This window comes from Hippopotamus amphibius, chromosome 4 (assembly GCF_030028045.1).
Source record: "Hippopotamus amphibius kiboko isolate mHipAmp2 chromosome 4, mHipAmp2.hap2, whole genome shotgun sequence".
NCBI lineage: Eukaryota > Metazoa > Chordata > Mammalia > Artiodactyla > Hippopotamidae > Hippopotamus > Hippopotamus amphibius.
In genome coordinates, this window is record NC_080189.1 from 46,976,675 (window position 1) to 47,031,886 (window position 55,212).

General features: G+C 54.1%; 1 protein-coding gene across 3 annotated transcripts; it reads left to right on the forward strand.

Moving 5' to 3' along the window:
• Positions 1-8,770: 8,770 nt before the first annotated feature.
• On the forward strand, positions 8,771-52,364 carry CRHR2 (corticotropin releasing hormone receptor 2). 3 transcript variants are annotated; one of them, XM_057731937.1, is made up of 13 exons: positions 8,771-8,857; positions 17,951-18,044; positions 25,005-25,130; positions 38,790-38,875; positions 40,247-40,356; positions 40,724-40,841; positions 42,679-42,832; positions 43,354-43,414; positions 44,938-45,010; positions 50,221-50,306; positions 50,506-50,641; positions 51,066-51,107; positions 52,224-52,364. In XM_057731937.1, the coding sequence occupies exons 1-13, from the start codon at positions 8,771-8,773 to the stop codon at positions 52,362-52,364; spliced, it is 1,314 nt and encodes a 437-aa protein (XP_057587920.1). The 3 variants fall into 3 exon arrangements, with proteins under 3 accessions (XP_057587920.1, XP_057587921.1, XP_057587922.1); XM_057731938.1 differs by lacking the exons at positions 8,771-8,857; positions 17,951-18,044 and adding an exon at positions 24,741-24,843; XM_057731939.1 differs by lacking the exons at positions 8,771-8,857; positions 17,951-18,044 and adding an exon at positions 24,741-24,843 and having other exon boundaries at positions 40,250-40,356.
• Positions 52,365-55,212: the final 2,848 nt, after the last annotated feature.

Below are 55,212 nucleotides of genomic sequence, written 5' to 3' on the forward strand. Positions count from 1 at the left end.
GTTATTATTATAATTTTCAGTAACTCACAAAGCCCACGATTTGGAAATGCAGGAGTCAAGGGTTTAAGTGTGGGATTTCACTTCCTCATGAAATATGCTTCCTTAGGGACTTCCTAGCTGGCACAGTGGTTGGGAGTCTGTCTGCCAGTGCAGAGGACATGGGTTCAATCCCTGCCCTGGGAGGATACCACATGCCAAGGAGCAACTAGGCCCATGCGCCACAGCTATTGAGCCTGTGCTCTGGAGCCCGTGAGCCACAACTATTGAGCCCCTGTGCTGCAACTACTGAGGCCCGTGCACCTAGAGCCCATTCTCCGCAACAAGAGAAGCCACCACAGTGAGGAGCCTGCACACCACAACAAAGAGTGGCCCCTGCTTGCCGCAACTAGAGAAAGCCCATGTGCAACAATGAAGACCCAACACAGCAAATAAAAAAAGAAAAGAAAAGAAAAGAAAGAAATGTGCTTCCTTATAAGAATAGTGTGATGACCTTCCCTGAACACAAAGCAACAGGAAAGACTTTCTTTCCCTTCTTGCCGCTACCATCTAAGTGCATCCATCCTCCAGCCTGCCTGCCCTGCCCTGCAGATTTCAGACTCAAGACTGCAGTACAAACTCTCACCTGAATTTTCAGCCTCCCAGCTCACCCTATGGATTTCAGACTTTCCAGCTCCCATATCTGCAACAGCCAACTCCTTAAAATGAATCTCCTTTTATGTATCCATATCCTACTGGTTCCATTTCCCTAGAAAACCCTGATGAACGCAGGCAAAGCCAAAGAGCAGAGCAGCTCTGAGACCCGCGAGGGCGGGTCACGGCAGGCCGGGGGCTGGAGGCGAAGAGTGGCTTGAATTCGCCAGGCGGGTGCTCCTTTGAACGGTCTCAGCCCCGCCTCTCCGGTGGCCTGCGGCACACATCCACGACAGGAGCTGTCCCACGACGCACAGCCACAAGCGCCCTGCTGCAGGGCCTCTAACGGAGGGCTCTTCTCCCTTCCTATTTCCCAGCAGACAGTTTTCTGGGTGCTGCACACCCCCAGTCCCCAGGCTGGGGCGAGTGGGGCTGGGACCTGGCAGGGGTGAGGTTCAAGGTGGCAGATCCAGGCAGAGCCAACGGGAGCGGAAGGGTCTTGCTTCAACAAAGGGGGAGAAGTGTCTCATGGCCGAGCTCCCACATAGCAGGAGTGGCCAGAGGCTCAGGGGAAATGCATGTGTAGGCCGCCTGTGCAAGCCAGACAGAAGAGACCAGGGCAGGACAAGAGGCCAGCAGAAGCTGGGACTCTGACCAGAGGTGATCATGAGGACACGAGCTCCCTGGCATACATGACCACCTGGAGAGGTCACTGAAGCTCCCCTGGGATGCCAGATAACGTGCTTACACCAACTTGAGCTAAATCTCAAAGATCAGCTGTTGTCACATGGAAAGAGCTACGGATGGGAGAGGCCAAGGCGAAAGCAGCCCTCCCACAGTTGGGACACAGGCATGTTGGCTGGAAGGCAGGGCCCAGAGCAGCCCCGCGTCCTGTTTGAGGACTTTCTCAGAGCTGTGATTAAATGTCTCCTTGTTTCTGGCTTCTCTCTAGCCTGCGGCACTGCTGTGACTTATTGCGTATCTTGGGAAGGTGAAAGGCGGCGAATTAGGAGGTGCACGTCTTTAGCTGTCATAACCTGCATGTCCCCTAATTTGTCATTTTCAGGGCCTTCTCTTGTTCCAGGCACAGCTGAGGATGGTAGAGAAGAGGAGATCAGAGTGGAAGGAAGTGGATTTAACCCCACATCACTGACAGGCTGGCACTGGCCCAGGCAGCAAAGCAGAACTGCCACCCCCGACTGGGCCAGGAAGTTACCGGAGTGTCTGCCCGAAAGGCCATCAACCCCTAGCGTGGAGAGTGGCCAGGCAGAGACCAGGAACCCTGACAGGGAGACCAGCCCTCTGGGAATCTGAACTTCTCCATCCTCTTCCATGACGCGGGATAATGTAAGCCAGCCCAACCACAGAGGCAGCCTTATCCCCACTTGACAGATGAGAAGCTTGAGGCCCAGAGGGTGAAGCTTTTTGCTAAGGGCTGACAGCTGGTAAGACATTCAGTAGGACTGGACCCTCCCTCCCATGCAGGCTTGAGGTCAAGTTCAGTCAGATGCTCCCAGGTTGCCCAGCCAGTGGGCCTGCCTTTTGCCAGCAAAGGGCGGAATCCAGCCCCCACCAGCCTCACAGACCACTCACCTTTTATTAAGCTATGTCTCAGGCTCCTGCCTTCTGGGAGACCTACAAGTTACTCCGAAGCAGAGGCAGCCTGGCCCAGGGGAAGAGGAAGGGACTTGTGATGTGGCCTCATCTCACTCTGCAGCAGAGGTGGGAAGGAGAAAGGTCCGTGGCACAGCCAAGGAGCAGCCTACGGAGGAGTGGTCCTCCTGTAGGGCGCTCACTGGGCCTTGGCTTCTTCTCACCTATACAGTGGGGATGGGAACTGAGTGACGGTTAAGGTCCCTTCCAGCTCCAATGTTCTCTCGTGAGCAGCAACAGGACCAGAACTCAGGCCACCACCACTTTCTACCCTTAGAGCCTCCTGACTTGTCTCCTGCCTCTGGGGCATGTCCCAGCCAAGCCATTCCCCACTCTGTTCTCTCCAGAGGGCTGATGTGGCCACGTCACCCCCATGACCAGTTCCTCCAGCGCCTGCCTTCCCCAGCCCGCACGCCCCCTGGCCAGGGCTCTGCCCACTGCTCAGCCTCCCCTCAGTGGTCCCCGCTGCCCATCCATGACTGACACCACCCCCACAGCCTCGCGGGGATCCCCAAGCCTGTCTCGTTCTCACTCCCTCATGACCGCCTCTCCCCTGGCCTCCACTCCTCTGTCCTCACCCCGCTGAGCTCTGCTCATCCTCCACCACCCCAGAGGCTGGGTGGCATTGGTGACCCCACACTCACCGGCCCTCACAGCCCTTGTCTGTTCACTGATCTGTCCCCCCGACCATGCTGGGACAGCCACCGCGTCTTCTGTCCCTGCACCTGCATTTAATAGGTGCTCAATAACTACTGAACTCCCACTGACTGCCCTCTGCCTCCCTGCCCAGTGCGCGTACAGGAGTCCGGGAAAGGCAGGCTTGGGGGGAAACATTCAGAGTCTGCCCGTTGTGCCAGGGCCTTCTCCAATCTCTCTGTCCCTGACCCCTCCAAGCCCCCAGGCCCCCGTGGTCATCCCCACTCATCTGTCTACTTGACAAACACCTGTTAGGAACCTGCTCCATTCTAGGCACCCACAGTCACGCCTCTCGCAGGATCTTACACATAATGAGTCATCAGTGTTTGCTGACTTTGAACTGGAAGAGACAGAGTGACAATAATAACATCCCCTCACATTTCCAGGAAGTGGTGTCCTCCTCCGACCCTCACAATGACCCTGTATGGCAGGTGTTATTATTTCATTTCACAGGTACGGCAACTGAGGAGAAAAGGTAGAGGGAGATGTGTCATAGGGGCCACAGCAAGCACTGGAGCAGGGCAGACACCATAGACCAGACCCCTTCCCGGGGGACAGCAGTGGCCTGGTCCCCACCACCCTCGGGACCCCGTCCGTGGGTTTGCGCCCAGCCCAGCCCATGGCACCTGTCCCCGGGAGGAGCCTGCACCGGGGACAGGGGCAGCTGTGAAACCACAGACACGACCACCAGGAGCCAGGACCCCAGTGCCACTCAGCACTGGAGCCCAAGCTCTTTCAGAAAATGCAAGCCCCACAGCTGTTCTCCAGGCACAACGTTCAAGGCTCCTTGGTGAGCAGGTAAAATCTCTGCCAGAGCTGCCTTAATCCTTATTAATTAACCAGGATGACTTGTTTTTCTTTAGAGACGAGTGACAACAGAGCTGATCATAACTCATGCTTGGATCTGGCCTCCCTGACCCAGGATTTGGGAGGAAAGAGAGAGAGAGAGGGAGGGAGGGAGGGAGAGAGGGAGAGACAGAGAGAGAGAGAGTGCGATCAAAGTAATATCCCACAGAACCGACAGAAAAAAGCAAAAATAAAAAGTGAGCAAAATCAGTGCCTGTCCTTTCAGCGATGCTATAAAATCATGTTCTGAAATTGCATTGCAAAAGCATACTCTGCAGTCTGAGGCTAAATGGGTGTGACCACAGCTAAAAGAGGAGGTAGTATCATAAACCTGGGGGGCGAGATGTCACCTGGCCATAAGGGGGCGGTGCTCCCCCTCGTCTGCAGTGGCACCGGGTCTGAGAGGTGGGGTCAGTGTGGTGGCCCCGCAAGGCAGAGCAGGGAGTCTGGGCAACGTCCCCTTCGTGGTGCAGGCCCTGCCTTTCCCTCAGACTCTGCACTGAAATGCCATCTCATCTCTTAGGGCTGCTGCACCAGCCACTCTGCTTTCTTCTTAACTTCAGACTTGTTTTGCTATAACCCAAGACCACCCTGGGGCTCAAGCACACATTCTAGAATGCAGCTCCAACCCTGTTCCTCTTCCGCTCAGAGATACATGCAATCTGTGTCCGCAAGAACCCCAGTCTTCCAAAGTCACTCTTTCCTCTCATAGCCACACGTAACGACCTGACTGCCCCAGTCCATTAGACTTACAGAAAGTTGGGCTCTCCCCAACAGTTCTGGTTCCCAGACATGGGGATGGGGTGTCTTCCATTTTCCTGGTCACCTTTTACTCTAAATTCTACTCCTGTTCAATTCTTGATCCTTCTGTGTTGGTCAGAATTCTTTGGGTGGTAAGTGACAGAAACACACTTCACACTAGCTCAGGCATCAGGGAAGATTTATTGAGTCCCTTTTTGGGGGCAGAGGCAAAGTGGGTTTCCAGATGGACTGGAACCAGAGCCTCAAAGGCTACCAGGACCCTCTCCCCTCCTCTTTTCTCTTGCTCCCCTTTCCTTCAGCTTGGCTTTCCCCAGACAACAGTCAACAACCAAGCAATGGCTGCACTTTGCATCGGTCAGTTTCTCCAAAAGAAGAATAGTCTTTCTCTTTAATACAAAGTTTAAAAATCCCAGGGAAGGACTCTGAGTCAGTTCAGATCAGCCACCCACTGCTGTACCAACCACCTGAGCTCAGTGGGCTGAGGCCCTGTCGTTTGTCCAGCCTGGTTGATTGCATGAGGCCAATCCAATCACATGGCTGAGTTAGAACATGCACTGGTGAGTGGGGTGAGGGAGGAGAATCGTGCCCCCCAAGGAGGCAAAGAGTGATTCTTGGAGGGCAAAACAATCTTAGATATTACAATGGTTTATGACTCTCCGAAGAACCACAGTGCATAAACAGATACAAGTATGTCTATGGTATTAAAATTTCATAGGGGGAGAAGGCAACTAGGAAAAATTCTAAAAGGGCTCATTTTGGGTGAAGGTCTCACAATGAAAAAAAAAAAAAAACATTGAGAAACACTGGAGCAGAGGATGGAGCATTGCTCAGAAGGACAGGACCATTCCCGACAACGTAATGTCCAGTACCCCTGCCTCCTGCAGCTGCTGAGCCCTCTCCAGCTCTATCCACACAGGCACGCAGCACCCGTCTTCATTCCCCACGCACCACTAACACAGGGTGTCATGTAGGATGGACTATTTCTGAAAATGGGGGGTAGTGGAGGATAATTACAGCCCCATCACTAATGTTCACTGACTCTTCACGCCTCCAGGAAGCCCTTCCTGCCCATCCCTCCTCAGACCCAGCCTGCCCTGCAGTGCTTGTCCCCCTTTTCTCTCTGAGTCCCTGGGACAACCCTCAGCCCAGATCCCAGCCCTTCACCAGCTCAGATGCCAAACCAAGCTAAATCTCAGAATTTCCGCTGCTTTATTTTACCAAGCACACCACCCACCTCCCTTCTAGACCACCCTCGGTTCATCTTTCATAATCAAAAAGGGTCATAAAGGGCATAAGGCTCCTCTGTCCCAGTCTTCCCTTAGGAACAGAAAGCTTATACATGACAATCTCTATTAGCCTTGCGCAGATCATAGCTGCAGGCAGGGTTTCCTCTGCCATCAGCAGTTTCCGAAAGCAGAGAAGAGCTGTCCAGGGGACAACTCAGGGCCTCAGAGGTTTTTGTATGTTTTTTATTGTTGCTGCTGTTTGTTTTTAACCCATTACATTTAGGAGGGCTGACTCCAGACTTTCCTAACCTTCTAGGCTCCCTTAGGTCCCCAGAGGTGAGATGAGCATACCCATAGAGCACTCATAAAGGAGGTGCTGCCAGAAGAGGGGGCAGAGCAGGATACAAAAGGGAAAGAAGACTGGCAGCAGTGAGATGCCCGGGAGGCCCCCGTGTTAATTACATCTGGAGTTGGTCCACCTCCAGGGAAAGGAGCACCAGCCAGTCAACGGCAAAGCATGCCGTTGGGGGTTGGCAGATGTAAACCCCTGGGTTCCTGGGGCTCGATCCCCACCTTGGTGCAAATGTGGCTCTAGTTGTCCAAGAGATGGCCTTCTACGAACATTCCAGGTTGGGGGAGGGCACTGATTTAGAAACACAAGTAAAGCCAGGGAAGCACACACAGAATGCCCTGCTAGGGAGGAATCAGGACCCAGCACCCACGTGCCTGCTCTATAGATCTTCCTAAGAACTGGAGCAGATCTAGCTTCCCTGCAGCTGTCCTCCACTGCCTGGCCCTACACGGTCCCCACCCCAGCCAGACGCCCAGCCCAGCCAGCTGTGCATGTCCAGCTCCTTGCTCCTGCTCTTCCTGATTCCACCATCTGGAGGAAAGGTCTCTCCCTTCTCCACCTGCTTAAGTCATTCAAGGAGCTCCTGTAGCACCTTTCCCCCAGAGTCCACATCCCCCACTCCCAGAGCTGCCTTGCACCTGTACTATCTCTCAGCTCCCATCACAGTTACTCATGCCCAGATCTCACAGGTCCCACATCCCTTCCCTCTGCTGGTACTCTCTGCACAGGCAATGAGGCTGGCCTCAAGGTCTGAGCCTCTGCTCTGAGCTTAACAGCACCCATTGCGAGGCTGGCCATGGAGATGCTCCAGTAACACGTGCTGAAAAGACTGTTGAACCTCATGATGACCCATCAGCTCTGAGTCTACCCACCCTTCAACCAAAGCCTTGCTAAGTGGTCATCTCCTGCTAGGAGCCCTCTCTCATCAAGCCCATCCGACTGGGTCCAATAAAGCCATATCCTGACTCAGAGGTTTCCACCCGGTCAACTTCAAATGAATGGGGAGATCTGGCCAACTCTTCCTTTGTTCTCCCCATAAAGTTACCCCTGCAACCACCGGTGCTAGGCTCTGTGCAACAGAGGAAAGCGGGAGGAACAAGTAAAAGGAAGTGCCTCCCCTGCCTCCCCACCAAGCTGGCTGGAGGCCAGCCTCATCCAACGGGGCCATAAGAGAACAATCCACATCAAGCAGGAGCCGCGGGCTCAGATTTAGGCCCTGAGATTTCAGGGGAGGCCAATGTGGAAGCTGGTGCAGTCAGGAAGGGCTGCCTGGAAGAAGCAGGTGGAAGACAGGAAGACCTGAGGGATGGAAAAGTATTCCAGACAGAGACCAGAGTGAACAGAGTGTCTAAGTTTCTTGAACTTGGACTGTATGCACCTCATCTGCACCCTCCAGGAAAAGCTCGGTGCCTCACTAATCACATTCCTCAAATGCTTTCCCCTCAGATCCTAACAACACTGGAATTGCTGCTTAAGCTTTAAACTCTGTACACCAGGCCCACCCGTTAGAACAGTTCCACAGCCTTCTTCAGTGGTTCCCAGAGCCCTCACCTCCTGAGGCCTGGCCCAGCCCTAGGTTGGAACTGTCCCCCTCTGAGAGCAGCACTGCTCAGCCCTGCCTGATGTCAGGATCCCTGTGAAATTTGCTGAAACATATCCATGCCTGGGCCCTGTCCAAACCCATAGAATCAGAAGCTCTGGGTGGGGGCTGGCATTGCTGCATTTGTTGTCGTTGTTGCTTTGCTGTTTTGTTTTGTTAATACATTTTTTAGCATTTTATTTCAAATTTACAGAAAAGTTGGAAGAATGATCCAAAGTATACCCACTTACTCTTTGCCCACATTGACCAATTATTTACATTTCTCCTTATTTGTTTTACTGTTCTCTTTCTCTCTATATATGTATTTGTGTGTGTAATTGTGTGTGTATTTCTGAACCATTTGAAAATAAGTTAGAGATACAATATCCCCTTAGTCCTAAATACTACTCCCTGAGAACAAGAATATTCTCTTACCTATCCACAGCGCAGATCAAAACTGGGGCTTCATTTGAACATTGATACAGAACTATTATTTAATCTGGCCTCCACATTCAAATTTCAATCGTCCCAATGGGCAGTGGTGCTTGGTAAAAGCTGCCGGGACAATTAGAAGATGCTGGCAGGGCTGAGAAGCCTGGTGGGGATGAAATCCACAGAGCCCAGTCTGTGTGCTGGCCACAACCACAACCAAGACCCCCTCCTCCCTTTCTCAATTCCTCTCTCCCCAGGGTGGGGAGCTACAGCCCTGGCAAAGGTGGGTAGGCTGGTAAAAGGCATTAACCCCTTTCTGCAGACTGGAGGTAGAGTCTGGCCTCCTGGGCAGAAGCTGCTGCTCAGTACCGCTATAAATAACCTGGAAGGGGCGGGCTGTGGGGCGGTGTCACTGCGGACCCGGGAGGGGGGAGAATCCCCCCCGGTGCCCTGGGCCATACTTTGGCCGCCTGGCGCGTTGTGGAGGGAGGGGCCGGCTCAGCTCTGGCCGAGGGCGGGGGAGGGTGGGGGACGGGCGGGAGGGGCGGGACCGCTGCCCTGGGAGGTGCGCTCCTTTCCGCAGCCTGTGAGGGCATGGGGGGTCCTACCGGGACGCCGCACCTCCTCCACGCCCCGTACCCCATCCTCTGCCTGCTCTGCCTCCTCCCGCCTCTGCTCAAAGTAAGTGAGGGGAGTGCGGGGATCTGTTCTCAGGGTGGGGGCGCCGGGAGCGGGAGCTTCGGGCTCTCCTGGCTGCGGCGGTAGGGGGTCTCATTGCTCAGTTACTGGGCTCGATTTCATTCAGCCCTGTTAGGAGTTGGATGGAGGAGGTCTTAGGGCATGGTGATGGCGATGGGGTTGGGGATCCCTGCATCCGGCGATGGGATGGAGATGTCCTGCCTGGATGAAGGGGCAAGTGGAGGGGAGATGAAGCTCTTCACACCAGCTAGGATGGGACTTGGAAGCTCTTGTGGATGGGCAGAGCGCGTAGGGGGCACCTTAGTGTCTAGGACATGCCCTTCCTCAGGTCCAGAAATTCCCTGTCCCTTGTCCACTCTGACACCTCCTCCATCCTGCTCCTTTTCCCCTGCAGGAGCCTCAAGTCCCTTCCTCACCCCACCCCAGTTCTGGCCTTTCCCCACAAGGGACCATCAGAAAGCTGTCCCCCTTGTCCTGCAGCCTGGTCCCCATCCTCATCTCAGTGGCTGAAACCAGGCAGCCCTCAGTATCAAATGAGCAATGGGGCAGAGGGGGCACTTGGGGGCACCTACCTTGCCAAGGGTTTCTCAAAGCTGTGGGTGTCCCCCCACACCCAAAGCTGTGAATGTACCCACTGGCCAGAGTCAGGATCTGCAGGTGGAAGCCCAGGATGACGGGATGGAGAGGAGTTGTACAGAAACAGCTGAAGAAGTGGGGGTGAAGCTAGGAGGGAGTGATTTCCAGAAACAGATGTGGGAGGAATCTACCTCTTATCTTCTCCCCATTTTACAGATGGGGAAACTGAGGCTCAGCGAGTGAGGGTGTGGCCTGTCTTAGGCCACACTTTTCATGAAGAGCCACAACATTTGAAGGGTTCAGAGGCCATGCAGTGCAAGGGATGGAGCTAGGCTGGAGGTCAGGAGGCCTGGCCCTGTCCCCATATGTACACAGAGGACTCCTTCGTTCAGCACTCATTCAACAGATGGGTAGTGAGCGTCCACCGTCTGTGGCAAAGTGGCTTTGCAGACAGACCTGATCAAATCCCTGCTCTGTTGCTTAGTGTGTGACCTTGGACAGGCTGCTCAAATTTCCCCAGCCTCAGTTTCCTCCCGGGTAAAATGAGGATGATTTTGGTGCTTACTGAATAGGGTTGTCATGAGGAATAGCCGAGATCGTACAGGTAAAGCTGAGTACCGTGCCTGGCACAGAGCAAGCACTCAGTAAATGCAGCTGGGTTTTGTGCCAGGCACTAGAGATGAAGACACTAGGGGCCCTGCCCTTCCCGTGGGTCTGGTCAGGTGGAGGAGAAGAGAGGGCACCATGCCGAGGTGTGGTCAGTGCCCCGATGGGCAGATGGCCCCTACACCTGGCAGGTCCTTTTAATGACATGGCAGGGATGCGTGGAGGCTGTGCAGTGGGTTCACTACCACCTCCACCGCCCACCCCCCTCCTGATGTCTTGAACTCTGAGCTCTTTTTGCCCCTTTGCGCTTGTTCCCGGGATAGGTGCCTTCCTAGAGAGCTGGTGTTAGAGCCAGGGCTGCCCCTTGGCCCTCCCCCTCTGCCGGCCGTGATGCCAACCGCCCAAGCTGGTTAGACAGAGGGGGTTTCTGGTTGCTGTCCTAGAGCCTGGCTGGGTTGAGGGGTCTGTGGGAGGGTACCCTGGGTCCCGGGGATATCAGAGCTGGGAACCTCAGAGGCAACAGTCTGCTCCTCCCTTGGAGTCAGCCCAGGCCCTGCCCCAAGCTCCCTGGATGTCCCAAGACTAGAGACTTGTTACTCACCCACTAGAGACTGGTTACTCATCATGTAACTCGCTAGAAAGGACCGTGGTCTCTCTGGCCCCAAAGCACACGCTTTCTTGCTCTGGGTCTTCGTAGTAATGAGATTTATTTCTGAGTCCTTGTCTAACTATTTGGAGATTTCTGCTGTCTGAAAAGAGAGTAAGTGATCTGGAGCGGATGGTAGAGAAGGAAGGCAACCCAGGAGGGGCCTGGCCCCCAGCCCTCTCTTTTATTCAATAATACTTGATTCAACCAGTATTTAAGAAGGATCATGCCTGGTAAAGACATAAGGGTGAAAACACCAGCCCATGGTCCCTGCCCTACGGAGTTGATAGCCTAGAGAAGGCACTGGCCGAAGCAAACAATGGCTAAGAATTAAGAGTGTATTTACAGACTCTGGTCATGGGAACTGAGAACAAATGTGTGCAGGTATAAGAGCCTCTGCCAGGATTGGGAGGAAGTCCGGGGGGAGGTGGGCAGGATGGTAGGGATGGAGATGGGGGGGTCCTAGAGGGGCCCTGAGGAAAGAGCAAGCGGGGCTTGGTGGGGGGTGGGGGGGCTTCAAAGTCCCAACCCTGAGAAGTGCTGTGAGGCTCCAGGGAGCCTGGCGGGTCCTGGTGGGATCTGATTTCTATCCCAGGGCACAGGGAGCTCAGTGTTCGCTAAGCTGGGGAGGGGCCTGATCTGAATTGCAGCTGTGGAAGTTCCAGCTGATGTTCGAGTGGGGAGGACACCCTTGGTGAGCCCACACTGCAAAAGCCTAGAGGGGCCAAGCCTGGGCCCTGGTGCTACCAGTTACCCTCTGAGGCCTTTGAGAAGCTACTTTGGGAAGCAGTGCTGAAATCACGCAGCCTTCTTGGGCAACAGGAGCCGTGCTAAGCCCTTTACTAAAACACTGGGAAGGTTGGGACAGTTATTTACAGATGGAAATGGAGGTCGAGTAAGGCTAAGAAATATGGCTGCTGGATTCCAAAACCCTTGATTCTAAGCTTGCCTCCCCCTCGGTGAAGACCCTAGAAGTCTTGTCTGGGTCCAACCCCTTGGACCTTTGAGCAACAAAATGCTCCCCCCCCAGGGCCTCAGAACAGCACTTCTATGGTCTCTTGCCCCAGGTTCTTGCTTCTGGTGGGGCTCTGTCCTGAGAAGGGTCAACCAAGAGGGAAGTCCCAGACTCCGGAAGCCTGGACCCTCCCTAACCTGCACAGCCCTCCCCAAGACCAAGGCCAGAGCCCTGCACAAGGCCCCCCACACACATCCGGGGTCTGCAGGTGGGGGCAGGGGACTCAAGGGCCATTAACCAGAAGTTAATTCATCTAATAGCTCTTCCCCCAAATTCAACTACTCTCTGAGTGTTTTCTAACCTAATCAGCTAATTTAGTCTCTCTGTTTTTGCCATTTTGTCCATGTTTTAGTGTGGTTTTAAAAAACCAATTTGTCTGAGGACACTGCCTGTTTAATTTCATATTCCTAGTAAGTCTGAGATTTGCAGCACTTTATGAATTATGGGACTATTCTGTATTTTCTTAGCTGTCATTTTCTACTTTATCTAATTTTAAGCATTTTTAGGACTCAGTTTGTCTAAAGGCACTGTATTCAAAATTCTAATATTTTAAGATGTCATTTCAAATCTGCCAGAGGGCGGGATATATTATCCAATAAGCTTATTTTGTTTAGTCTATTTAGCATCTACACAGGGATTACCACATGCTTGGTACTGTTCTAAGCCCTGACACATATTACCTGCTTTAAGCTTCACAACCACCCTGGGGCATAAGGCCATCATTATCCCCATTTGACAAATGAGAAAGCTGAGGCAAGGTCATGTGCTCAAGGTCACTCATCTGGTAGTAGCAGGGCCAGGATCCAAACCAGGCAGCCTGACTCCAGGCTCCCTTCCATTTATGAAAATGCAAGCTACTCAGATGCCAAAACAAATTAGAAAAAGGTGACTTTTAGGCAAACTGACCGTAGATGAGTCGATCAGTAAGGAGATAATGTTATAGGACCTCCTGCTGGCTAGCTCCCGCCTTCCCTCCCTCCTCAGTCCCTCAGACATCTGTGTGCAGGACCCAGGGCTTGACACAGGTCAGGTAAGAGGGAGACACGCAAGAGGGAGCCACAGGCTCTCAGAGATGAGAGAGAACGCGTGACAAGGAGAGGCCTGGGAGTTTCTCCAGGCATGTTGGCTGCTGGATTCAGACTGGAAGGGAGGGTGGGACATCTCAGGAAGAAGGACCTGCTGGAGCACTCAGGGAAGGGACAGCCCGCTGGAAAGCTGCTGTGCGCTCCTGGGGTCCTGAACTGAGCATCTAAAGTCTCCCCTTCCAGGAAGCCTGCCTGGATGCTCCAGAAAATAATTACCTACTTCCTTCCTCTAACTGCCAATCCCTCACCCTCTGCCTCAGCCAGCCTCAGCTCCAATACGGCCTCTCCTGTGTCTGTTTAGGGCCTAGACTCTGCCTCCCCCCAACTTTCCTCCCTCTCTTCTACCCCTCCTTTCCCTTCTACTCCTCTTCCTCCTCTCCTTTCTCCAACATCCCCTCTCTCCCGCTTCTCCTCCCCTTTCATCCTCCCTCCCCATTCCCCCATCTCCAGCGTCCCCATCTCTTCCTCCTTCCCTGGGGCAGGGCCTGAGTTTCTCCTTCCTCTATTCCTAGCTCTGGCTCAATGAAACCAGTGAATGAAAGAAAACACCGGGGAGGAATCCTCCCCCTCCCAGAGGAGTCCTCTCTGACCTTGGGCAGAGAGGGAGGAGGCAAGGAGGGAGCTCACCCCGTTCCCCTCCAGTTACTGGCAGCCTGGCCGCAGGACATGTGGTCCCAAATCTCCCAGGCCTAGACCAGCAGCTAAATTTAGTGGAAACTTTGTCACCAAGCCAAGAGGGAGCTCTAGGCTGGGCCAGACCCCCTGGCTCCAGGGAGGTGGCACTTTGAGGCCCGCCTGGCCCCTGGGGCACAGGTTCTGCCTGGACAGGGCCCAAGGTGGAGGAAGAGCAGCTGTCATCTTGGCTCTGACCTGCTGCCTTCTCCCCTGCCAGGGCCTCTCCCTTGCCCTCATCTAAGGTGAGGGCTTCCAACTCCAGGCACAAGAGGCTGGAACTAGGAGCTGGGCCGTCCTCAAAGGGACAATTCAGAGAGAAGGAAACCTGACAAGCAGGAAAAGCCCAGAACTGAGCTCCCAGAATTAGGGGCAGGGGTGCAGCTCTCCCTGGCGGAGGGGGCCATGGTCTCAGCTAAATGAACATTTATTGAGCACCTGCTACGTGCCAGGCTCTGGACTGGGAACTGGGGACCCAGATGTGAAGCAGACAGATTTAGGCCCTGAGCTCCAGCAGCCTATAGCCTCATGGGGCAGGGCTGAGGGGTGGGGACAGCTCTCTGCCCCATGACAGCCAAGAGCTGATCAGTACAGAAGCCCAAGGTCCCCCACAAAAGAGAGATAATGGGGTCTTTGGGTGGTTCAGAGTAAGTTCTAGAAGCCAGACTTCTCATCTCCCTTGAGCAAGGCCCTGCCTGACTGGCTGGGTCTGGCTTCCCTCCCCGCCATGACCTAGCTCTCTGCCTCCAGGCCCCCACTCCACTGGTGAGAGCAGCTTCTTACACACTCTGTTTGGGGAGAGAGTCCTCCCAGCATCCATGGATCACAGGCCTTCACCTTCTCACCCAGGACCATCTCTTCTGTGTGTATCTGACCAACTCATAACCTACTAGACTGTCCAGTCCTGCCTCCATCCTTGCCGTGTGGCCTTGGAAGGTGACTTCACCTCTCTGGGCCTCAGTTGCCTGACCTGTAAAATGGGGTCATTCGCAGCTACCTTAAAGACTGTTGTGAGGAGTAAATGGACCTTCCTGAAGCATTTAGAGCTGCGTCTAGCACAGGTAAATGCTGACTTCACGTCCAAGAAGCCTCTCTTTCCCACCCTCCATCTTCTTAATTGCTGTTTCCTGAGCAAGCCCTATGCTACCCTGCCTCCTAGCCTTTGCTTGCTCAGATCCTGCCCCTGGGACTTCTTTCTGCTCTTCTTACCCTCCCTCCTACCTCGGGCCAGGTCCTTCCCCGCTCTTGGACTCGGGTGCCATGCCCAGCTTCCTCACCCAGCATCCACTGAGCACTGTTGAGCAGTGAGCCCAGTGAGGGAGGTGAAGGTGCATCTTCAGGGACCACTGTCTGCAGGAGGGGGTTGCTGAGGGCTGAGGTGGAGCTGCTCTGGCTGGAGAGTTTGGAAGGTGGAACACGGGGTTTCTAGGAGGCTTTTCTGGAGGAGGAGGGCTTGATCTGGGCCATGGGACTCCCCCAAATGAGGTTTGAACCCTCCATTGCTGAGCTTGTCCTTGACAAGAGCTACCATGTAACACATGCTTTCTCTGCACCAGCTCTTGACAGTCAGTGATGTGTTTAATGTGCACAAAACCCCATGGGAGTTGTATTATCCCCATTTTCAAGGAAGAGGCCAAGGCTCGAAAAAGTTAAGTAACTTGGCCAAGGCCACAGAGCTGAGAAGAAGCATCCCCAGAGCCCTGAATGTAGGCATGTTTGCAGTCTGCCACCTCTGAGAGCTCATTGCCCAGGCCGGGGGGGTAATTATTTATGGTATGTCTCTTCTTTCCCCGGCCCACCACTTTCTGAGGGCACCAGTCTCTTCTTTCTTCTCTCTGCCCATCCACCACCAGCAGCAGCAGCAGCTCTGTCCAAAATAGGCACCTCTAGGGTATATTGTGGGTTTGAACTGAGTCAAATCCACCCAACCAGCCTCTTAAAGAGAATGAACATCTTTGGCTTTGCCAGCTTATTGGACCAGTGAAGAAGGAGATGGAGATGGAGTCCAGACCTTGGAGTTATTCCAAAACTGCTTCTGATGTGATCGCCCATTTTGCTCAGGCATGGACAGCACACATCAATACTGAGCACGGCAGCCTGTGTCCCCTGCTTTGTTCAGCAAGAAGACTCGACCATGGCCTCAGACCACAGCGACTGACACAAGGACAGCCCCACAATGCCCGAGTCCTGGCGGAGGGTGCCCTGCTGCCCCTGTTGTGAGCTCAGAGCCCAGTGTTCAGAAACCCCCAAAGTTGAACATGGGATGGGGCCATAGCGTGGCCACTGGGGGCTTTGAGAGAAGGACTTTGAATGTTAAATGCAAAATCTGGTCGGCCAGAGAGTCCACCATCAACACCACATGACTCTGCTTCAAGCATTGCCTCTGCCGTGACCTCCGGAGGCTGGTGGCTCACTGGGAACTTGGTCCCCACCCCCCAGGAAGAGCGTTATTAGCTGCTTCTTAAACAAAGAGAAGGGGATTGGGAAGGGGTGTTAGGTCAGGCTTAGGGCCCACACTCTCCCCAGACCTAGCTGTGTGGGACATCAGAATTCTTCCTGGAAGATCCCAGCATCCACAGTGTCTCCTCCCCCGCCCACCTCACCCCTGGCAGGTGGCTCTCTGGGCAGCTGGGCCGTCCTGCTGCTCAAGAAACTGATGCTGGGGAGCTCCTGGCAGCCCCGGGATATGTGAACAGCAAGACCACGGCCCCCAGTGTCTGTCCTGCAGGCCCCGCGGCCAGAGCTCCCAGCGGGTGGCTCAGGAAGCCCCTCACAGCGCACGCACGCGCGTGCAGACGCACACACTACACACACTACACACACTACACACATACTACTCACACATACACCCACACACCCTACACAGACATATACACACCCCGCACACATACCCCTTACACACACACTAATCTCACACACAGTACCTCTGCTCCCCAGCACTTCCTCCTGCCCCCAGCCCTGTGGAAACAGTTGGTGGAAGCCAGGTGCAGTGAGTGCCTGTAGGTGGTGGCCGTACCGCCCTCAGCTCTCCCATCTGACCAAGGAGGGTCACTAATTAGGAGCTCCAGGCCAGGGTGGTGAGACTGAGCGTGCAGTCTCCAGCCCCAGCACAGGAAATGGACTGAGCCCGATGTAGGAAACGTGATGTTTGAGGGCTGTCGGGCTCTGGTCCTGGGGACATCCTAGGGCAAACATTGACCTAGCTGCCAGGGAGGGAACATCTGACAGGCAAGAGAAAGGGGAGGGGCTGCCCACTAGTGGGGCAATGCCTTCTAGAATCCCAGAATCAGGAATATTGGTCTTGGGGGGAGTACAAAAGTCATCTTGCATACACATGCACAAGTGCACACACACACACACACACATGCAATGGCCACTAGGCAAAAAAAAGTGGTGTTCTTGGAAAGAATGGGAGACGTGTTAGAATCTCAGAGGGCATTGTTTTTGTTCAGTCTCACACCATGCATTCCCCAGCCTTTCTGCCTTTGCACAGGCTTTGTTCTCTATCTAATACGCCCTTCCTGGCACCACCCTACCAACTGGGGAAACTCCTACTCAACCTTCAAAGCCCGCATCAGCATGACCTCCTCTGTAATTCTACCCCATTTCTTCTCAGCAAATTGTAGACACTGTAACAAGTTGGTTATGTATCCATCTTTCCCACCAGAAGATGGTCCCTTCAAGGGCAGAGATAACCACATCTACTTTATGCCTCTACATCCAGAACCCTTTCGTGACTTTTTTCAGGAAATGGGATACTAGATGGTTTCTGTCTTTTGGATGGGATTGCCATCATTACAACAACCATGTTTGTTCCTTGGCAAGTGCCCACATTGGCACAGTGGTCCCTTCCTTTCCCCCTACTCATCCTTCTAGTAGCCCCCAAAGTGCCACCTCTTCCAGGAAGCCTCCCCTGCCTTCCCAAGTCCAAGTTAGGAGTCTCTTTCATGTGTTAACCTTTGTAACCTGTTTACCTGTGTGACAGGGAAACAAAGTCAATCCATCCACTCTTCTCCCCTCTTTTCTGCACCTTCCAAGTCTAGGGGTTCCCTACCTGACCTAGGACTACCCTGAGGACACGCACTGTGTCCCCCAGCCAGGGCCTGACACACTGTAGGCACTGTATGAATGTTTGCTGGGGAAATGAACAGCCGCACCCCAGCTTTGCTGACAGGACACAAGACACATCCTATCCTGAGGAGAGGACCTTTGGGGGCTGAGGGATGGACAGAGCGTATTCTTCCCTTGGGGCCAAGCCAGGCTGGACCACTTCTAAGGCCTTTTCAGGGTTCCAGGCCTGGCCAGGCTGCTGTTCTGTTGTGTGGCCTTGGGCAGTTCCCTCCTCTGTTTTGTCCTCTGTACTGTAGAGGAGTAAGGGATGAGTGACAGGACATGGCGGGATGGGGTGAGGGAGGGGCGGACATGTCCCGTCACTCTCTAGCCAGGACCTGACCCTCATTTCTCCTGTCCTCTAGGCGGCTGGGCCCAGCCAGGCACACAGAGACCAGCCCGTGTGGGCACTGCTGGAGCAGTACTGCCATGCAGTCACGACCCTCGCCAACCTCTCAGGTATGCCAGCCCCCTGCCACCACCGGCAGCAGATGCAGGGAGATGAGGGCGGGCCCCAGGGCCTGGGGGAGAAGCAGGCTCTCCGGGGCCAGCCAAAGCTGTGGGTGGTGGACGGTGATTGGATTCCAGGTCTGGGCCTTGTGTCTGTCCTCGGGCAGCCCCCTTCCCCATTTGGGGCTCAGGTTCACTGATGATGAAGGGCTTGGCCAGGAGTCCTCCACCAGCTCCCGGCCCCCTGCATCTACACCCAAGGAAGCTGTGGCTGATAGTCACATGCCCGAGGAGGGGGCACCTCTCTGCTTTCAAACTCGGGCAAGACGGGCAGAAGGTGTAAAACACATTCTCCTGTTGCCGTGGCTACAGGTGTCACCTCCTGGTAAGAACTTGTGAAGTAGCAGCTGGGCCCCTGAGTTCTGACCCCTTAGAGTTTTCTGGCAGCTGATTCAGAGTCAAGTCACTGCAGAGCTCAGAAGAGTCCTGGGTCTTAATGGGTTCTGGAAAGATGTCCCCAAGGCCCCACCCAGTGTCCTGGCCTTCTCAGGGCTGCATCTACAGAAACAGCAAGAAATGAGGAGGGCTTCGGGTGCCCCTGGGATCTGGAGCTACTGCAGGGGCACGAGGAGACAAGGGTGCTGACCCGAACTGAGACCAGCATCAAACAGCCTGAGTCACGCGTGAAGAGGAAGACCTTGTTGTCTGCCCTCCTTACAGTGGAGTGGTCAAGAGCTCAGGTGTTGAGATCAGAGAGACCGGAGTCTGGATCCTAGCACCTCCGCCTAACAGCTGTGTGGGCCCAACCCATCTTTATTAATCTGCTTGGGCTGCTGTAAAATCCCACAGACTGGGTAGCTTAAACAACAGCAATTTACCATTCTGGACCTTAGAAGTCCAAGATCAAGGTGTTGACAGAGCTGATTCCTTCTGAGGCTCCTCTCTTTGGCTGGTTGACGGCCGTCTTCTCTCTGTGTCTTCACGTGGTCTTCCCTCTATGCTCTTCTGTGTCCTAATCTCCTCTTTCAACAAGGACCCTCGTCACATTGCATTAGCGCCCCCGCCAATAACCTCACTTTAACACAATTATCTCTTTAAAGAATCTATCTCCAAATACAGTCAGCTTCTGAGGTCTTAAGGATTGGCGTTTCAACATACGGATTTGGGGGACACAATTCAACCCATAACATCTGAGCCTCTGTTTCCTCATCTGGTAGAAACAGGTCAAAGTCAACCTCAGAGGCTTACTGCGAAGGTTGAACGAGAGACCATGGCTACACCAGCGTGTCAAGCAGCCATCAGACAAAAAATGGAGGACCCCCATTTCAGGAGGGCCCCCACCTTCCCTTCACCAGCGCTCTTTGCTCTCAGAGGCAACGCTTGTTTATCAGCAAACCCACCGCCATCTCCCTGCCCTCCCTCCTCACCCAGTGCGTGGCATGGACCCTCTCCTTCCCCGTGACCTCTGGCGGATGATACCCACGCTCCCCACCGCTGAGTCTAGTGGGGAGAGTCCCGGCCTCTCCAATCACAAGGCCTCCTCTGCTTGACTTGTAATATCATTCCCCCGTTTATAAACGGAATACAAATTGTATATATTTAATTTGGAAAAAAATTTTTAAAAATCAAAGAAGACAATAAGTGCTCATTATCCCACAACCCAGGAAATTTTTATAATGTTTGCATCCGCCAGAAATTTATCAAACCATAGAGCCTCATGTTTTTTTCTTTTTTTCCCACAAAACTGAGATGATCCTGTCCACAATTTTGTAACCTGCTTTTTTTTTTTTTTTAACTCACAGTGAACATTTCCCTTTGTCATTAATTATTCATCCACCACATTGCAGGTGGTGCTGCCTGGCATCGCTTGTGGGGATGCATCGTCCTTCATTAACTGTGCCCCTGCAGGGGGGCTTGCAAGCTGTCAGGACACCCTTGGACTTCAGGAATAGTTTCTTAGGTCCCATATGGTAGAGATCTCCTTTCAGGTGTCCACTGATCGGGGTAATGCATATTGACTAACAACAGGTTCAGAAACAAGTAAAACCAAACAACCTATTGTTTAGATGTACATACATGTGATAAAACTGAAAAAACTAAGAGCAAAGCAATGATAAACACAACATTCAAAAGAACGTTCCCTCTGAGGAAGGAGTATGTAGATAAATTTGTAAGTGACTGGTAATGATTTCTTTTTGAATTGCACAATAGATTCCTTCTATGTGCTACTACATATAAACTTCCATAAAAGAAAAGACTAAAATGAAATAAAGTTGGGCCATGTATGGGCTAATGATGACAAGGGGTAGTGAATGATGATCAATTAAATTGTGTGCCCCTGAGGGCCAAATAAAGGAAAAACACACATAATCACAAGAGACCTCAGGCCAGCTTTAAATGGGTTATTTCTGTTTTATTCATCACAGAGGAATCTAATAGAGCATGTACTGTAAGTTGTAAGGCATATTATTTTTTCAGTCCATAGGCAAAATAAGGGTCCAAATGGAATCAAGGATCCCTTGAAATAACTCCTTAATCCAATACACAGACACACACACACATCCACACACACATCCATCTACACACATATGCACACACATACATCCACACACACATCCACACACATCTACACACACACACACACATCCACACACATACATCTACACACACAAACACACATACATCCACACACACACACATCTACACACACACATACATCTACACACACACACATCCACACACACATACATACACACACACACACACACACACACACACACACCAGGGCTGGTCAAATGGGAAGAGAACCTTGGTCCGGGAGGCAAGGCTGCTGCCAAGGCCTTTGTTCTTTCAGTGGTGACCCTCTAAGCACAGGCTGGAGCATTCTGATGGGTGCTGGGGACTGCCTAGTGAACATGGCCAGCCCTGCCCTCCAGGAGTCACTGTAGAAAAATCAACGACCTTGATGTGACATAGACCAGCCCCCGAAGATGGCAACACTGAGGAGGGCCACCTACCCCAGAGAAGACAAAGGAAGTGAGGGCTAAGCTGAACATTGGAAGGGTGAATGGGAGTCGGCCAGGCTGACTGGAGGACAGCGGTAAGGGCATTCCCGGCAGAGGGAACAGCACATGCAAAGGTGCAGAGGTAGAGAATGTTCCCAGGGAATGGCGAGTTGTTCCAAAGCCCATCTCAGGTTGAGCAGGAGGGAGAGGATGGAGGTTAGATACTCCTGAAGAATGTTGTTTGCAATGCTAAAGAGCTGGGGTCCTCCCAAGGGCATGGGGAGCCCCTCCTGTCAGAATTCACATGATCGTAGGAAACTCACTTCCTCTGCCCAGTGGAGGAGGCAGGGGGCCCAGTCTGCTGTGGAGATGAGGATGGTCGGGGCGCGGTTGGAGGGGAAATTCCCTTTCCTCCTCTGGGCCTCCCTTTGGCCATCTCTAAATGACAGTGTGGGGTTGAACGGTTGCCAGGGACCTTCCTGGTCCACAGCCTGATCCCAAGGCTCGACCTGAAGACACCAGGCCATCCTCCCTGTGCCAAGGTGGAGTGGGTATGGTGGGGAAGGAGTATCTGACCTGGCCTGGGGCACTGTCCTTTTGGCGTCTCCCAAGCCTCCACGTCGTCAGCAGTCCCACTGCAACCCCGCAGGACCTGTCCTAGCCCTGCATACTCCCTGTCTCTTCAGCTGACGGAGCGCAGCCCCTCAGACATGCAAAGACAGATTCTGTCCCCTTAAATCCTGTTTTCCGCTGCTGTTTGATGGGTGGTGGGATGAATGACAGAACACGTGTGTGGCGTGCAGACACGTGACTGTGCGAGACGCCGTGTGTGTTTCTCTTGTGCTCTGCGTGCCTATCTGGTGCTAGGCTGTGCACTGGAGGACCATCCACCACCACCGCAGCTGACGTCAGAGGTGGGCCCAAGGCACCTGCCCTTCCCCCACGCTGCTCATGACACTCAGGTATCTTCCCCAGCACCTGTCACACTTCCCTGAACTTATTTGCAACCTGTCCCATCAGTCTGGGGACACATGGACTGTCCCAAATACCTCTGCCCCCATGGCTGGCCTGGGAGCTCACCTCCATCCCAGGGACCTCCCACCCGCCTCTGCTTCCTTAGCTAGCAAAAAGGCCAAGACTTCATTTAATTGTAGTTGAATTTAAGTGAGGAAAGTTTTCAGTCTTTACAATTTCTTCCTCATTTAATTATTTGCAAACACTAAAATGAGCTGTAAAATCAACTTGTTCCAAAGCTGCTCCTTTTTCCATTTTCCTCTCTGTCACATCTAGAATAACAGGCAGTCATGTCTATGATGATAAACTCCACGACGAAATGACCCTGCATCCTAGAAACCAGGGGACCTTGGGTCTGTGGGCCTGTGCTCAGGCCCCGACTGTCCTATCAAGATGCAGAATGACCTTTGCCTCTGCCCCTGAAATGGTCAGTTCCCAAAGGAACTTTTATCCTATGTGCTTTCCCAGTTAAGAGCAATCCAGGTCACCCAGGCCATCCCAACGTTCTGCATATGAGACGATAAGCCCTTGGCCTCTGGACATTGGGCACTCACCACCCCCTGAGATAGCTGCTTTTCCTGCACAGCAGCTCTGGTGATGAACAGGTTAATAACTTAGCTTGATCTCTCCTATTCCCCCTGTGCTGGGATCAGTGTGTGGAGCCCTCTTTTGTGCATGAATGAGACTAATCCCCAAAGAAGAAATGGGCTGATCCTGCCAGCCACTCTAGCCTGTGGGACAGGGCTCAGCCTGGGATTGGCAACGGGACTCTGCCTAGGGCTGGGGTTGGGACTCAACTGATCCTCGCCTGCTGCTGGCACTGGTTATTAGGGACGCTTAGGGACCTCTGCTTCTGCAGCTGCCCAAGCTGAGCCAAGGGCTCTGTCCATTCAAAAGGCAAAAGGCAGACCTGGATGGCTAGTCTGCACCTTGTACCTGCCAATCAGCTGGCCCTGGAGAGATTCCTGTGCTCAGCCCCGGTCTCGGTGCTCTCTGACTCTGCCTGGGCAGTGACAGCAGCATTAATATGGAGGCTGGTGAGACTGGAGCGCACAAAGGCAGCTCAGCCTGTCTCTTCCCCTCTCCCTGGTCAGAGCATGACGCTAGCTCAGGGTGGTCTCAGCCTTCTCTGGCAGCTTTGTTCCCAGTGGAGGATGGCAAGAAGGGATAGGTCTAGCTCCCCTGGGGCTTCCAGCCAAGCTGGGACTGGGTCCCAGCTCTCCCTGCCCTCTAAAGATAGAAACACACACACACACACATTCACACACATGTACACTCTTCCTCAGCCTTTGCATCTCGTAACTCAGAACCAGAGATCTCAGGGCCTCGAAGAACATTTCACTGATGGAGAAACGGCCCCAGAAGAGAGGGTGAGAATTGGGGTAAAATGCAGAGAGAGTAGAGGCAGGCCAGAATCCAGCCTGAGCTGGGGTGAACAACACCCCAGGCTCAGATCCCGCACTCGGCGGGCATGAGCACTGGGCCTGCCCTCCGCACCCAGAGTGGAGCCACAGGGAATGATGGAGCTGGCAGCCCTGAGGGGCCTGGGCAAATGGCAGATAAAAGTTTTTAGCTCCTGCACACTTGCTGCGGGGGCTGATGTCCCCTACACACACACACACACACACACACACACACACACACACGCACACACACACACACACACACACACACACTGCTGTGGTAACCAGTTTCAGGTGGCCCTGCCCAAGCCAACAGGAAGACAGGTGGTCACTTCTCACCTGATTCCTCTGAAACCCAGGACAGTAAGACCCAGGTGTTTGAAGTCCTCCAGAGAATTTCAGCCAGTTTCTCCCCTGGACTCTTCCATCTCATTAAATGGCAAGTCCACCCCCGCCCCCAGTCACCCAAGCGGGAGACCTGGCATTATCTCTGCCTCCGGACTCCTGCTGGAAGCCACCCACCCACTCCTCTCTCCAGTCCCTCCTCACCAGGGCTGGTTCTCTTCCGAAATCTCTCTCCATCCCAGCCGCTACGGCCTGGTCCAGGTCTGCACCCATTGAGGCGACTCGATCTCACTAGACTCTGCGGTGGCTCCCTTGCTTCCCTTGAAGCCCCTCAGCCCCTCCAATCCACTTCCTTCCCAGAGATCACGGGGACTTTTCTAGATCTGCACATGGACTCTCCACTCCCCCTGTCGCCCCTCCAGTGTCCTCACTAAAGGAGAAGAAACTCTGGCGGCGAGTCATCCAATCTTGGCTCCTCAGGCGGCGGGCGCGCTTTGCTGCCCCCTGCAACCCTCGGGCCTCGCTCCTCGGACGGGTCATTCCTTCACCCCAGGCCCGCACTCTCCATTCCCGCCGCCCTCCTCCGGACCTTGCCCGGGCCTGAGAAGGCGGACTCGGGGCAGGGCTGGTGGGCAGGGGGCGGGAGCCCGGGCCGGGTGAGAGGAGCCGCGCGGCCCCGCCCCCTGGTGCCGCCATTGGCCGCGACCGAGCGGGTGGACCCGCAGCTCCGTGCGCTCTGCAGCTCCTCTCGGCTAAGGTCCCGACTTAGCAGCTCCGGGCGGTCGGGCGCAGCGCCCGGAGCCCGTCCGGCAGATCGGGGCTGGGCGAACAGGACCAGGACCCTGCGCTCTCTCGGCCGCTCACTCTCGAACCCAGCCCCTGGCAGCCACGCCGGGCGCGCACTCACACTTCCTCTCGGCTCGCGGCTCCGGGGCGCGATGGACCCGGCACTGCTCCACAGCCTGATGGAGGCCAACTGCAGCCTGGAGCTGGCCGAAGAGCTGCTCTTGGACGGCTGGGGGCTGCCCCTGGACCCCGAGGGTAGGCGGGAGGCGAGCGGACCCGGGCGGCGCGGGCTCCTTCCCTGGCACGCCGGGTGCGCCCAGGGCCCCGCGCTCCAAGCGCCTCGCGCCCCGCGTCCTGCGGCGCCCCGCGCCCACAGCACCCCCTCTGAGCCCTGTTCCGCTCTCTCCCGTCGCCAGGTCCCTATTCCTACTGCAACACGACCTTGGACCAAATCGGGACGTGCTGGCCCCGGAGCGCGGCCGGAGCCCTGGTGGAGAGGCCGTGCCCCGAGTACTTCAACGGCGTCAAGTACAACACGACCCGTGAGTGTCCCCCGGACCCTCCGCCACGGGCTCAGCACCCGCCTCCCAGGAGGGTGGTTTAGGGCGTAGCAAGGGCTGCAGACCCAGCGTCGAAGACCTGAGGCCGCGGCACGGTCATACCGCCGGCGTTAAAGACGTAATATCGAGGGCGCTCCCTCTGCGCCTACCTCACCGTTGCTTCAGACCTCAGTAAGGCAGTGATTCGCCCACGATTCCCGTGCTCCATGCGCTGAGAGCCCAGAAACGGGAGAAGGAAAGCCTTCCTTCTGAGGACAAACCCCTCTCCCACATTATATACTCTGGGTACCCGAAGTTTCTCCATTAGGGCTTCTCTTTGTTTAGCAAATTTCTGCCCCCCACCTCCCGGGGCGGTGGGGAAGGGTGGGACGAAGAGGCTAAGTTCCCAACCCCCAGGGTGAGTGCGACGATCAGACTCCACTGTGGGGGAGGAGGAGGGCAGGAGGCAGGAAAGATGGGGTGAGCATTGTGTTGGGGGCATGCAAAGCGGAGCTGTTTCTGGGCCAGAGTGTGGAGTGTAGCCTCTTCCCTACCCGGATGTCCCCAGACTGGCCCTCTGGGCTGGGAGTCAGGGGCGGTGGTCAGCATGACTCCTGCTACCAGGTAATGCGTGGTGTCTGAATCAGGGCCACCCCCACCTCCCTGGGAGAACAGCCTGTGCCCTTCTTCCTCCTGGCAAATCACTGGCTGGCTTGACACTGGGGAGAACAGAGGCAGAGGCTGCTGGAGTCACACAGCATCCAGGTGGGGTTGTTCCGTATAGGCTGTGGGAGGGGAGGTGGTGCCTGAGTCTATATCCTGTGGAAGGTCTGATGGGAGCCAAGTGGGGGTGTCTAGTGAGGCTGTGGGACGCAGTGTCACCAGCCCACCCTGAATGGCCACTCACATCTCCAGCCCCACCCCACCAGCAAAGAGCCTTCTGAGACCTGGGCAGGAGTGGAGGGCCTCTGTTTGTCTGAAGCCCCTCATCCTGGAAACATCATAGCAACCTCTCTCTGAATATGTGTCTGTATAGTGGCACAGTTCCCCCATCACCTTGCATACTTACACACATGCCTGTCCAAACTCAAGCCTTCACCCAGAGAGATGGTTAGAGGTCTAGATCGCAGCACCTACATCTGATGCTAAGCGGCACTCCCCTGTCTGTACCAGCGGAGGGCTCTCATGGACCCAGAGAGCAGCTGTGCTCGAAGGAGTCCAAAGGCAGTGGTGCTTCTAATGGAAGGGAGTGGGAGAGGTAGTGGGGCTGCTGAGGAAGATTTCTGCGTCATCGGACCATACTTCCTGTCCATGATTAAAACAGACCCCCCTGGGAGGAGATGAGGTCCCTGATCCAGGAGATGCGCAAGCAGAAGGAATGGCTTCCACGCTGCACCCCAGTCCTGAGATTATAAAACTGTATTTTTAGGATCTTGTGAGCTGTGTGGGTTGGGGCAGTGGAGATCAGGGTCCCTGACCCAGTCTGAGCGCGGAGACGAAGGGCTAAGTGAGGTGATGCAGCCCCTCCACCGCACAGCCTGTGGACCGGAGGCAGCTCTGCTCTGGTTCCTACCCCAGCCTGGGCTGTCCTCTCTCTCCCCAACCAGCCTGGAGCCCCCAAGGACAGGGCCTGGGTCTCTTCTCCATGGCCAAGCTGAGCACCGTATTCAAACGGTTTATGAAACAGCTACTCTGTGCCAGCCACTGCGCTGGCATTGAGGCCATCACTCACAAGTGCAGCAGACAGAAGTGATACAGAGTGATAAATGCCCTGATTGGGGAGTGCAAGGGGGCTATGGGATGAGGAAGAAGGGGAGAGGGGAGGCGGGGAAGACTTCCCAAAGGAGGTACCGCAGCACATACCAGACCATTCACATCACATCAGATGAGAAGTTGAAAAAGGTCAGGGTGCCACCGACATTGACAAATGTAGTGCCAATTAGCCCCTGGTACTAATGAACAATTTTCTTCATTTGGACCAAAGTACTGCCCGCACTCTGACTGCTGGCGAATGGGAGAAACATGTGGGGCAGGAGCAGCGTTGCCGTTAACCAGCGCAACAGCTGAGGTGGGAAAAGCCGAGGCCGCAAATGGCGATGGCGATGGGGCGGTTGATTTCTCTCCTCCCCTGCCTCCTGGCCACCGCTTCCTCCTGCTCTGTTTGCCTTTTCAGTGGGATCTTTCCTGGAGAAAGAAAAACACGGGGAGGGGAAAAGCTCCTATGAGAAGACTGGGGGAAGAGGAGGAAGGGTCGTGGCTCCTCTTCCGGCCCAATTTTGTTATGCCCCAGCCAGACCCCTGCTGAAGCCTCATTCTTTAGAGGGCGGGCATTGCCCGCATGCGACAGCAGCGTAGGCGTTAGTCCTCATGCACTTTTGCCCACTCAGCCGAGCACAGAGAATCGGCTACAAAGCTACCAAGTGTGGATCATAGTCCAGGTGCCAGCTACCACTGAGAGCTTTGCATACATAATCCCATCACCCCAACCTCCCTACGGCCCCCTGGGATATGCAATGCTCTTATGCCCATATTGCAGATGAGAAAACTGAGGCTCAGAGACATGAAGTCACTTTTCAAGGTTATAATCAGCTCCCTCAGCCCTCACTCTTAACCACTGGGCAGCATTGCATCCATGAGAGACAGTTTGTGAGAAGAGCTTAGAGGGACAGGAAAAAGACTCATGCCTTCACCCTGGAGGATCAAGGAGGGCTTAGCTTCTGAGCTGGACTTCTGGGGACAGGTGGGATTTTAGTAGGTGAAAGTATAGTAGTTCTGGGGAAAAGATGGGACCCTGCTTTCTGCCTCAGGACTGGCCAGTGTTCTATGGAGCACAGGTAGTAGGAGAAAGAAGCAGATGAGACCAGGTGGGTGGATGTTGGTCAGATGACACAGGGTATTGCAGAGGACTTCACCTTTGGTGCAGGAGGGAGCCTGCGGGAGTTTGTGAGTGGAGGAGTCCAGCTTTGGGGCACAGAGTCTCTGGAGGCAAGAGAAGGGGTTAGGAGGCTACTGTAATTGACCCAGGTCAAGTGGAGGCTGCCAGAGCAGGGGAGGGCATGGATGCATTTGTAACTGACAAGACTGGGGTGAGACTGGGAAGAGGGAGGAGTCAGAGACCATACCAAGAAAATGCTGAGCACAGTAGAGGATGTATGGACTCTGAGGAGCTGGAGGGACATCTCAGTGAAGATGTGGAGAACACAACTGGCTGGATGAGGAAGCCCAGGCAAGCACCTTGGGCTGGCGACCAGGTATTTGGAGTTCTTGTGTGCTTAGCTAAGAGCTACAGGTAGCAAGCTTGGGAGGTCTGGTCAGAGCCTTCTTATTCTCACCCAGAGACTATTTCCAGATGTAGCAACAGCCAAGGGAAGGGAAGAGACTTGTTCAAGGCCACATATGCTAGTCCTTGCCAGAACCAAGTTAAGTGTCCACATGTCCGAGTCCCCTCCAGTGTTTTCCCCACCCCCCACACTGCCGCTTCAGTGGCCCAGACTCTGTGTCTATACTGTTGTTTGACCTGTGTTAACTCATGAATCTTTACACTCATCCAATGACAGAGACATAGTATTATCCTCATGTTACACATGGGGAAACTGGGGCACAGAGAAGTTAAATGACTTTCCCAAAGTCACACAGCTTATAACAGAACAAGGATTCTAACTAAGGCTCTGCTGCCCCTGAGAAAGCAACTCTGATGGGTTAAACAGAGAAAAGGATTTGTTGAAAGGCTATCAGGGAGTTTATGGAATTACTGGATGGGATGGAGAAATAGATATGGGGTCCGCAGCCAAGGACTCAGCGCAGAGCTGGCCCTGAGTGGGCCCTGACAATGCCACAAGCCCTGGCCATGAGATGGGCAACAGCCCTGCTTTGGGTTCTTAAGCTTCCTGCAGTGGTCCCCAGGAAGCCTTCTGCCCATCTCCATTTTGTGGGCCCCCAGCTCACTGATTTCCTCGGGGCCAGTGCATCTGATGAGGTGGGAGGAGTGTGGAGCTTTGGGTCCCACACTCCAGCTCTGGCTACAAGGGGGCCTAGAAGGTGAGGGCCTGGCATTTCAGCTCTATGGCAGGAGGTGTTCTCTGCCTCCCGCAGGTTTCCCTGAGCCTATAGGGAAGCAGGTTCAAATTCTAGGCCACCCGAAACCATCATAATGTCCATACACATTAGAACCTGGGGCAAGTCCCACCCGCTTCCCGGGCCTCCGTCTCCCTGTCTGTAGGGAGAAGGGAAGTGGATTAGCACAGCAGTGGTTTGGCCGGAGGTGGGCACTGTATTCCATTTTCCTCCCACCTCTCACCTGTGTTCAACTCCTGTGCCCGTATCTGTGTATGTCTCTCTCTGTGTTGCTCTCTTTGTCTCTGTGACTCTGTTTCTATTTCTATGTGCGGTTCTGTCTCCATCTCTGGGTATATTTTCTCTGTCTCTTTCTGTATGTATGTCTCTGTGTATTTCTCAGTCTCTCACTTGTTTTCAGTCTTTGTGGTTCTCCCTCCCTTCCTCCCTCCCTCCCTCCATCTTCCCTCTCTAGCTCCCTTCCTTCCTCTCTCTCTCCCTACCCCTCTCTCCATCCCCTCTCCCTCCCTTTCAACTAAACCTCTGTCTCTCCCTCCTCCCATCCCTCCTTCTATCTGCCCTACTCTGGCACTTCCTTTTGCCTGTCCCTGTGGTCCTCATAGCTGCAAAGGAGGGTCTTGCAGCCTCGGGGACAGGGTCATTTTTCTCCTGTGGAATCACTAAGCCCAGCCCGCCTCAGCCTTGGCTCCTTGACCTCAGGCTCCCACCATGTCCTGTTGAGAATGGAGGCCCATCAGTACTGAGGGACCTGCCAGGACAGGGGAAGAGACACTCCACCTAACCAGACCTCATAGGGAGGACTAGGAGGTCTCCACTTCTCAGAATCCCAGTCTAGAGACATTCTGAGGCCCTAGTTGTGTTAAAATGGAAACACATAAACTAGGCGGTCTCCAGCCACAGGGGTCTTCCCATTGGGTGCCTGCTTGCGCTCAGGAGCCAGGGGTGATGAGAAAGGCCAAGCCCTGTCCTCTGACAGCCCCAGGCTGCTTAAAGACCAAGTTCACACAAATCAACCATCAGGGATTGGAAAGATGGCTTGGTGGGCACTGGAACATTACTGGAAGGCTTCCTGGAGGCGGTGTGAGTGGTTCTTGGCGGTCTTGAAGCAGTGGGGACATTATATTTGTTGAGGACAGGCCTGGTGCTGGAGTGGAGCCCCAAGAGGGTGCCCCAGGTAGATGGTACTCTGGGTTGAGGAATAGAAGCTCTAACTCCAGGAACTCAGGTCTGCATTCCCAGTCCCCAGTGAGACCCAATCGCACCCTCACCCATGGACCAAGGGTCAACAGTCACCCTGTGTGTAAGAACTGTCCCCTGCTGGGAGAGAGGGAAAGTAGGACAGGTATGACCATCACTGAGGGTTTGGTTGAGGGAAGGAGGAGGAGAGAGAGACAGAGCAGATAACACGGCCATCCAGGTACGTGAGAACTTCCCAGCTGTGGGGCCTTCTGTGCAGAGTCCAGCCCTCCCCTCCCTTGCTGCTTAAGGCTTGGAAATGACTGGCCCAGAGAGGAAAAGACACTTACCCAGGGTCCCACAGAAAGCCAGGGCCCTGAAAAGCCTCTGCTGGCTCTGGGAGCTTTTGGCCCACACTCTAGCATCTTTCCACCTCTGCATCCACTGGGCCTGGACAGCTAAGAAGTGTAACAGTGGAGTCTCCACTGTCCCTCTGCCCAAGGACCCTTCATCTCAGGGAAGACCCAAGATACAGCCGCCCGCGACTTTCCCTCACCGCTTCCCCAGGAATCCTCCACTTAGTAACCCTTTCCCTGCCCAAGCTCACCTTTTATTGGGTTTGTGAGTATGTTGCCCTTTCTCCACTAGCAACAAGCTCTTCAAAGAGGCATAAGACCTGAGCCAGCCTTCCAGGGGCCTCCTGTTTTAAAGAGAGAGACAGATTCTTTTTTTTTTAAAGCTCTTTATTGGAATATAGTTGCATTACACACTTGTACCAGTTTTTGAGGTACACCAAAGTCTATCAGCTGTGAGACAGATTCTTAAAGAGAGCTTTTAGATATTTGCTCTTAAGTGAAATAGCACAGCCAAGGCTGTAGGAGTACATGGGAGGAGGCTGAGTCCAAAAAAGAGGGGGAAGCAAGTTGGGAAGACTTCATGGAGGAAGTACTATGGAGCAGGGCCTTGAAAAATAGGGCCAGAGATGTGTCAGGTGGAAGGGAGAGCGGGAACAGAGATGGAGAGGGAACAGGCCCAGATCACGGAGGCCTTGAATGCCAGGGCACGGGCCTCAGTTCTGCGAGCGTCAGAGCCCCAGGGGCTCGTCCACAGCGTCTTGATGCTCAGGGTGTACCACCTAAATCAGAGTCCAGGTTGACGGAGAACTTTAACCTCACCCTTGCCCTCCCCTCCCTCCTGTTCTTAAGTCAGAGGCTGCAGCACCCTTCCCTGCCCACTCCCCCCACACCCTGGCAAGCCCAGCAGGGTCTGGAAGCCTCACAGCAAATTGCCACCCCCAGTGACTCTCAGGGACCACCCCACAGGACCCCAAATGCAGTTCACTCCCCTCAAACCAGGTACGCCAGAGTCTGGCCAGTGCCTGCAGGGGTGGGGCTGGGGGCCAGGAATAGCGGGAGGAACCCAGACCCAGCTTCAGGAGAGCTCACCTAAGTCCTGGCTGTGCTGTGATTCACGGAGTGACAGGCAGGTCCACCCCATCTAAGTCTCAATTTCCTTATCTGTATGCAGGACACAGAAAACAGACTGACCTCCTGGGGCCCTGTCACAACTAGGAGATGATGCTGCCTGGGGCTCCCCGCGCACAGCTCACCTGTGGTCAGCAAGGGGAGTAGAGTGTGGCCTAGGGTCCGGAAGGAGGAGCCGTCGTATCTCTGGGATCGATTGGGTCCCTGAGGGTCCCACTCACACTAAGCATGGTTGTCCTCCTTCTGGGGTGGTGTGGCCTCCTGTTGTCCCTGAGAGGCACCAAACTGTGTGGTTTGTGGATGGTGTCTTGGGAAGGGGCAGTCTCTATGCTAAGAGGGTCTGATCCCCAAAGGCCTCTGGAGATAAGCAGCCCCTTGGCCCCCAGGAACCCCTGTGTTAACAGGAGGACATAGTTCACTGCCAACCAGAGATGTCTTCACTGCCTGCCTCCACCCGCCCCCACCATCACTTCACAGAAATAATGGTTGGGAGCCAGTTCTAATTCTGTTTGTCTAACCTTTGGGCAGTTTTTCTTCCTCTTTGGGTCTTGGTTTCTCTGTACGAGGTGGGCAGTGAGCGGGATGAGTTCTCACGGCCCCCTTCCCCTGACATCCTCCTCTCTACAGCAGCATCTGCCTCAGGGGTGCTTCTCCCTGCCTTCCTCCGCTGGCCGGCGTCATGGCGACGAGCTGGTTGAGCGTTGCTAGGGATGACTGAAAGGAGGGGACCCTGCACGACAGCAGCCGGGGCAGGGGTAGGCACCTCCTCCCACTTGCCCCTTCCCTGGAGAGGCCAGTGATCTCACACAATGAGCTGGATTCCACTCACACCTCTTCCCTTTTCCATGTGCCCAGTGTGGTCGCCATTAATCTGCTTGTGCCTCCCTGACTCAGTTTCCCCACTGTCTGCTGTAAGTGTGGACGTTTACCCCTGCCATATCTACTTAAGGATGGAAGGGCATCATGGGTGAAAAGCCCTTTGGAAATAGAGAGCTGAGGGTTTGGGGAGGTCCAGAATGGACAATGAGGTCTGGAGAGCTGTGTCCACACAGCACTGAAGAAATGGGCAAGAAGATCCCTCCTCTCATCCCAGATGGCACGAGCAGATGGCCCTGAGGAGGTCCTTCCCAACCTGATGACTGGGTTGGTGATGGCAGATTCCCAATCTCTCAACTCAGCAGGATGGTCCCGAGCTTGGGTGAGCATTACCAGCTGCCCCAACCTCTACCGCCACCAACGTGCTGTGATCAGATCAAGACAGGAAATGTTCAAGCTTAACTCAGGCACATTGCTTAGGAAGCTCAGGGAAACTATGCTGTTGACACCATGACTGTGCCATGTTTCCCCAAAAGGTCTCTTAACTGGAGGTGAAAAGCAATTTGTCATGCCCACAGTATCACTGCCTAGTCCAGGCTGTAGAGATTTTTCCCACAAAAGATAAGAAAAGGGACCCAGGGTGAAGGTCAGAGATTTCCCAGCAAGGTCCCAAGTCAGACAGGAAGGAGATAGCTAGGTCTGGAGTAGTCCAACTGCAGGGAAAACCAGTAAGGGGACTGAGGGGGGCATATCTGGCCCTTCAGGCATTTTCTGCTCTGGGGGTTAAGACACTAAGTGGCTAGGACACTGCAGAGGTGGCACAACTGACTACATTTTTTTAGAACACAGGGTAGCAAGGAGAGCCTCTCCCTTCCAGAAACACTTGACTCCAGGATCTCCCATGAGAAAGTGTGTCCTAGGGGAGAGACATCCAGTTCTGCCTCTTCATTGCTGGTGACCCTGGACATACCTCCTTTTCTGAGCCTCTTTAGACCAAATGAGGGAGAAGTTGCTTCCCCCTCTTAAATTCCCAAGGAGATGCCTGCTGACTCAGTTCTCAATTTACTTTCTTGCCTTGAGTCTAGAGGATGCTGACTACAGGTTTGCTATTTCAGATGGACACCCCTAGCCCACAAGGGGTTGGACTTACAGTGTCAACAGTCTGGCAGCAGGGCTCAGCCTGCTTGTGACATGAGTGTGAGACTCAAGATGCCTCCTGCATGTGGGACTGTTCTGCATTTGCCATGCAGCTTGGCAGAGCCTGGGTATCCGAGGTGACAGACTGTCCTCTTGGCCTTCTCCAAGCCTCTCATTCTCAGTTGGAGTTCCCTGATAACCTAGACAACAGCACCACCTCGGTCCATCCTGAGCCTCTGTGGGTGCAGCTCTGTGTAGCCCTTAAGAAAGGGCCAGAGGCGACCCAAGCCTTACCACCCCTACTCCTTGGCTAGCTGGGAAAGCATAACCCCTTTACAGAAATCAGTGAGAGAAAAATACTGACCCAGCATGAGCTAAGAGAAGTAAGCAGCTGACCAGCGGCTGGAGCAGTCGTGGAAGCACTTGGAGGGACTAGGACTGAAGCTGGGCATTGAAGAGGGTCATGAATTAGCTTGACCTTCTTGGGCTCTGCCCAGGGCTGTGGGCTGAATGGGCAGAGGCAGGAGGACTAGGTCTTAGGAGCTCTCCAAGGTCCCCCACATGCATTCGTGGTGGGAAGAGGGGCGTGGTAGCATTCTGCTGTCCGTGGTACTGAAAGTCCTGCACAGAGACCTCATTTCTTCACTAAATATTGCTTCTGGCCCTTCACATCTCCCTGTCAGCACCTTCCCACCCTCACTTCTTGTCACTTTCTTTCCTGACAGCCAGTGGCCACATTTCCGCCCCTCCACCACAGTCCCACTCATGCCCATGCCCAACCTGTCTCTTGCACTCTCTTCCCCATAACTACCACCAAAAAATGGTCCCTCATGGTCCCCATCTCTCGTACATTGCCAGTTCAACTATTGGAGATAGAAGTGCCAACCTTGGGAGTACTTAAAACTGATGTATGGATGTCTGAGTTTGTCACACTTGCTTGAGGGTACTATTGGCATTTAGCAGATTGAAAAGTCCCACAACAACAAATACTTGACCCACCTGAGATGCCAATAGCATCACTGAGAAGCAGTTTACTTTTTTTGAGTGGGGGAAATGAGACCAAGAGGGATGGGACTTAGCCAAGGTCACTTAATCAGCCAGAGACAAAACTACAGCTAGAATTTAGGCTTCTGTCTTCTCCCAGCCAGGCTCCTGGACTGTTCAGGTGACTGTCCAAACCAGAAACTCTTATCAAAGTGCCAACATCTGAAAGGGAGAGAGCACATTGTAATGGAGGCTTTCAATAGGCCAGGGCCACTCTGGGAGCAGAGTCCTAGCATGCTACAGGGGATAGAATCCAGGCTTCCCAGATCACACAGCCCTGGAAGAAAAGACCTTGCCTGGATTATCTAGACTCTAATGCCCCTGGCAGACTACACTGCACACCATTGGCATCGATCTTCAGCAGAGGCACCTGTGTTGCTGTGGTAACAGGCACCCACCTCACTGCATCCCTCCCCACAATTCTGGCCTGACCACCTGCCCTCAGACTCTCTGTGCCCGTCTTCCTGTGGTTCCCAGTGGGGGGACTCTTCCTGTCTTACTTTCTCCTGTCCAAGGCTGTGTCTGAGGGCTCAGTGGCCTCATTAGCCAGCTCCCCCAAAGTGCTGAGAACATCTGTCTTCCAGTCCCCTGGTACCCAGAGTCTATAGCCAGAGCCTCATTCCCAGCCATGGCTGGGCCCCCACAGGGAAGCCCCCTCCCACCATTACATCCCACATCTCAGACCCAGCTTTCCAAGGTTTCAGCAGACCTGAGTCAACTTGATTTAGCCCAAGTGTACCTGATGGTTGACTCCTGAGATCTGTTGACTCCAACATGGTTTCTTCTTGCTTGTCTGCCCCCAGGGAGCTCAAGTTCAAAAGCAAAGAAAAGAAGGATCACTCTAAAGAGATGAGACCTATAATGAATTATGGGAAGTGCTCTAAAAGAGATATTTCTTTTTCAAACTGTGTTGTACAATAGTGGATTGTGAAGTAAATTTAGTGGGTTGTGATTAGCACTTGTATTTAAAATAAATATAATTCATTAGAAAGGAATGGAAAGAAAAATATTATAGCTGTGATCAAGACAAATTTTGCTTTGTGAAACTGGAGTCAGTCGTGTGGGTGGATGTGTGTGTGTGTGTGTATGTGTACTGGACTCTGATATGAAATGGATGTGTTGCTGTAGTTCAAGGGCAATAGAGTGTGAAGGCCTATGTTTCAAGAGATGGGAAGACATAGAGAAGGTGTTTATAGGGAAAAAGAAGAGGTCACTTAGTACCTTGGAAGCTGAGGAAGCCTCCAGGAGGAGGTTGCATTAGAGCTGGGGGTTAGAAGATAGGTAGGAGTTAATGAGTAGTGGGTGAGAGTGTCTCAAGGGGTGGGGCAGTATGGAGCTCCGTGTGTGCCAGGCCTGCTGGTGCAAATGTCAGCTGTTATGTGGAGCAGTGAGATGGGTCAGGAAAGTTCAGCTGGGGCCTGAGTGTCAATGGCCTTGAATAGCACACCAAGAAATTTGGTCTTTATTCTCAAGAGCAATAAAAAGCTGCAGATGGCTTTTAATCAGAAACCAACATAATCACTCTGGCAGTGGGGGTAAAGGATAGAGAGTCAGGGAGGGGGGCAAGAGACGAAGCAGGGAGGCAAGATAGGAGGCCATCGTGCCAGTGCAGGCACGATGACTAGAGAGAGGGGTGGAGGGCTGGGCAGGAGAGGAGTGGACTCCGGGAAAAGAAAGAGGAGACAGAATCCACAGAGCTTGGTACCTCAGGGGCATTGATGTAAGGGACCAGAAAGGTCTCAGGTCTGTAGCATCTCGATCCTGACCCCTCCCCCACCCACAAGCCCACCCCATGGTCAGTACCACCCCAAGATATCATATTTGGAAAATGAGTATTCTGAGGTCTTGTCCTCAGGCAGCCCCATACTGATCAGAGACACCAGACTCACCCACCTGAACAACTCAAGCCAGGTCATGTACCAGGGCTAGAGTGTGGGGCTCAGGCTCTCAGGACTGAGGGGGATGGGCGTGTTGGGAGGCTCAGGAGAAAGAGACCCATGAGATGGAAGCAATCAAAGAGGCCTTCCTGAAGGAAGGAGCTTAGCACTGAACTTCAGGAAAGCTGGATGACATCTAGGAACACATCCACAGAAGATAAATCTTTCTGCCCTTTGAACCATAGCCAGGAGCAGCATCTGTCTCACCTCACATAGGCCTGTTGAAAGGGACTGTAAACCCCCATCAGGGAGGGACTATTCATTTTACAAAAGCACCCACCCTCCCAAAGTGCCTTTATGTTGGTCCTTTTGGCTTCACCCCATACTCTGTCCTTTCGTTCAGTAACATCACTGACCCTAAGCATCAAATTCTCTTAACGTAAATACAACATTTCCGTAGTAAAACAACCCTGTAGGGAGAAAAACCCCAACTGGCGGGATTGCGTGCCATGATCAGGGATAAGGAGCTGGTGTCTGGCATTGGGGCCAGAGTCAGTGTCAGACCAGCATTGGCCTAACTGACTCAAACTTGGGCCAGGGACCTGCCAGAGGCCGACAGATGACAGGCCAGGAGGCAGGAATAGGCCGGTAACAACCCCGAAGTTGAAAAATCTATGAGCTCAGAGCACCAAATTAAAAAACAATTAGGCTAATAGAATCTCCCCCATTGTTTCTGCTCTTCAGCAAGTGTTCCTTCATAATTCCATTGCTTTTAACTCACTGTTAGCTCAGCGGAAGTGGATTTTTAAACTAACTTAATTATTTCAGAACTCACTGCTTCCAAAAACAATCTAAGGTTCCCCCTCCAGCTCTGTGACTCTGTGCTCTATGAGCTATTCATTTTAATTAGCTTAATATTGTGATTCTAACGTAAGCCCAAGAGAAAAATCCACAAACAACTGCCCATTAGCCAGAGAGCAGAACCCTGGTACAGATTATCCCCAAACAATAGATCATTTAGAATTTGTAGGTAAGTGGGGGAGGTAAGGTACATAAAACAGTGAAATGCAAAGCAGAGGCCAGCAGAGGGCTTTGGAGTTATCACATGTGAGGAGTTTCTCCTGGTTGAAGGTGATGGTGGGCTACCTGGAGAGGGTGGCTTAGGCGCTAGATCTTGACAGTCAAGCTAGGATTTAAAGAAAATATGAGCATTCCTTGAACTTCATACACCCCGCTTCAATACTTCTGTACATCAGACACTGATGCTCTGAAATATCTTTTCCCACATCATATTTCAACTTTAACACAGAGAGAGATTCTCATTTAGAGATCACATGGTGGTCTCCCAGGAAGCTGCAGCTCAAGGTCAGCAGCACACTCCTGTTTCCCCAAATTGCCATCACTCCCGTACCACTACTCAGTAGCCTAGGGGTTAGGAACATAAACCCTGAAGCCAGACCTTCTGGGTTTGAGTCTTCTTATCTTTGTATCGTTGGCAAGCTGCTTGATCTCCCTGTGCCTCAGTTTTCTCATCTGTAAAATGGGTTAATCTTAGTACCCGCTCTATGGGGTTGCATGAGGATTGAATGCACAAGTGTAAACAAAGCAGTTAGAAGAGGACCTGGTACGGGGCAGACACCTGCTGTGTAAATAGTGACTATGGTGAAGATGGAAGTGCTGATACTGGTGGGAAAAGTATGGATCTCATGAGCATAAAATGATTGCAGTTAGGATGGAAACTCTTTGGCTGAAAGCAGTGAATCTTCAGCCACATCCCAGGGCTCACAGTGGGTTCAGTTTCAAACAAAATTAAAGGAAATGTACAAAATGCTAGTCAAAAATTGTATCAGAAATGGGTTTTATCATGCCTTTTAGCTACTGTGGGTAGTAAGCCTATTGTGCACTTTTCACATTAATGTCTTTCACATGAACATTCACACGTGTTTCCCAGCCTAGAGGAGCTGAACATAGGGACCTTATCCTGTGGGTACCAGGGAGCCAGGAGTATTCTTGAGGAGGGGAGTGACCTGCCTTTTGGTGTTGGCATCTTGTAGGGAATGCCTACCGAGAGTGCTTGGAGAATGGGACCTGGGCCTCACGGATCAACTACTCACAGTGTGAGCCCATTTTGGATGATAAGGTGAGTGGCCCCTGCCTGCTGCACCCTGGGCCTTGTATAGGTAGTAGGACTCAGGTTGAGCACAGAGGATCCCAAGGGTGACAGAACCAGTCCTTGTGTCACCCACCCACCCCCTTTTGCACCTCTTGCCCCCACCCTTATGTCCTGCCCTGTGCTCAGTGACGTTGTGGTGGGGTAGAGAAGGCGATGTGGAGCTGGACCTTCGGGAGAGCTTGGCTGGTGAAGGACACAAGCAAGTTGGCACATGACACAAGCAGGGAGTGACCGTGTAACCAGTGCCCCAACATCTAACAGGCTGTGTGGATTCCTTCCTCCTCTGGACCTCAGTTTCCCCATCTGGCATTCTGATTCGATGACTCCACATGGAAACAAGTGCAACCCCCAGAAGGACAGTTCCCACAGAAAGCGGGGTCCCACCAGCCCCCCTTGCTCTGGAGCTGGATTTCGTGTTTTCTACAGTGCCAGCCTCCTCCCCCTTGAAGTTTCGCCTCCTGCCTGACCCCAAATGATACATCCTACCTCCATCCCTCTCCTCATTCCCCCATGACAGCTCCCAGTGGGGCTGGAACTTTTCCCCAAAAGAAGTCCAAGTTCAGAGGAAAAACATTTGTCTACCCTGAGGAAGTGATTCTACAAAATGTGAGCCAAAGGGGGTCTGCAGTGAGGGCCACACGAGTGGCAAGCAGGATGGGTCGTAAAGGAGAGAAACGGTCCCCTCCAGCCCCTTGCTCTCACCTCTCCATCTCACAGCCCCCTGAGCAGTGGCGAACCAAAGTCGGGGTGGGGTCGGGGATAGTCTGCCTGGCAGGAGGAAGCGTTTATCATTGCCTCTGTTTAGAATTGTCAGCAAGTGGTGATAATAAAAAACGGACTGACTTTTATTTGGTTTTAATATGGTTCTTAAAATCTCTACAGACAAGGTACCCCCTCATTGCTGCACCCAAGGCAGACTGATCCCAAGGCACCCCCAGACCTGCCATAGGTTGCTGCTTCTGAGATAGGAGGGCAGGTTGGCTCCATTGTACAGATGTCAAAACCGAGTCCCAGAGCTATAAATCAATGCACCCTCAATCACACAGCCCATTAGGGTGTGAGCTGAGATAAAACACGGGTGTAGCAACTCCCATTCCAATACATTGTGTTCAAATCTGCCCCCAAATTGCATGTGAGAACGCCTGACCATAGGCATTTATACCAAGAGCCACGCAGGGCTGACAGGAGAGAGCCCTGGGAGCCAGGCGTGGGATGACACTTGGAGCCCCTTCTGCCCCCAAGGTCAGGACGCACAGGCTGGGAACCGCTAGAGTGCCCTGCCCCACCCTCCACGTGCCCCAGGCCTCCATCTGCCCGCATGTCTGTCTGTCTGTCCAGCAGAGAAAGTATGACCTGCACTATCACGTCGCACTCATTGTCAACTACCTGGGCCACTGCGTGTCTATGGCAGCCCTCGTGGCTGCCTTCCTGCTTTTCCTGGCCCTGCGGTGAGTCCACCCCACCCCTGCTTTTTCTCTGCCCTCCTCCCACAGCACCGCCTTCACCTCTCCCAGACGTTCTCACCTTGCTCCGGAGGCCCTGGAGCCAGTGGACAACAGGGGCTCGGGGAGGTGCCCAGGCACTGACCGCTGGTGGGCATGCAGGATGCAAAAGGGAGCTGGCTCAGGGAGACCCAACCGTGGTCACCACGAGTGGCAATTTGGATCGGTGCAGCCCTGCCTCGGGAGGAGGGGTGGCAGGGGCCGCAGGCCAGGGGGACCCATGACCCCAGCTGACCCTTGACCCCTGCCCTAACCAAGCTCTGAGCCCGGGTGCAGCCTGTCCGGGCTGACCCCTGACCTGGGCCTCCCACAGGAGTGTCCGCTGTCTGCGGAACGTGATTCACTGGAACTTCGTCACCACCTTCATCCTGCGAAACGTCATGTGGTTCCTGCTGCAGCTCATCGACCATGAAGTGCATGAGAGCAACGAGGTCTCTGGGTGGAGGTTTGGGGCTGGACCTGGGGGGCTCTGGGGGCCCCCATCTCTCCTGGCCAGTCCTCACATGCAGGCCCGGATCTGAGCTCACCTCCACCCAATCATTGTTCCTCCACAGCTGGGGTGTTGGGAATGGGGCTCCAGGCCGGGGTCTTGGGAGTAGCACAAACCCAACACTGGACTTTGGTTTGTCCTGTTCCACTCCCCATCTTGTACATTCAGCACCTCCCAAAGATCGCTTAGAGGAAAGGAGGCTGAAATTAACCTCTATTGAGCTTTAGATCACTTAATTCCAATGAGATACCTATAGGGATTTTCCTCCCATTATACAGACATGGAAACTGAGGCTCAGGGAGGTTAAATGACACCATAATGATGCCCCTACATCTGGGCCACCAGGGTCTTGATCAGGCCAGCACGCTAGCTGCCCTCCCTGGATTTGTGTCAACCGCTGTTGTACTGTGTCCAAGTTGTAAAACCAGAGCCTAGAATGGGGCCATGTACAGAGCTCTTTGGCACACCATTAGAGACTGCTCAATATATTGCCTTTGGATGACTAGACCTGAGCACACACCCAGCCTGGTTTGACCCTTTAACTTGGCTCCAGGTTGAACCCTGCCTCAGCACCAACAGAATTCAGTCAGTTTGAGGTGCCCTGCAGCCCAGTGTTGGCTTGTACTGACAAGGCATTGTTAACTTGGAGAAAAAGCAGGATTGGGAGGAGGGGATCTTTCGAATTCGACCACAGCAGGACTGTCTCAGAATAGAAGAGACAGAGGGCCACGTGGGGTCCAAGATCAGGGCTGGAATCACGGAGGAAAGCCACGGGGTCTGGGATCAGCTCAGCTGATTACCTGACAGCCAGGGCTGTTAGAGGTGGACAGAGAAGCACTGAGCTGTCCCTGGGGGCAGTCAGCTCCCGTCACACGGCTCCTCTAACCACCATTCCCCATGGCCTCAGCTCTGAGGGTGCCCTGGGGATGAACCCCTAGGAAAGAAGGCCCAGTAGGGTTAGTTGAGAAAAGCTCTAGCCTGAGGCCAGACCTGGCGGTGGCCTGCAATAGCTCTGGGCAGGCTTATCCTCTGAGGGAGGGGTAGTAGCCCTGCTCAAAGGGACAGGAACAAATCCCCCTTAGCTGAAAAGACAAATGGCAACAACATTCATTTCTTGGCACCTGCCTTTGCCACCTCCATCCCCTTGAACCAACCTGCAAGATGGCATTTTCTCCACAGTGCAATGAGATTCAGAGAGGTATGGACACTTGCCAGAGGCCCTGGCATAAGCAAGTGTCCCTCCAGAGACAGCAGTGTTCCCACTAAGCCCAGAATCTCCTAAACCCAGAGATTTGGGAGGATCACCTCCACATCTGCAGCCCACCTTCACAGACCCTGTACTATTTCAATAACAATTTCTTTTTAATTGACTCACTAATTTTTTATACATGAAATTTCATAGTCTGTCCCAAAATGGAAACCAGTTGGACTCGCTGTGAATTGAAGGTGACCCTCAAAAAAATAACGGTGAAACACAACCGTTGCTGTTCAATTCTAACCTCTCCCCACAGAAAGCTCAGAGCCAGACTCCTTCTTTTATGAAAAAGGAGATTAGAAAGCACTATGGAGAAGTCAGACACCCTTGTACCTGGGGAGCCTGCCACTTTCTGAAAAAGTGAAAGAGAAATGATGAAGGATGAAGCTTCCCAGAATGAGATTCGAAGGTGTTTAATGCCATGTCCATGACCCAACACAAACGACCTCCCCTCCATCAGTGCCAAAGCTGTGAACTTGAGCTTGGCCCCAGGCAGCCACTGACTGCTGTCCGCCCCATGCAGGTCTGGTGCCGCTGCATCACCACCATCTTCAACTACTTCGTGGTGACTAACTTCTTCTGGATGTTTGTAGAGGGCTGCTACCTGCACACAGCCATCGTCATGACCTACTCCACTGAGCGCCTGCGCAAGTGGCTCTTCCTCTTCATTGGATGGTGTGAGGGTCCCGGGGGGACCTGCAGGGTCTAGTGGGGGAGGGTTCTGCTGACAGGGTCTCCTCCCTTCACCTCAGGTCCAAGGACGGGACCACATTCCTGTCTACCATCCCTAGGACAGTTCCAAGGATGCAGCCACCCCTCTCCGTGCTGGCGAGGGAGAAGCAAATAGTCCCTCTGAAAAGACAGTCCACAAATAGCCTTCCTCTTCTTGCCTGGAATGGCCAATCCAAAGACCTTTGTCTCTGGCTTCAAAAGAAAAGCTAGCCAGCTCCACTGCACTATCAAAAAATCTCAGAAAATCACACAGTCCCTCATCTCTCTGACCTGCTTGGAGGGGATGGCTATGAGTGGGGGAGGGTGGAGCAGGAGTGTAGGGACAGGGTCCCCCTGTATGGGTGGCCTGCATTTGGATGATTGGAAACAAGATCCCAGCCCTTCATGGTCCCCCCATGCTGCGTTCTACAAGAGGGGCTCCTGACCTTCTGTCTGTCCACTGCAGCCATGTCTGTCCTTCTTTCAGGCATCCCCTGCCCCATCATCATCGCCTGGGCCATTGGCAAACTCTACTATGAGAATGAACAGTAAGTAAGACAGGCCAGCCACGGGGCCCAGAGGGATGTTAGGGCAAGTCAGCCATGGGCTCTGGCAAAGCCATGGGGCAGGAATTGCCGCCACACCAGGACAGTTCACTTTTCCATTGTCCTTAAATTATAAGAATATCTTTGGCACCCAGAGGTACTCATGTGATAGGTGTCAAGTCAACTTTGTTGAATTGAGTTAGGAATCATGGTTCCTTTAAGTGCCCAATGCATGACCCTCTTGGCCTTTGGTAAGGCCTCCTCCTGGAGTTGGATGTGGCAAGTCTGGCCTGGGACGTATGGAGGAGGCCAAGGGGTCCTGGCTTTCAGCTCAGAGCACATCCAAGGCTGCAGCATTGAGCCTCTCACAGATGCCCGGGCCAGGCCAGTGGGTGCTTGTTTCATTCTGGCATCCCAGTCTCTGCTGGGGTACAGTGTCCCATGCTGGGACCCTCTCTGCACCAGAGACTTTGAAATACTCAGCTTCAGCCCAGATGATGGCAACTCTGGCCACAGGTCAGCCAAGGAGTGGCCGGGAAGTTGGGTGCCACCAGCTGAGAAAAGAGGAAACAGAACGTCAGTCTCTGTATACAAATATTCAAGGGGTCTCTGAGGCTGGAGAGAGCAGATGGGATTTGGGGGCAGGGCCAGGAACGGGATGGGTTCTAGGAGCTCAACATTAGGAAGAGCTCTTAACAATAAGAGCTACCCAAGTGTGAGAGGGCTGCCTTGAGAGATAGTGAACTTCCTGTCAAAGGGGGTGTTCAAGCAAAGAAAAACCCTGGTGCTGGGAGGCTGCAGGGGAGAATCCTACATGAGGCAATGTGCACTGGATGACCCCTGAAGTTGTGGAAGAGAGAATTTCCTGAGGCTTGAAAGGAAAGGCTCTGTGGAGCCCTTTCTGAGGTCCAGTAGAAGTTGCTGGCAGAGCCAGACTGGGTCCTGGGCCAGCCCTCCCCCCAGATCCTGAGGCTTCTCCACGCCCAGCATCCCCAGAGAATAACCAAGCCTCTAGAGGCAGCAGGCTTCCTTCCCTGGGTGAATGAGGCCAGGGATCAGGCTGGGAGAAGGCTTCCGCCTCCACATCTGCTGCTTTGTGTGGCCAAGTGCCTGGCACAAGGAGCGGCAGGTTCCAAGCAATGTGGAAACAGGTGGTACGGGCGGCTGGGCCCTGGGCCAGCGAGGGGGAGCCCAGCTCTCTATTCATGAGTCTCCTGCGAGTCCAGCCCTGAACACAGCAGTCTGGGATGGGGTGGGGGACCGAAGAGGAGGAGGAGGAGGAGGAGTTCCGGGGCCTGCCTCAGTCTGCTTGGGGAGACCAGACCTGCCATGTAGGGCAAAAGGCAGCCCAGGAGTGAGCCAGGGTGGTCAGTGGGGCTGGGGCTGTCCACCCAGGCTTTTTGGGAAGGAGCAGCCATGGAGATTGGGTCTCAGAAAAGATCAAGCCAGAGGACCCTGGCCCCAAGGCTACAGTGGTCCCCAGGCTGTAGTTCAGCAGGCCACTTACAGCTACTCCATCTTTGCAGGTGCTGGTTTGGCAAGGAGCCCGGTGATCTGGTGGACTACATCTACCAGGGCCCCATCATCCTCGTGCTCCTGGTAGGTCCTCAGTGGGAACTGGGACAGGTCTGGGCACCAGGAGGACAGCAGAGGACCCACCCAGCAGAGATGTTGGGGAAGGACAGGGCTGGATCAGCCCCCTGCACACACTCTGTACACGTTACCCCGCTGCCTGGCACCCTTCTCCCAGCTCTCCCTTGCCCACACTCCACACCCTGATGCAGCCCCCTCCCCTCTCTGGCCCTTGGGTTCTTTCTCTGGGCAGAGAAAATCTGACTGGCAGATTTCTAGTGCCTCCGACATCTGACATCCCCTTGCCAGGTACAATGCTGGGACAGCCAGGCGAGGGGGCAGCTGGTGGCAAGAGAAGGGTCTGCGGGATTCTGTTCAGCCCAGCCCTGCACCTCCCTCTATCCACAGCGACCCCCTCCAGGGCCCAGCCCACCACCCCCACCTGGGACAGTGGGACGAATGAAGCGTAATGAGCAATTGTTCCTCATCCAGCTCCCCGCCCTTTGCCAAACGTATTCACATCTAAGGTATAATTGCCGCCATGTCTCTAAACCACAACGAGCTTTAATTAAGGCAGAGTTTAAGTAGAGGCTGCATTCTGCAAAAAATGAATTCATTATATATCATACATTAAAAAAAAAAAAAGACATTCAAAAAAGCCCCATAAGAAATTGGCATTTATGTAAGATTTATTTCAGGCTTGGTAATTTCAGGCTCCTGTATGTACCAGCTTCCTTAAAGGGCCACACGCTTCCTGTGGGAAGCTTGAGAGGGAACTCCATCCCCCTCTTGCACACAGCAGGTGCCTAACGGGGGGTTCTTTGGTCTACCTTGGAGACAATGACTGTTTATCTCTTTTTATTTCCTTGATTTCCTCCCTTTTGTGACTTCCTCCGGGATTCATTTGACCCCCATCTTTGTAGTGTCCTTGATGTATATGAACCAGAGATGACTAGGAAGGTTTTTTACCCATTGCCTGAAATTCCACCATCAGGGCTCCATTCACTTCAGAGATAGAAGCCAGTCCTTGTGAGCAGCCAGAGGGGGAGTTATTGTCCTTGGCGTCCCAGCTGCAACGCGTCACTGATTCTCTCCCTGCAACGCGTCACTGATTCTCTCCCCACCCAGTGTGAACGGAAACCCCATGAGACTTCTTCCCTCCCTGCCAGCTGCTGAGAGCCCATCCTGGAGGGAGGGGACTCCTAATGAGCCTGGGATGCGGCCAAAGAAGGCTGGCCAGGGTGGGGAGCGAGCCCCCTCTGCAAAGATGTTGGACAGCAGTGAGGAAAGGAACAGAGAAGGGGGACAGGTTTGGAAGGCCCAGTACTGTTACCCAACTCCCGCCTCCTCTCCGTGCCCCCTTCTCCTGTTCCACCTCACCAAGAGCCCTGTGCTTGTCTTTCCCTTCGGACCCAGCCCACACCCAGCTATATGCACAGCCAGGGCTTCCAGCTTCCAAGCTCAGCACCTCCAGAAGCTCTATCTTCATTACTTCCAATCCTCACATCCTTGATGCCTGGAAGTAGGGATGATGCTCCCCATTTCACAGATGAAGAACCCGAGAGAGGAAACGGCTGCCCAAGGTCACCAATAATAGCTAGCTGAGCTGAGACTGAAGGGCAGGTCACCCACCACCTCCTGCCGTCCTTTCCATTGGATACCCTGCCACCCCTGGCCACCCCCAGCGGTTCACCGCTGTCTGAGAGACCCGTGATCACTTCTGGGTTCTGGGAAGTGAGTTGGCTGGTTGAGTTTGTAGGAGGCTGTTGTCACTGTTGTTGGCATGGGAAACATTCATTTATCAATTTATCTACCCACCCACCTACTCACCCACTTATTTAACTGGTAACATACATACAACCACTCAGTGCTCTCCGTAAGTATTTAAACCTGTACCGGCCTTCCCAGACAGGCTCCGTAGCTGTCCCCGTTGGACGGGCAAGGGAGCAGAAGCTCAGAAAGGTTAATTGAGCAATTTGCCCAGGGCCACGCAGATGCCAGTTGGAATAGCTGGATAAGAGCCACATGACAAGGACTTGGCGCCAGGTGTTCACGTGGGAGGTGGTCCCAGGAAGCACAGCGAGGGGTGGGAGTAGAAGACAAGGAAGGGAAGAAACCAATAAAGGTGAAGTAATGAGCAAGCTTCCATGGGGCAACACGTAGCAGAGTCTCAGAACTGACCCCCGCTCAGGAAGCTGGGCTATGTATCCACACACTTCATGCCCCATCAGTGGAGGTTGCCCTGGGGACCTTGAATCTCCACATTTCCAGCCCTCCCTCCCCTTCCCATTTTCAGGCTGAGCTAGCTCCCTTGGCACCAGAGAAAGCTTCAGGCTGGGAACTGCCCCCTGCAGCTCCAGGTGAATGGTGTGTGGCACATGAGGTCTGTCTGGAGAAAGCCTTGGTTTCTTGTTCCATGGATGGTGTCTTCCCCAGAAACATCCCAGCTGCCCCTGTTCCAAATGCAAATCCCAGGGCCCCCACCCGCCACTGGGAATCTCTGGGGTGGGTCCAAGATCTGCATTTGGAACAAGTGCCTTTGGTGTGCATACTCTAGTTTGGAGAACTGTGGTGTCCAGGGGCCTTGTGGGCAGGGATGTGAGTTGTCTGGGCTTTCTCCTGGCTTTCTCATCCAGGGCCCTGAATGCAGTAGGACTGAGGACTTGGGCCTTTGAGACTCACCAGAATCCACAGCTCCGGGTGGGACAAGTGGGCTGGCTATGTTGCTGTGAATGTGCGCTACAAGAAGCTGAGGCTGGGAGGGGTAGGAAGAGGGAGCTGAGATGTGCTGGCAGCGCCCCAATATTCAGAACTGGAGGGGAGCAGAGGACACCCCCAAGAGCTGGGACTTCCTCCCCCAGTCTGGGTTTAAAGGACGGGAGGAACCGTGTCCGAAGCCAAGAAGGAAGAGATGTCAGTCCTCCTTCCTCCTCCCTCCCCGTCCACCTCTGCACACGTGCAGACAGGCAGGCTTTGAAAACTGGGTGGGAGGCTGGTGTCAGCAGCTCTCTGGGGGAGGGAGGAAGGTGCCTGTGGTGAAGTGAGACGGCGAGGATGTTGGAAAGGGGCAGGCTGGCAACCAAGCTCAAAAGGAAAGAGTGACTTTCCTTTTGAGGTGGGGTGGGGGCAGCATCACCAACTCCTGCCTAGGGTGAGCAGAGGGGGTGAGGCCTCGTCTCCCAGACCCTCTACACCGGCCCCCGTCCCTGGTTTTGCTTCAGCACATGGGACAGGGGCCTGTAGACCAGAGGTGCTCAGCAACTGCTTATTGACTAGATGGAAGTGTGGGTGGATGGTTAGTGGATGTGTGTATGTTACCTGTTAAATAAGTGGGTGAGTGGGTGGGTAGGTAGATAAATTGATGAATGGAATGTTGAGTAGATATTTGGATGGATGGATGGATGGATGGATGTTACACATTAAATAAGTGGGTGCGTGGGTAGATAAATTAATGAATGGATCATTGAGTAATGTTTGGATAGATGGATGGATGGATGGATGAATGAATGGATGAAAAGATGGATAAGAGTGGGTGGATCATTGAGTGAATTGGTTAGTGGGTTTATGGACAATTAGTGAGTAAGATGTAATGCAGGGAAATGTGGAAGAAATGAGAATATATTTTGATTCCAGCAACCTCTATGCTCACAGAAGTCAGGAAGAATCAGAAAAGGTCAAGTATTTTGTATCACTTGTATGAGAAAATTAGGATGGACCTGTGTGTTAAGGTGACCTCATGATCGAAAAGAATATGCCAGAAACCCAGGAGCTAGAAATTAGCTGAGCCTCAAGAGGAAGCAAGGTGCGGCAGGCCATGGGCAGCCATGGCTGAAAGCATCCCACCAACCCTCACTCTGGGTTCATCAGGCCATGCTGCTGTGGTCGCGAGAGCAGCAGGCTGTGGCTGAGGAGGGAGCCCCCCAGGCTCTCAGAGCATCCTCAAGCCTAGGGGTGATCCAGATGCCACAGGGATGTCTGTCCCATGATGTCTGCCTATGTCCCCAAACTTCCAGCCTGGGATCCAGAACTTAGGAGGCTTCAGAAATGATGCAGTCTCAGGCCCAGGACTTGGGAGGTGTCACACCCCACCCCAAGGTGTGTGTTGTGAGTGTGTGTGGGTGTGTGTGTGTGGGTGGGTGTGTACTCAGGCAAACACATGCACATACGCAGACATGTACACACACATGAGCCAGCAGACACCCCTGGACTAATATGTATGTCCCTCGGAGCCATGGGTACTTTCCTGGGAGAGATTCCCAGGGTGTCAGGCCTAAAACACTCACTTTCCTGTCTACTTGCACTTGGAGATGGATGAAGAGAGACACAGGTGTGTCCGTGTCCCCAGATACATGTTCACACATGAACACACTCCAAGGCAAACACGCAAGCACAGAGCACAGACCCACACAGAGCATTGAGAGGGCAGCACACAGGCACGCAGACAAGCCGACGTGGGCTTACAAGACACCTGCACGCCCACAGAGACTGCATGCAGCACAGGGCTGCCCCCGGAGACCACACGCACAGGTCCCAGGGAGACGCTGGTGCGCAGGCTCCCATGCTGAGAGAAGGCCCAGAATGAAGATAAATGAGGCCCTCCCAGGAGCCTCGGAGTCAGCCCAGCAGCCTGTTCATCTCCATTGCCTCAGGGGTGTCTTCGAAGATTCTAGAGTTTTCTTGGGCACAGGGGACGCGTGGTGAGAGATAATCACTCCTCCCAGCAACCGAGTTATTAATCACTCCATCTGGCCGGTCCGCTCCACCAGGGCAGGCTGTCCTCTGTGCAAAGGGCCTCAGGGAGACCCTCCGTTGACAAGTGGGGGCCCTGCAGCAACAGCGGGGGAGGGCCAGGCAGAGCCCTGGGCTCCCGTGGCGCCCCTGGGGAGGGCACGGGTTCGGGGACACTGAGGAGTCGTGCCTCAGTGTCTCAAGTCAGCTTGACCTTTGTGACCTTGTTCACTGCCTCCAAGGCTGCTTTTCCTCCCTCGGGTCTTGGGGTGGAGACACAGGCCCTGGAGCCCTCAGGTGACAGGGGACTGAGCAAATGGGGTCCCTGCCTGACCTGGCAAGGGAGGAGCAGAGGCTTTGGGACCCCAGGCAGGTGCTGGGGGGTGACAGGGCGGGATGGATGTGCGCCCGGGACGTGGACTTGCAGTGGGAGCAGGGGGAGGTGGCTGCCTCTCGGCTCATCCCCACCTCATGGTCCTTCCTTTCTCCCTCTGCCCCTCCGCCTCCAGATCAATTTTGTATTTCTGTTCAACATCGTCAGAATCCTAATGACAAAGTTACGCGCATCCACCACATCGGAGACGATCCAGTACAGGTAAGCGATGGGGGCTTGACCCTCAGCAGGGGAGGAATGAGGAGGCCATCTGGGCCATTCCCCTGCCTCTGGGGAGGGTCCTCTGAGTCCTCACCCAGAGGCCTCGCTCAGCCTCCCAGGAGACACATCAGCACGTGAGGCCCCGCCTGCAGCGTGGGCTCAGACGGGTCTTGTCATCCTTCCCCCCCCCACACCCCAGGAAGGCGGTGAAGGCCACCTTGGTTCTCCTGCCCCTTCTGGGCATCACCTACATGCTCTTCTTCATCAACCCTGGGGAGGACGAGCTGTCGCAGATCGTGTTCATCTATTTCAACTCCTTCCTGCAGTCCTTCCAGGTGGGGCCCATGGTGAGATGCGGCCACAGTGAGCATCCCTGACCTGGCGTGCCCAGGCGCCCGTGCTCTGGTTGGCGTGGTTCACGTCATACATGCTGAAATACAAGCACGTGCAAACCCTGAACCCAGGCCCTGGCCCCGTCATTCCCACCCCAGGTGGGCCCACGCCTGCTGGGTCAGAGTCACCCTCGCCTTCACCTCCTGCCAGCCCAGCCCCTGCTCTGAGGATTCATGGCAGCCTGTCACTGTCACTCACAGGGGACCCTGGTATGCCTGCGCCACAATGGGGGTGCCCACCCAGCTCTAAGCCTCGGGGTCCTGAGTCAGAGGGCTCCCCCAGCCATCCTGTACCTGCTCCACCCCAGATCCCCCAGGCAGAGCGGCTCCCCGAGCAGGTCACTGACCTCTCCCTCTTCCTTCCCAGGGTTTCTTTGTGTCTGTCTTCTACTGCTTCTTCAATGGAGAGGTACGACACCGGGCCCGGGCAGGCCTGTCCTCAGACCCCACTCCAGGGCAGTTCGAGGGGAGCCCCCCGGCCTTTTGGGAGTCCCTGGCTGTGCTCAGCTCTGCTCTGGAGAAGGGAGGGGAAGGCTGGAGAAGCCACCCAGCTTTGGGGAGACAGGAATCCTGCCTTCCAGCTGTTTTAGAAGGTTGACTCTGCAGGTCAGAAACAATATACTGACTCTCCCCAGTGCACTTGGGGAGCTGGATGGGCAGGAGCCCAGGCCACAGGGGCTCACAGGAGAAGGAAGCCAGAACACAGGTGATGACAGGAGAGCACGTTCCAGGAGCAAGTCAGGTGTGAGTCGTGCATCCAGGCCTTTGTGGACCCAGGGAACAGAAAGACACCTGAGCATCCTCTCCCATCCCCCACTGCCGCAGAGAAGACTACACAGTTCTGGGTGGGATCCAGGGACCCAGGCTCCGGTGAAGCTTGGTTAGCTCAGAAGCCCCAGAATCCCTGTGCGGCAGACTCGGGGGAGATGCTCACTCAGGCCCGTGGTAGGTGGGGCCACACAGTGGGTGCTGGGGCAAAGTGCAGACACCCTCCCAGGGCCCAAGAACTTCCAAACACCCCAGAGGAGTGCCACTGCCATCCTGCGGCCCCTTCGCCTGCCCACGCACAGGGCAATGGCAGGGTCCGCAGGCCTGGGCCTCTGTCAATCAAAGCAGACCCCCTGTAGGAAAGTCCAGCAGAGGAGCCCGCCATCGGCTGGAGAGCAGGGAGAGAAGGAGCCGCTGAAGCCAGCAAATGAGTGCTCACAGAGCATTTACTCTGTCCAGCCACGTGCCAGGTTAGCACGTGGGGCACATGACCCATTTTGCAGACGTCTTCCACGGCAATCCAAACAAGAATAGAGCAGCACCAGGGATCATCAGGTCTTGAGAGGAGTAGCGGTACCTCTCAGCTGCGTGCCGTGCTAAGCCAGGCGGGTCTCACAGGAGGTAGAGGAGGCCCGCGCTGCAGAGGGAGTCCAGCCTCCCTTGATGGCCCCACAAGGGGCAGGGAGCAGGGGAGAGGACTGGCCGGACCCCAGGATAGGCCTCCGCGGGCCCAGCTGAGTCTCCGCCTCCCCCGCAGGTGCGCTCGGCTGTGAGGAAGAGGTGGCACCGCTGGCAGGACCATCACTCCCTCCGAGTCCCCGTGGCCCGGGCCATGTCTATCCCCACATCACCCACACGGCTCAGCTTCCACAGCGTCAAGCAGACGGCCGCTGTATGACCCCTCAGGACCCCCACCTCGCCGGTCACGCCACCAGCGGGACAGCCTTCCCATCCTCCGCCAGTACCTTTCTCTGGGTTCTCCTGGCCGCGCGGGCCCTGGTGGGGGCAGAGGGAGCGGAAAGACCAGCTCTCCAGGCTGGCAGGGGAGAGGCTGTGCAGCTGCTCGAGGGGCTCTCGGCAACCAGCGCCGGCTGGGCCCCAAGTCTCAGTGTGAGAGGGAGCAGAGCGGAGGAGTCACAGGAACGCCCGGAGAAGGGCGGGTCACCGATCTTCAGGCATCGCCCACACCAGCCTCGCTGGCTAGACCCTCACTGTCGCCTTGTTCACCGACGAGGAAGGTCCAGAGCCAGGAAGGGCCTGCCCAAGTCACACAGCTAGTTCATGGCAGCCCTGTGGCTCCTCTGCCCCACGCAAGGCAAGGGTCTTCCCACCAGCAGCAGGGTGATGGTGGGCCCCGCTCCCTGCCTTCCGCCTCTGTGTTCAGTGGCGCCCTCTGCAGTTGGGGGGGAGGCACGGCAGCCGGAGTAAGGGATTCATTCCTCTGGCTTCATTCCAGGGACTCTCACCCAGAAGCCTCACCTACACCCCACCCCTGACCCCATCATCCTGCCCCCGGACCCTTGGAAGGGTGCTGCGTCCTTTCCTGAGAGCCCTCTTCTCAGCCTAGTCCACAGATTCGGGGCCTTGGGGAGGGGCAGATAGGGAGGAAGACGCTGCCAGGGCAGCCATATACGCTTAGACCAAGCGGATACATAATGTAGGACGAAACGGGGCGGAGACGCTGGGGGATGGGCTGGGAGAAGGAGCAGGGTAGAAACAGCAGAAACCAAAGTACGTCTTTGATGATCGGAACGAATCCCTCAGCCCCCACCTGAGACTGGCCTTCAGCCTCCCCTTCAGAAACAACATCTGTGCTGTCTGTGAAATAAACCATGCGTCTGTGGAAACGTGGCCTCCCTTTAGGTGAAGCGGTGCTGTGGGCCAAGAACGCTGGGCTGGGTCCATCCTCATCTGCAGAGACTCCTGCCCTGGCCTGGGGCTGGTTCTCCCTCTCCACCTATGCCTGTAGGTCCGTCCCACGGCCTGTTCCGGTTCCCCGCTCTGGAATGGGGAGGGACGTGTAGACCAGGAAACACTGCGCGCCCCGCTCCCCCCTCCCCGCCCCGTCTCCCTGAGCAACCACCAGGGCCGTCTCCATCTTGGCCTCCATCCACCCTTCCCTCCAGGAGAGGGTGGGAGGCTAGGGGCAGGAGCAGTCATCAGGCCGGGGTTCGAAAGGCCTTTTGCTCTAGGCATGGCCCTCCCCGTGTTTTTTTTTAAATTATATATCCCATCTTGCACATTTTTAGGTCGACATCTAATATTTTTCACGAGTTTTAAAACGTGTGAGGGATGTGATTTCTGGCATTTGGTAAATATTTACATTTTAAAATAAAACTGCCACAACACTTTAAAATACATCATATGAAACCCAAACATAGCAGTGATTTAATACTCTCGTCTATTTAAACACAAAAGCAAAAAAACACAACCTGCTCTTCTTTAACAGTTGGAAATTTTAGGTTGTTCCTTTTCCTTTTGAACTTGTATTTTCATTCCATTCCCCCTACAGATTTTTTTTTCACTAATGCAGCATTTTTTATGGTCGAGAGTTTTCTATTGCTCACATTATCATACTTCTCTGCCACGAGTATATATTTAGAAATTGGAATTGAAATAATTTCCCGTGACCAAATATTCTAAGGGTTTTTAAAAAAGTATTCTGGATTGAATTATTACAACTAATTTTTGATATAAGATATAATGTACGACTGATTAAACAACATAGATAACTCAAAAATTTTATAAGTAATTATTAAACCTAAAAAGGAAAATATTGAAAACACATCTTATGAAACATAGAAATTGTTTGTGAATCTATGGATGAATCGACTTAGCATAATTTTTCTCTTCACTTTTTATAGCTCTACATGCTGAGAAGCCTTTCACACAAATAAATAGATGTCACCCAATTCTCTGAACCCCTTCTGATATGCATGCCCAAAATTGCATAGTGATTTATCATCAAAAATGATGTCAACTGGTCACTTTAGTCTGCTTTAAATTTGGCTGGGAAAAATGAAATGAAAAGTCTCAGACTTGCCAAGGGCTTTGCTGTCTGGTGAATGTGCTCCTTTGGTGGTTCACCCTGGGTACCTGGGTGCCCTCTGGGGCTTGGGTCGGGTGGGGTGGGGTTAAGAGCCGGGCGGTGCACGCGTGGGATGCGCGGGCGCCCAGCTTCACACCTGTGCAGCAGAGAGAGGTGGGGCGCCCTGACTTCGTGCGTCCCCCAGATACAGAACACTTGCGGGTCTTGGAAAGTCTTCCTGTACCCTCAGAGGCGATGCGATGGCCGCTTCCATTAGCATCGTCGGGGGCTCCTGTAGAGCAAGGAGCTGCAAGTGGCTTGGCCCCAAGAGGCCACGTGGAGGGAGCCGGAGGAGCTGAGCCCTCATCAGAGCAGCACGGAGAACTCAGGCCTCCGCAGAGCCTCAGCGCCAAGTTCCGGCCACTCATTACCCTCTGGGCCTGCTCCCTGAAGGGCCTGCCCCGGAGCACCCGGAAGTCGCTAACCCTCGTGCAGCCAGATTAGCAAGAGGGAGCAGTTTGATCTGCTCCCTGTGCAGTTCAGGGAGGTGGCTCCGCAGTCCCGTGCTGACCCTGCGTCCCTTCATTACCGGGGCCCCTGGTCACCGCTCCGCTGAGCTCTGGCTTTGAAATGCCACCAAAGCCATTAAGTCCTCCCTCTGGGTCCTCCACTTGTTAACCTCACTCGGCCCCTGTTTCTTGCAGCCAAGCCCATCCTC

Bases quoted from the DNA above. Each gene is read 5' to 3' on its own strand.
- CRHR2 (XM_057731937.1), top strand. From the start codon at position 8,771: ATGGGGGGTCCTACCGGGACGCCGCACCTCCTCCACGCCCCGTACCCC. The intron at 8,858-17,950 runs GTAAGTGAGGGG...CCTGTCCTCTAG, and splicing joins TCCTCCCGCCTCTGCTCAAA to GCGGCTGGGCCCAGCCAGGC. The intron at 50,642-51,065 runs GTGGGGCCCATG...CTTCCTTCCCAG, and splicing joins CCTTCCTGCAGTCCTTCCAG to GGTTTCTTTGTGTCTGTCTT.